The sequence below is a fragment of the Ambystoma mexicanum genome, chromosome 4q (assembly GCF_040938575.1).
Source record: "Ambystoma mexicanum isolate Mex_15411 chromosome 4q, UKY_AmexF1_1, whole genome shotgun sequence".
Classification (NCBI taxonomy): domain Eukaryota; kingdom Metazoa; phylum Chordata; class Amphibia; order Caudata; family Ambystomatidae; genus Ambystoma; species Ambystoma mexicanum.
This window is the reverse complement of record NC_090928.1, coordinates 939462001-939534089: the sequence shown is the minus strand read 5'-3', so window position 1 is coordinate 939534089 and position 72089 is coordinate 939462001.

Below are 72089 nucleotides of genomic sequence, written 5' to 3'. Positions count from 1 at the left end.
TATTTTTTGATTTATATCTATTTGCTAGTAGTCATCAAATTGCATCCATGTTTTCTTTTCGTTCACGACAGTACATGCAAGGAACTAGTCACATGTTCTGAGTTTAGTCAAATTACTTTTTCTATTTTTTGAAAGTTATTGAAATACTTATCCGCATGTGAATAACGTGTATAGTTCCAAGAACCAAAACGGACCTTGCATTGAACCTTTTATGTGTCATTTAATGTTTTAACACATTGGTATTCATAGAGAATTGTTGATCTTTACTTTTCAGAACTTTCCATAATGCCTGCCTGTTCCATTGGCGGTTGCCCTTCAAAGACCCATAACAAATCTGAAGGTACTATAATGCATGTTTTCCCTAAGACAATAGATCAGATAAGAGAATGGGTCCGATATTGCGGATATCCAGCCTCTGAGATAGAAAGTAGAGTCCTAGAAGTCTTTGCGGACAAGAGGGGTGATCGATACCGCATCTGCAGCAGGCACTTTAGCCCAGACATGTACTCCACATCATTGCTAATAAGGACGAAAACACCGCGAGCGAGGCGAAAATTGCTCTCAACCGCTATTCCCACTCTATTCGTCCACATCCCTCCACTGGTGAGTCAAGTTTACGTATTTATCTCTCGGCATTGCGGTAGTGTGTAGCATTAGCTAACAATAATTTCCCCATTTATGTATCCACTCAATATGAAGGCTGAAGATTCTCCATCCGTGTCGTTATTGCAGTCATCAGCCACTTCAAGCGCCTATCGGGTAATCTTACTTAGCTATTCTGACACTGACTTGTTTTAGGCATGTAAATCAATAGTTTTAATTGATCGTGTAATTATTTTACCTAATGGTACACCACAGTACTCGTCCTCTAGTCTTTGTTTTCAGTTATAATTATTGTTATCCAAAATAATGCAAGTACTGTCTTTCAGGGAGATGCTGAGGAGTCCAACGCATTGACGACAACCGTAGATGTCACTCAGATGCTCGAGGTACGTTTCCGGACAGTTCCATCGATGGAGATCATCAGATCTTGCATTCTTGTAGCGTGATTGTTACACACAATGTTTCTTTCGTTTTTAGCCATTGGTATGTCCTTCTGTCGTCGCCCTCCTATGTGTCTTCTTTTTTCAATATTGTGTTCATTACTAATGAAAGTCCTATGTTTCAGGGAGTCGATGGAGCATTAGTCCAAGAGGAAGGGGGAGCATGCAGTTACGGGTCGGCGCAACAGCTTGCAGAAGTGTGCACCGCAGTTACAGCGTCCCTTGATGTTCTTATGCATTTCGAGGTATGGATACTGACAGATCAATCATGCGAGATCAAATGACGTGATTACATCCGCTATACTTCCTTCTTTATTAACGCAAGTACTATGTTTCAGGGAGCTGACGGAGCTTCTTCAACAAGAACATCACCCCTAGTAGTTGATGCAGATCTCTGGGTGGTGACACTTCCAACGATGGAGCAAATCGAATCATATTTAGATATCCATTATTTATTTTAGACAACTGATCATTTGTGCAGGTCTATTTAGATGAGCCGTTGACGCCTGCAGAAAGTTTATGTTCTTTTAAACAAAATACAAAACCATACTAATGCAATTACTGTGTTTCAGGGAGTTGCTGAAGCCTCATCTTCAATAATATCATCAATGGAAGTCTATGCGGAGCCCGAGGTATGGATCTTGACAGTTCAATCTAACTAGATCAACAATGCGTGAACTATTGTCGTTTGAATGTTCTACACAATGCGTTCATTCGTGTTTTGCTATTGAGATGTACGTATGGGTATTGGTCCCCAAGTACATTTTGTGTTTTCAATATTATTATACATACTAATGAAAGTTCTATGTTTCAGCGAGTCGATGGAGCCTCAGTGAGTGATGGATGTGCTTATCATGAAAGTATAGTCGTTGCAGCGCGAGAGGAAGTGGAGACATGCACACACGAGTCGGAGCAACAGCGTCCAGATGTTGAAGTTCGAGGAAAGAAAGTTTCAAAGAAAAGAAAGCAAAAGAAGGTTAGTGTCCTGTTCACTATATTATGTTGTCTTTCACTGTCAATAGTTCAATACTGTAAGTTGTGTTTAAACTGAACATCCCTTTTCTAATCTGTCCTCTAGTTGCGAGTGGGTGTAAGAACTAGATCTACACAGACAGTGAAGCGAACGAGAGATGTTGCTTGTCAAACCTTTTGGCAGGGACTTGAGACTGGAGATGCATCGTGCCAATGGGAAGAATATGAAGTGATTGACAACGGAGCTATACCACCACCAGCCATTGATAGTGAATGTCCTCCTGGTAGTTTGGATGCAGTCGTAGATCAATTCACAGAATCCACACCCGCAAAAAATAAGAGCACGCGAAAGTTGAAGACATTGTTTTTTTCTCCCATCTCCGGACAAGGAACAGATGTTGCAATGGAAGAGAATGAAGTGGACGACAATGAAACACCATCAATATCACTCAGCATAGCGGAAGACGATATCAGAGATTGTACCTTTCATGCGAGTGACATGTCCTCAACGTTACAGGCCGAACCAGCTGGGATGCAGAGTGACAGTATAAGGAAAGAGGCCAAATTCATTGTATTCGATAGCTGTTTGATGGATATTATTATGATGATGAAATGTGGGCATTGGGTTGGTGGGGAAGTATGTGGGGAGCCATTGATTAATGTGACTCGTGCAATTCGAGGCACTAACCTTAAAATACATGCCACCTGTACACAATATCATCCGTTCGCATGGTCTGCACAACCCATGCTGGGGCAACTGCCAGCAGGCAATCTACTTTGTGCAGCGGCCGCACTTTTTAGTGGTTCAAGTTTTAAAAAGTTACAGTATTTCTTTCAGTTTGTGGGAATCCATTTCATTGCGAAAAGTCAGTTCTACAAATACCAAACCGATTATCTATTTCCAGCCATCAGCGAAGCTTGGAGAATGGAAAAAATGTCAATGGAAAGTACATTCGCGGGCAAACGCTTCAGGCTAGCCGGTGATGGACAATGCGACAGTCCAGGATTTTCAGCCAAGTACTGCACCTACCACTTTCAGGACATGGAAAGTAAGAAAATTGTGAGTTCGGTGGTCGTGCAGGTGTCACAAAGTACATCCTCAGTGGCCATGGAGAAAGTTGGCTTTGTAGCATCATTGCAAGAACTACAATCGCGGGGAATGGTGATCGACCTGATAGCCACGGACAGACACGTTTCAATTGCCAAGACAATGAGAGAACAGTACAAAAATATAAATCACCAATTTGACGTTTGGCATCTTGCAAAATCAATCAATAAAAAATTGTCGGCTGCAGGAAAAAAAAAAGATATGCAAGGTATTTCACAGTGGTCCAAGTCAATCAGCAACCATCTTTGGTGGAGCTCAAAAACATGTGAAGGGTCGTTGGAAATTCTACTGGAAAAATGGCGGTCAGTAATGTTGCACTGTAGCAACGTACATCGATGGTCGACAAATGAGCATTTCCACAAATGTGAACATGGCCATTTGTCCACAGAGGAGGCACGGAAGAAGAAGTGGTTGATTCCTTCATCACCCACTCACAAGGCCATTGAAAAGATTGTATTTGATAAAACTATAACAAAAGCTTTGAGGGGACTCACGGAATTCTGCCACACAGGAGATTTGGAGGTGTTCCACAATATGTGCCTCAAGTACAGGCCCAAAAGATTGCATTTTGGCATGGAAGGCATGATAAATCGGACTCTTCTAGCGGTCTTGGCACATAACCATAATGTTGGCCGTCAACAAAGTAGGACGACCGGAACTTTAGGGACGCTTCGCTACAATAAGGCCTTCACTAAAAGAAGTAAACAATGGGTGATCAAACCAGTGTTTGAGGATATGCAATATGAGTTTATTGAGAGACTTATCGTAGATGTCCTCGATAGGCACATACATGGAGTGGTGAACGAACCTATGCAGGGGACAACTGCATTGCCACCCAACATTGCCTCTGTTCCATGTCCACCTAAAGCAGAGCTCATTGAGAAATACACATCACGGTTTAAATGATTGTAATTCGATTGTCTGTTCTCTCTTCTCTCGAGTCTCCTCATGTTGCAGGCCCATTGCAATTAAACCAAACAGTAATATAAATCATTTTTACAAAAATTATAGAATGTTTCCGTATTACAAACACATGGCCGACCCATAGGGACAATAAAAAAAAAGGCACGCAGACAAGATGCCCTTACACTAACTGGAGCTAACTAGAAATGTGTGCTCGCTCAAAGTGAAGGTCAGCTGCTTTGATGTTTTGCTCGGGTGGCGGAACGGCCCACGACCCAATATAAGGTTCTATTGTGATTTGACCTTGACAGGCCGGGACCATCCTGAAAGACTAAGAAAAGATAATGAATAAAATTTCAGAAACGAAACGATGAGCCACGTTCATTAGAAGAAGTAACGTCGGCAAAGAAGGAGTGGTGTTTCGGGTCTGCCCTACACAGAGACACAATGGAAAATGCAAATATAATGTAAGTAACTTTTGATGAGTTTATACCGCAATTTCATTACTATACAGTGGCTTTAAAGACGGGTTCAGTTGTACTTGTTCGTTCTATGTGGCATAGTGTTTTCTACCGCGCTCTATCTGGAGGAGAAACATCTGCTTTTAGTGAAGCACCTCAAAACCTTCCTCTTTGCTTCTGCTTTCTCTCTCCCTCTCCCCTGCTACAACTGGTCCACTGTCTGCGACCTCGGTCCTGGGCCCTTCCACTCTCCACCTGCACTGCCTCCCTGTCAACCCCTGCACTGGGGGACTGTCTCAGTATCCTACAGCCCCCCCTTCCCAGCACTTGTTCTGCACTTACCTTGCACTTGCCACCAGCTGGCCCTATTTATTTATTATTTTATGCTACTTACCTTGTACTCCACTCCCCCCCCCCCTCCATGCCTCGCCACGCCTTTAAACACTTGTGTACACCCAGTAGCGCTGTCCTCGCTATGAAATGAATAATTTTAATAAGGATCTGATGGTGAGACTAATTTCATTTTTTATGTTTTTAGGTACATCATTCACTACTGTCTGTGTCACGAGTACCAGACACCGGCGGACGGCTTCTACAGCCGCCAGTTGCTTCTCCGCGTGAACAACGTTACCACCCTGACCATTTTATGGGACGATCGCCAAGTACAAGTATGCCCTTACGCGGTACTAACGGTTAGATGCAACATACCTACCGTTGTGGTGGCCTAGTGCCTCGTTGTTGGAACAGCCATGCGATTATCAGTGCGACAGAAGAGCTTATTTTTATCGTAAACCAACACCCTGTGTACTGCACACGAACATCGCTTCCCTCAAGACGAACTAATTTGGATCGAGAGCAAAGAAAAATGCAAATCGCTGAATATTCTCTAAACATTTGATGTCCAATAAACGTACTTTGACAAATGTACAATCTTGCCGTTTGCTTTTAAACCACGGTTTCACATTCCGAATTGTGGTGCTGTATTGTGAGATGCTCTAAGACCCTGTGTACTGCAAAGGACCATCGCGTTCCTCAATACGAACTTTTTGGAACATGAGCAAATAAAAATGCAAATCGCTGAATATTCTCTAAACATTTGATGTCAAATAAATGTACTTTACCACATTTACAATCTTGCGGTTTGATTTCAAAGTACAGTTTCATATTCCGAATTGTGGTGCGCTGTATTGTGAGCTGATCTGTGTTGATTTCCGGGGTCTGTGTGGAGTCGCGTAGAAGACGCCTGGGCGCGTTTGCCTACGCAGCTCAGTCACGTCACGGATAGAGGCGGGGAATATGAATGTTTTGATAAAGTCTGTTTCAGGGGCGGGGGATTTGATTTAGTGCCGCAAAGGCAGGTGAGCCAGGTCGATGCGGCGGAATGATAGGATTATCACAAAATGGAGGCTGATTTCGAGTGCGATAATGGGCGAAAAGTCGGGTAAGGTCCATAGGAAAGTTTCCTACGATCTACCGATTTATGCTTACAAACACATGGCCGACCCGTAGGGACAATAAAAAAAAAGTCCCGGAACTCTCCTTTAAGCCGTCTGCAGTGTTTGGCTACAAGGCCATCACACACCACTTATTTGTGTCATTTCCAACCAATAATTCCTGAGGTCCTTTCTGCACACCTACTGCACCAAATATTTTGAGACATAATCTGAAAGACTTTTTCGTAAAAGCGATCACAATTACTGTACGCGCAAAATAACCCTCAATGATAACCCTCAATGATAAGCCTCAATGATATTTCTCGTTACTGCCAAAGCAATGTCCACAGAAATTCTCCTCCATTTCTGCATTAAGCTACTGTCTAGACCAACACGTTAAAGTGCCTTAGGCAAAGGTGCACGAGAACTAAAGCAGGTGTCTTCAACCTTTGGCTCTCCAGATGTGTTGGACTGCAACTGCCATCTGCCCCAGCCAGCATAGTCAATGGCAAGGGATCACGGGACTCATAGACCATAACTTCCAGAGAGCTGCATAACATGAGTGCAAGCCTGCTACAGTACCTGATTTGATCTGCACTTATCTTGGATTGGAAAAGGGGAGCCAATATATCGCTCAGATCTAACACTTGCTTTTGATCAGTAAAACTGTATTAAAAGTAATTACTCTGTCAGAGATAAAGTTGAAGAAACAGAAATACTGATCAAAAACATTTGCACTAAGCAACATTTTTAAAAGACTGCATAGTCCTAGCTATGACAAAGCAGGACCATTTATGTAACTTTTTAGCCTTTGGTGCAACAGCTGGATTGTCTCACTGAACAGAGCCCTATGAGTGCCACAACACCTGGCAACAATCTACAGCCATTTGTGTATGTGCCTTAAATGCATGTAACCTGTGACCCCACGGGGCCCGGCTAGTTGGGCTACATGCGGGCCCTCTAAAGGGAACACACAGAAAAGAAAGACACAGACAGCAGTGTAATAATAAATCGGTTTATTAAACGTGTAGTAGGTGCTTGTGTTTATATGTGTAGGTGCATTGAAAGAATCCATCCAGCCCACAATGGGGCTGGAGGTAATATTGAAGTAAAGGTGCTGAGAGGGGCGCCTCCTAAAATGTAGATATATACCGCAGGTCGTGGCGGTGAGTGTGCGCGGTCCCCAGGTGCACAGGGGGACGCCCAGGATATTATAAAGGATGCGTGTTGTGCGGTGGTCCCACGTGGTGGACAGGGCCCCCCTGGAAGATGAGGAGGAGGTCAGTCCCCACCATCTGTGGCAATCAAGAACAAGCAGCCGTGCACAAGGACAGACCTGCACGGTACTGTGAAGGGGTGACTGACTGCAGCAGTCACCCATAGTGTGTATGTTGTAAATGTTGTGTCTATGTATATATGTATGAGTAGTAATGTTTATATGTGTTTAATGTTATGGAGGGTAAATGTTAAGTAGGGGGAAGTAGAGAGTTGGGGCATAAGTGGAATGTTAAGTAGGGTAACTGTTAAGTAGGGATAGATAGGATATTATTTATATGGCCATTGTTATTAATTGGGGTAGCGGGGTGGTACCCTGGCATGAGATAAGGGGTTAGGTTTTCGGCCTTCCCCAGGCTGCCTTGCTAGATGGGACCACCCACAGAGGCCATCCAGGCCATCCTCGGGCCTCACTCTCCATGTGGGTGGTAACTGAGTTTAGGAAGGGGATTGGTTGTGGCAAGCTCATCCTTTGGGTCCCTGATACCCCTCCAAGGAAGGCTGATCTGACGTAGCCAGTCCCTGCTTAGATGGAGCTCACGTCAGGGGAAGCCTAGGGTCTAGATTTTAAGAATGGGTATGTTTATTAAGAGGGGTCCTCATTGGGATCCCTATAAATGTTCACTCTGGTGTCTGTTAATCATCAAAGAGCTCAGGGTGTAGCCCATTTCCTTTTTACAGCAATTTTATTTGGCCGGTGAAGTGCTCCTCCCTACCCAGTGGGCTGGGGGGTGGGATGGTATTCATGGGAACTGTCTCTGCTCCGGGGAAGGGAAGAGTTGACCCTTGCATGGACCAAGGCTGGGAAACCACAGACTACATTTAATTGTCCCAACCTCAACGTTATACAGTACTGATGCACTCAAAATAAGGAAACATGAGAATGAAGGGTCTGAAACCTGTAATTCTTCAGCTTTTTTGGACGACTGTGTCCATGATCGCTCAGTACTGATTCTGCTGGATATGGCTGATGGGAGTTGTACTTCAATACATCTTGGAAGCTAGAGGTTGCAGGGCTAAAATAATGTAGTGTTTTGCAACTGGGTCATGTCCAGTGTTACCATTTGGTCAGACTCTTGCTGCTAGCAGGCAAACAAAAAACTGGGCCACCAGAAGCAATCCTAAATGACATCTCTGGAACTCTGCCACGCACCACTGTGTGTGTCAATATACACATTCAGAAACATCAATGTCTATTTAGTGGTATCCAGCACTATTTGGTGCAGTGTATAGCACCCTCTGTCTTTACCAACACTTCATGAAAATGTTTATCCAATCCAAGATGACCGTGTTTTGATCACTTTTAATTCTGAAACAAAACTGACAACATATTAATTGCAATATCAGCAACTGCTATACTATCTGTGTCTTCAAAAGTTCCACCTGCCCCGGCCTTCTCTCCCTCCTACATTACCTTTGCCCTATAACTTTGTGTCAGTATTTCATCAGACAATTGCATCCATATTAACACATTCTTATGGACAGAATCCCTCAGTGGCCCTGCCCTGGTTTGGTCCAACGTATTCTTAGATTTACTATTCCCAGCATCCCTACTTTTATGAATACATCCTTCTAGGAGGCAGATGCCCTACAAAGTAAAGGAGAAATAAACAAGCTTTGGCAAAGCTAACACTTAGGCTTTTAAGTAGGACTAGGGTGGGCATTGTCCACGCACTGCGATAATGGTATTACATGTTCATAAGGTAGTAAAAGCTGCAAAATGGTGCAGATACATGGGTTTATGGTAGCAGTCCCTGCCTAATGTCCATGTAATCCCTACACACAAACCAAAACTGTTAGCTTTGCCAATGCTTGTTTTTAACCAGACTTCAGGACACATACAGCTTGTTAAGTAATTACACCAGTAGCACATTCACAGCTGCAATTAAGACATTATCTCTCAGAAGACTGCTTTGAAATAGCAATGGCAGGCCCTTACAACACAAAATGTGTTCCTGCTGCTCGTTAAAGGAAGCTCCAAGAGATACATGGGGGATGGGTTTAGACAGAGAGGGGCAGGAATGGCATTAGGAATTAGCATGGCCCTGCGCAATCAATGGGCGTGTTAATAACCAAACAACACCCACACACTGTGTGTCCCTCTTCACCTGTCATCCATCTGCCTCTGAGCTGTACCCTAATGCAATAATTGTAATTTATAGCACTGCTTTTTAAATGAATGTATTTAATTGGTTTTCCATAACGCACAATACCCGATTTCGGTTTCTAAGCATGGATTTACGATTTGACCTCTGTTGCTCTGCGTGGTCTTGCTTCCAAGACCAGTACGTTGCTGCTCTGCTATCCTCCGTTCACAATAGCCAAATCGCCAAAACAAATGGGTATCTCTCCCCTCTCCAGTTTTAGCCCAAAAGCAAAAACTTTCTTCCGTAGGTACGCATTTCATGTTAAACCAACTGCACAATGACTAGCTACCGGACATTTGCAAATTTGCTTTTGGGTCCTGAGGCAAAACACGGCTTGGTTAAACCCTTTCTGAGATTTAAGGGAACACATGTAGGTCCCTCCTCCTCTACCAGTCTCAAACTCATGTGTAGGCTAGCTCATGGTTCCAATTTATAGGGTGCTTATATGAGATCTTGCCATTGCACTTTGAGACATATGGGATTGAGTATCACACGTATTCAAATTATAATCTGCCAGGAGGGCTAATTCTGTCCAAAAAGCCTGGCCATAAGGTAGAGGAAACCACAGATTTTGCTAACACAAAAATAAAGTTCTCTCTGAATAAAACTCAAAATAATTAGTTTCTTCACCACAGTGCAACAGTCTTAAGGTTTAGTAATATAGTTCACAATGATTGGGAAACTTCCCTGTCACCGCTAAAAGAAATAGTTCATTCCCAACAACCACCTGCAGTTAATGGCAAAGTTTCTGCTCAATTTTTTGTTCCAGCTTTAAGGGGTTTCCGAATCCTTCTTTGATAGTTTGATGAGTTTCTTCCCCTGGTTTGGTACTCAGTTCCAGGTTTAAAGAGTTGACAAACTCATTCTGTCTCCGGGTAGTGATGTTATGTGAGCCTCCGTCAACCTCCAAGCCATGGGTCCTGACTCATCACCCCCTTGATAGTCCTGAAAAGGGCCTGCTCCTCTTTGCCGTCACATCACATGCTTGTAGCCGTGGGCAAAGCTTGCTCATTCAGGCCTTCCTCTTCTGACTGACTAGGATCTCTCTTTTTTTACCCCCTTATCATCCTCTGCCACCTCTCTCTGATATTCTATTACCATCTCTTGCTACTTTCCTTTCAACCCCCTGATGCTTTCCTCCTACCCCAAACTAATGTTCCTTCTCCTCCTCTAGTCTCTATCCTCCTCCAAATCAGTGGTGTCTCCGGGAATCAAGTTGAGGGGGGCACTGAAGGGGCTAGAGGCAAACGTAGGGGGACCACCTATAAATGGGCAATGTAAATGTTTTTACCAAATTGACACGCGCGAAGCAGCCCAAAGTGACCCGGAAAAGGTAAACATGGTACATTTCTACAGCATTATGTTCAAGAAAAGTTGGATACAAAATAAGTATTTACAAGCAATTCTGTCAGGAAAATTAAATATTCTAATACTTCTGATGCCAGGGTCTTCAATGCCACGTATATATCACAAGTCAGTATAAATTAAACCAGTTTTAATATTGTGCCAGGATATCATGAAGTACACAGCATTGAGTTCAGAAGTGCAAGAATGTAACAGAATTAGTTAAGAAAATGTGTTGCAAGGTGTTATCACCAAAATGCCAGGTTACTTCAAAGTATACCTTGTTATTGCTCAAATGGTGCCAGGCACTTTTAATTCAGGGTACCCCTTGTTGCTCTATGACAGGAAGTTGCTAATAAAAGTATCAACCTGCTTGGGGTAATGTTTAAACATCCCAGGGTTCTCTTAAACATGGCAATGTTCAGCGCAATGTGACAGCATGCCAGTTAAGCTTAGCCTTGTCAGTTTCAAAAAAATAATGCTGCTTAATCGTTCTGCACAATATGATATTATATGGCATTCATAACGCGCCTATACACAAGTGTTTCAACATAATGCCAGTTCCAACAGTACCATGCCAGTCTTGCCCAAGCCTGCCCCTGTATGACAGGTTCTTATGTAACTGCATCCTCAAATCCACCAATAGTGCCAGCATGTGCCTGATCCTATGTGGTTTATAGCCTTGAAGGGGCTGCAATAATATGCCAAGGGCAGCTTCAAATGCCCCAATAATGCCCAAGTCCAATCTAAAATGACCCACCACTACTACGACCCAGAGAGCAAGCCCCATACCTTACATCCTTTCCCTACCACACAGAGCACAAGCCCCAAACCTGGCAACCTGACCCCCACCATGCATCACACAAGCCATATACATGGCATCATGCCCCCCACCACCAGGATTATAAGCCCCATACATGCCAGCTTGTCCCCCACCACCCAGTACACACACCCCATGCCTGGCATCTTACCCCCATCACCAAGATTGCAAGCCCCATTCATAGCACCCTGCCCCCCACAACACCCAGACCACAAGACCCATACCTGGCATACTGCCCCCACCACCAAGAGTGCAAGACCCATACCTGGCATCCATCCCCTCACCACCCAGAACTCAAGCCTGATATTTGGCATCCTGTCCCCCACCACCAAGATTGCAACCCCCATACCTTGCAGCCTTCCCCCACCACCAAACCCCCCCCACCGAATTGCAAGCTCCATAGTTGTCATCCTGCCCCCCTCACCCCCACTACACAGAGCACAAGACTGCATACCTGGTATTCTGCCCCCCCCCCTCCACGCAGAGCACAAGCTTCATAATTGGCATCCTATTCCTCACTACCCAGAGCACAAGCCCCATAGCTGACAGCCTGCCCTTCTCCACCCACAGCACAAGCCCTACACCTGGCATCCTACCCCCACCACCTAGATGTCAAGCCCCATACCTGGCATCCTGCCCCCACCACCCAGAGCACAAGCCCCACAGCTGGCATCCAGCACCCCACTACCCAGAGCACAGCCCCCCATACCTGGCATCCTGTCCTCCACCACCAAGATTGCAAGACCCATACCTGGCATCCATCCCCTCACCACCCAGAACTCAAGCCTGATATTTGGCATCCTGTCCCCCACCACCAAGATTGCAACTCCCATACCTTGCAGCCTTCCCCCACCCCCAATCACCCCCCCCCCCACAGAATTGCAAGCTCCATTCTTGGCATCCTGCCCCCCCGCCCCCACTACACAGGGCACAAGACTGCATACCTGGCATTCTGCCCCCCCCTCCACGCAGAGCACAAGCTTCATAATTGGCATCCTATTCCCCACTACCCAGAGCACAAGGCCCATAGCTGGCAGCCTGCCCTTCTCCACCCACAGCACAAGCCCTACATCTGGCATCCTACCCCCACCACCTAGATGTCAAGCCCCATACCTGGCATCCTGCCGCCACCACCCAGAGCACAAGCCCCACAGCTTGCATCCAGCACCCCACTACCAAGAGCACAGCCCCCCATACTTGGCATTCTACCCTCACCACCCAGAGTAAAAACCCCATAATTGGCATCCTGTCCCCCACTACCCAGAGACTACAAGCTCCATAGCTGGCATCCTGCCCCCGCTACCCAGAGCATGAGCCCCATACCTGGTATCAAGTCACCCCACCACCCAGATCACATGACCTAACCCGGGAATCCTGCCCCCCACCACCAACATTGCAAGCCCCATACCTGGCATCCTGCCCCCCAACAGCCAGAGCACAAGCCCCATAGCTGTCCCCTGCACCCCACTCCCCACAACAGAAGCACCACACCATCCAGGCCATGCCAACATTCCCTCTCAAATAAACCACTTCGAGTGGTAGGGGGCACCTCTGGTGGATTGTACCCATGATGTTGGTCCTGACGCATTAGCCCTGAAGTGGATTGCCCTTCTGTTCTGTGCTGGCTGGGAAGGGGTGGAGGGCACAAAGGTGGGTACAACATATTGAAGGGAAGGCAGGGACCCTTCCTGCCCCTACCCTAGAGATGTCACTGCTCCAAATGTATTATCTTCCTCCAACCCCCTACAAAATCCTGCTTCTAGGTCCTACTCCAAATAACCACACCACCTGTCTCTGAGCTTGTGCTTTTATATGCCTGTAGTCTAGGTCCTGGGCTTAGCCTCCCTGTGAGGGTCTGACCCTCTTAGAGGTAATGAATGATGACCAATAATGTGTTGCTCTTAATTGGTTTACCTGCATTGGTTTTGGGGTTTTCTGGGGAAACAGCCTTTATGAAGATGAGCTACAATTTCACATATTAGTTTCCACCTCTGTCAGTTACCCCGGGTCTGCTCCCCATTTTTCGCTGAGAGATGCAGACTCTCGTGCTTTGTTTTGTGCACTGCAGGAGCCTCTACTTTTGGTAAGTGAGAGAAAAGCATTTTAGGAATGGTGCCGTTTCCCCATAGTTCTCTTGTGCTTTAATCAGGCAGACGTGCTGAACAAGAAACAGCCTAGAATGTAATTTGCTTCTGTGCTCTGCTCCAGCTCATAGACTGACTGTCACAGAACATTTCACTCAGTTTGTTTGTTCCACATGGTCTCACAGCGCCGGTAGCATAGAGAAATCCAATGTGTGTTTGGTGTCTGCATATGTCTGTGAAGCATGCTGAAGAGACCTTTTCTCGGTGTTTGAATGGAACCATAAGTAAGAGATGTGTACACTACAGATTTGTTTGAAGCACAAACGCTCTATTCTCTTACTGGGACATCATCAGTAACCTTGTATTACTCCTGACATGTATTCTAATGCTTCCTTGTACAGGTGCTGAGTCTCTTAAAGATACAGACATTGAGCTTCATCTGACTATCCCATGCCATGTGATGGGGACTAATCGAGGGGGCAACCAGGGAATCCTCCCCTGCCAATAATGGCCACATCTTCCACTTGTGTGGGGAGATACCCAGCCCCTTTCATGACCCTGTGAGATTCCCCCAAAGACAGTCAAAGCACTTCATGACATATCTCTCTTTTTCTGCCTCCCATGATGCTCTTTCACAGGGTATCTGCTTAGGTATTCCACATTTGGCTGTAGCTTGGCCTCCTTATGGACAACGTAAGAAGAGTTGGCTGCAGAGCCAGGAATCATCTCATGACTAAGGAGTTATTGTCCTTGTTTCTGGACAACCAAGTGACCAGGGGATGATTGGTTGCCGAGGTGAACCTTCAACCTGCCAGGTAATGCAGTTCCACAAGGGGTGACCTCAACTATTCTGACATTGCAGGCATTGGGGTGAACCATACCATTCTTTTTACTCTGAATTAGATGCAAATATTCAAGGGAGCTGTATCCCATTACTCAATCTGTTGGAAAGTCTCATGAGCAGGCAGGTAAGTGGATGCAGTAAGCAGAAATAGGCATAGAGGGGCCCATGCGGTCTAGTCTGGGTTTCTATCTAGTTTTACTTGCACCTGCACTCTGACCTCCTCTCAGTCTCACTCATCCCATCTCAATCCTTATCCCACTGATTGTTTATACCTATGGTCAACCACCCCCATCGGAACCTACCTGATCTGGCAGTCTAAATGCTCTTTCTCTTTAACTCAGCCCTTTTCTTGCCACCTGACATTCTGGTCTATGCTCTTTCCTCTTAGGGGTGTGCCCCCCTGTCCACTCTAGCCTCTCTGTCAAATTTGGTTACTTCTAAACCATCTCCTCTTCTGGCCTTTAATTCTCCCGAGGTGTCGTATGCTCTTCCTAATGTTATACCTCCAATCACATCCTTACCATCTTGGTTACTACTGCCAGCTCATGTTATTCCTTCAGCCATCTCTATATCACTCTCTCACCTTGATGTTACCTTCTTAATGTCACTTCCACCCTGATTTTGTTACCTCTCACTTCTCTTTTAGATTGTTACCCGCAGGGAAGGGGAGCATATATGTCCCCAGCATTGTCTCACCAGGGTTTTGCCAAGACGGAAGCTTCTCGGACTAGCCTGACCTGATTAACCAGTGGTTGTGATGGGGTTCTCCAGGCAATCTTCCCCATAACACACTGGTTCTGACTGGCATGTCTAATCTGATGGATCTCCACTGCTGTACCCACTTGACCCCTGTGGGTAGCCCCAAAGGTGGTTTGAGGGAGCAATGGCCTTCTTTTATGTACTTTGAAGAAAGGAAACTGGTGGACATGGCCATCAGTTCTGGAAAGTTCTGAGAAGGGCCAGGTGCCCTGTTTCTATTTTGTTCAGACGATATGCCAAGGTTGGGAGTTCCTTCTTCATCTCCTGATTCTCCCAGGGCTGAACATATGTGCTAGTTTGAATTCTGTGGGGGCCTGGCTGCTGATGTCTGAAAAGATGGGTGTTTTGGATTGACACTTGGTTGTCTAGTTCTCTTTGGTCTCTCTTCAGCATGGGCTTATGATAAAAAGCGGGCCGTTTGAGTCGGTGCTGACGTTGCTGCTGATCCTGATTCATTGGTCGCAGATTTAGTTGTCTTGCTTAGTTCCTGATCCTGTTCCCACTCTGGATTGCTGCCGGAATCTTCTGGGCCCTGAAGGTCATCAGAAGAGCCATGTCATTGATGGATTAGCTGGTGTAATGTTTTCCACGCCTCAACTCTAAAGGTACACTCTCAAAAGTATACGAGTATGGATGTGTTTATTCTTGCTCTAACTGCTTGAGTAGTATTTTACCAGATTTGGGTTAGGACTGGTTCTAGTATGGTGTGTGAGCGACTCCCCTGTATTATGGATTGTCCCACTCAATTTGGCTTTCCTACAAAGCAGAGAAAACACAGGGAAAATGTTCCTCTTCTCTTATAGCAGTAGTGTGAGCCTACTTGCCTTGAGATTGCGGTTTTCTAGCCAGTTTATACTAAATACCAATTCTGGCGCCTCTTGTCTAGGATTCTGCCAGTGACTAAGAAGGATATCATACTTCAGTGTCTTTATTGGGGGATTTAACACAATAGGTTGTAACTTAATTAAAAATGACATCTTCCCAAACACATGTTAGGTTGGTTCTCGTTGAATGAGAATGGGTCCCTTTCTCTTCAGGCACCATCTCAGTGCCTGATGTAAAGGTGAAGAATAAACTGCAGGAGTACAAGAATGAGTAGAGGCTAAAACGCCCACTGAGCCCGCACACTTCTACAAAGCAAGAGCCAGCACAATCATCAAAGTAAAACAGGCACATTCAAGAGATACCTCCTTCACCTTTTGTGATAACATGGGCCGAGGGAATGCTAAACTCTTAAGAGAGATGTGAATGTGCTTCAGTAGCAACCCAGACAAAGAAGTGTTACAGTAGCGAAATAAAGAAATGTCCAATCAAGGTTCTATAACAATATATAAACTTTAACTCAACACACCATGTGCAATAATAACTAGAAAAACACTATACAAAACCCACCCCTGATGAAAGAACACAGAATAAGCTACGATAGTAGATGCAGCACTCTGAGTAATGAATCAGGGTGAAAGGCAGGTAAAGGCAACAATGTTCTTAAAAAATGATATGAGCGTGTGAGCAAACAGGGTTCAAAGTGACCCAACCAGAATCTAGGAGCCAAACGTGGACCACAGGGAAGGTAGCAGTGAATAGTACCTTCTTTCCCATTCTAGGTTGTTCAGCAGTGCCAAATCAGATCTCCTGGTGCTGTGTGAAGATTGGGAGAGAGCAAAAGATAGCAACAGAGAGTGCTGCTGTTTTCAATTTGTGGAACAATTCTTGAAACATGCTCGAAGCAATTCAACGGTAAAAACACTAGGATCCCAGCTGCCTTGGCTGTAAGTGTCAACCCACGAGCTCAGGGACAAGATGCGTCCTTTTCACATGTTCCCAAACACAGGGGAGGCTGTCACACAACTACAGGGGTCCTCCAACAAACTGAGGTTATCGCTGTGGCTGGCAGAGAGGCAGGTCCTGTTTCAAAAGCAGTTCTCCCCCAATGGTCCCTGGGGACGGTTAGGGGATAGAGTTTGCCCCTGCCTTGGAACACCTGCCTTCACCTCACAACTGGAGGACTCTGGAAAAGACTGCTCTCCCAGCAGGGCCCAACAAAATGTTCTCAAGTGATGAGCCAAAGATGCTTCAAGTTGATTCCAAGAAGTGGTGGGAGACCCCTTCTTTTATACGTAAACGTCTCCAGGTGATTGGACTAAAGCTAGCCTGCTATAGGGGTTCAATCCCTGCTCTTGAAATGAGTGGACTTTGCCCTTCTTATGTCAAACCCAAAACACTTTGCTCAAGAGGAAGTGGTGGGGAGGGGACTGAGAGGTGGAGAAGTTGAAGATGGTGGAAGTCTTCATCCCCTGAACAGAGTGCACCTGACTACTCTAACCACATCCCCTTCCATTCTCACTAAAAACAAAGGCCTTTAGAAATGAATCCGCCTGGTGTGAGGCAAGGCTCTTTGTGAAAAGGTGTGCCCTTTGATTCCTGTTCCCAGGCCAGCATTCTGTGGAGTTGCAGTCCCTGAGAGAAAGGTGTTACCTCCTCTTACAAAGGAACAAAGAGAGGCAAGCCCACCAGGCTACTTTCCAGCCAGTAGGGCAGTGTCTACCCTGTCACAGGGAATACACATTACCCTTCCAGAGATGAATTGGGTCCACAGGGCTGCCACAAGTGCGATATCAATTCAATGTCTCTCATATAACTCTGAAAGATGCTGGCCACCATACCCTAACTCAGGTATATTGTATGTTTACAATTTAGCATGCCCCAGGACAGGATTTTCAAGGTTATCCATTGTTTGGAAAAGGGGTGCATATTTCATATGCAGCCCCTGCGCTGCAGCGACCTGGATGTCACTGCAGCTGCGAAGAGGGCACCTGAGACCTCTGAACCTGCTCTGTGCCACTGATATAGCAGTTCTGCCAATCGGGATACTGAAGCAGAGGGTACAAGTACACACCATGCTTTTCGCATGGAGCTTATGAAAGGTGATTCTGATTAGCAGATTCCCCTTTCAGAGATGAAATTACCCACATTATTTTACTATTTAATTAAAAAAGAATCCAGGGTTTGACAACTTTTCCAGATGGCAATTCATCAAAGTATATTTACTGGCATACGGGTTCCTGAGCCTTTCTCGGCAGTAAATGCCTTAATTCACAGAGTTCCAGCAGAGGGCTTCTCACCCTTTATGGTGACATGGACTCATTTTATTTGTCTGAACTAGATGTGAGCTTTCCAGTGTCCATTAACCCACATTTCACTTTGTTGTAAAGTGGATTTCACCATCAATGAGATCTGGAAGAGGTCCATTGGGTTTGGCCTGGCCTTGACTTCCTTCTGATTTTTCTTTCCTCCTCCTCTATGCCCTTAGGATAGTCTCCCTGACCTTGTCTCATTCCTCCTACACCTGAGTGTTCCTGCTTGGGGCCAGCTGGTCCCACCAGACTCTGCCTTACCTGGCTTTCTAAATGCTCTTTCTCACTCTTCACCTCAGTACTCCTCTAGTGACCTGATGCTCTAAATCCCTGTGCCTACCTCTCAGATTGTGGCTCTCTGGTTTGCACTGGTCTCTCTTCCAAATCGGGTTACCCTTAAAATACCTCCTGTTCTTTTTGTAATTTCCTCTGTCATGTCTTCTTCTTATGTACCTCAAATCTCCTCCGTTCCACTTCACTTCCATTGTCTCTTGTATTCCGTGATCCACCTCCATTTCTCTCTCTTCCTGATGTTAAAGTCTCGGAGTCACTAGCATACTGATGTCGGTTCCTCCTTCTTCTACTTGTTTATTATCACATCTTCCTGTATTGTATCATCCCCTAATAACTTCTACTTCCATTTCTAGATGTTTTAATCCTCCTGTAACCACCCTCCTTGGATGTTGGTACAGCGTATATTATTAATCCCTTAAATCACACCAACTGCTCCTGCACTCCCTCATCCCCTGCTGTTACCACCTTTCCTTGTCAACAAATTTCTCCTACCCAGTCGTTCCTCTGTTGCTATGCCTCCTCCTGTGCTATGTTCCTCTCTCTAATGTTACCACTTCCTCTTTGAGGCTCCTAGCTGTCTCCGCCTCCTCTTAATATCCAATGCTGGCAGCTCTCTAGCCTCTTTCATTAATGCAGCCTCTGCTTCCTTCACCACTCACTAGGCTCCTGCGTTTTCCGAATATAGACCTCCTGCTCTTGCTTTTTACACTGCACAGTGGGGAATGGGTACTTTTATACTGTTGTCCCTCCTGCCCTTATTTTGGTCTTCAGTCAGGGTCTGCACCCAGGATCTATAATTAGATTGGTGATGGGATTGGTTGCCAAGAGGCTGCTTTGGGTTTATGGGGTCACAGAGAAAGACCACAGTTGGCATTTTTGCTATCGTAGCTTTTAATATTTAGCTTCGCTGACACTTATGTGATATGCCTGTGCTGAGCAGAGGTCTTGATTTAGGGCTTTCAAAATACTTTGGTTCACTGAGCGAGTGGGAAAATTGAAGCAATGCATTGCTAGCATACACATCTCTCACTGGGGAACCATGCTTCCGAATCTTTACCTTCTGTGCTGAACTCTCAGCAGTCAGGAAGTCAGGAAAAGGCAACATTGCATTTTCATAACCCTAGAGTTCACTGTGGGTCCTGTGAACCTCATGAAATGAGCCCTCGGAAGTCCTGGGTAAAACTGCAACAGCATTAACACATCTGCTACCATTTTCCTGTGCAGAGTAACCATTTCCTTAAAGGGAACATTTAATTTTCTGTGTGGGAATTTTGTATCTCTTCAGGGAGAGCACAAATACTACCATGTAGGGTCTCACCATGGTTTTAATCAGGACATAAGCTTCCAAGTATTGCTTGCCTTGATGTGCTAGTTGTATGGGAGGAGGTCAGGTCACTCAAGACTGGCATGTGTTGTGCCACTATGATTATCCACTGCCATGTGATGGGGAGCAAGGTTGGGTGATCATGGTAATCTCACCATACTGCCCCCTGTCCTACCATCAATAGCTTGGGTTGGCACCTGCCACCTCTGTCACCACCTGGCTGGTCCCCAGAATCTGGCAGGGGACTTAAAGTTGAACCACCTCTTTTTCCAACCTTGAAACCTCAGTGCTTGGCGAAAGGCAGAGCAGGAGGTACTTGGCTGGTTTGGCTTTAAGTGAAGCTGAAGAAGCTGTGTGAATGCTCAATTCTTTGCCTGCACACAATTGAGTTCCAGGCTTACATTGCATATTCAATCATAGACGACCTTTTGACTGTGTATGAGAAAATGAACTAGGAAGAATGATATAGTGATGTGCTTCCTCACAATGGGCAACAATCTCAACTAATATTGTAGACTATTATGGACACCATAACAGGGCAACTAACATTATCAGAATTGACAGAACGTCAGCAAGACAACACCTCGATAGGAGATTGTCAGATCAACAACAGTCAGAAGAGCATACCACTACTTACACCTTTCATGGGGGGCAAGCTCTGTGTTGGCAAAATCTTGACAATATGATTAATAAATGCTATGAGATTATGGTTTACTCACTTCCTCTGCATGTCAGGTAGGTAAAGTTCAGACTCAAAGGTGTTGGCTAGAATACAACCATTTTATTCATTTCAGAAGACAAAAGGTTTCCTGAGGTATTTGGCAAGCTCTTCACTGAGGGGAAAACCTCAAGCTTCATAACCTTTTGTCACACCGTCAAACCAGCTGTCATGACCATCATTACAAGCAAGCACAGCCGGAAGGCTCTACTGATAGTCGGTTGTCTACAGGAATTCGCTCAGAATTGGAGGATCGTTGTGAAGGATATTTGGACCTATTGAATAGTGGAGTGTCCGTATTCAATATGATGTCTATGATGTCTTTGCGGACTTCAGGGATTGAATTTGTCAGCAAGCATTAAAATCCATGATGGATACGCTGGATAAGAAGGCAATTATCTACACAGGAAATGGTAAAATGATTTTACTCTCATGTTTTCATATTCCTTAAAACATAAGGACGTTTTTGATTTGCCCTAATTTAAAGAAGCTCAGCAGGTAGATACACCATATCAGTTTCACAATGGAAACAGTGCATAAGATCCTGCTGCTGGAACACCAAAGGGTGTTCATGACACCTTTGGACTAACAGGATGCCTATTATCACGATGTGGGTCTGACATCACTAGCAATGAGACATGTACAGAGATTGAAGATACGTCTCTCTTATTTGCTACCACTACCATATGCTTCCACAAGGAAGTTTCTCCAAGTCCAGGCTGATATGGCTGCAACAGTATTTGTACTTTTCTGTCCTCATTACGAGTTTTGCGCTAGTCCAGACATACCTCTGCCAAACTGCTGCCAAATGGAATTACCACTTGGTCCAGCGGATTTATCATGGGTTTACAAGTGGTGATAGGTGGTGTAAATGCCAATTTTTTGAAGTCCATAGCACTCCACTGGGATTTCAACAACCACTGGTGGTAATTTCACTGGTGTTAATTCTGCTGATTTTTTGAGGTAGGGAGGACGTATTACCACCAACTTTCTGTTGGAGTTAAACCTACCACTGTACCAGCAAACATGTAGTTCGGCAGTGCGGTAATGTGGCGGTAATGGAATTACTACTGCATTACCCCATTTTTTTTCCCACACTTCACGCATAATGAATGAGGCTGTATACTTCTTGAATACCAGGGTGTCATTTCAAACAGAAATGACTTACAAAAAAGGCAATAATAGAGCGCAGAGGCACGCCCATCGTCACATGTCTTCAGATAGGAGCAGTGTTTGATTGAATGATGCATACCTGGTGGTCAAGTGGTAAGAGCGGAAAAATATATCAGGCACAGGGGCTAAATAGCATGACATGCTTAACATTGACAGTCTGAGGCAGATCTACTCACTTGAAAAATACATATAGTTGTCCCAAGGATAGAATGCAGGGGAAAGGGATTGGTGGTTAATTTGCAAAGGAGTTTGCAAGGTTTGTCGGGGGCTCCATCATTGAACCAGTCCACAAGAGGGTGTCCACCTGTCTCTGGGACAGCCACAAGAAATTCATATGTGAGTATAATATGAAAGGGGAACCATGCTGAGGGGAGTGATACTATAAAAGGTAATTAGATTAAATCTTGGTCCCTGTTATTTGTCAGTACTGAGGGGTGGGGATACATACATGGATTGTGCCGCCCAAGAAGTTATGGAACATTACAGAAGTGTATGCGCTTCTGGAAAAACATATATTTTATAGACTAGGTCCCATGGTGTGCATACAGTGAGATCCCCTGACACTTTCTCTGTGTAATGATGTCTAGCACAGAAGAATTAGTGGAGAGTTAAATGGGTATCTCACTGTGTGTGTACCTAGAAAAAGAATATAATTGAAGTAATTCCTTGGTATACCATCAAACAGAATATTGTTGTTATTGCTAAGCTGTTTTAGATAAAATGGAAAGTGAGATTAATTGCTACTCATTTTCACATTTTTAAGTTGCCCATTGAAAGTGAGAAAGGTACACTTTTACACAGTAATTAAATAGAAACATCACTAAAGTAAAGCTAGCCTATATACATGTTGAATATACATTTTCCACTCTACAACCCATTTACATACAAAGAGCTTCAGTACTTTGTTGTTATCGAGTTTTTAAAAAATTCGGACATGTCAATTGTGTAAGGGGTGTTATCTATTTGCAAAAAAAGGGAAGTAGACAGAATTGGGTAAGTCTTATCCTGGATTGTTACATATTAAATTATTAAGGTCTAAATTGGACTTGTAATTGATTAAGTGAATGAGAAAGGCTTGCATTTCTGTTTAGTGAGAACTGTTGTAGGGAGGTTGTTACATTTTAAACAGAGAAATGTCTGACATAGCAGTGCTATTTCATAGTTTTATTTAAAAGGGGATTGGACAGCCACAAATACTGACGCTTAGAAGAGAGAGATGTTAGACAGAATCGCCTCACAGGAAGTGGACATATGAGATAAGAGAGGCCGAATAGACCAGTACCTACCGAGGCTATATATGACTTCAAATGTCACAGAAGAACATTTGAAACTGCCTATCTACAGACATGTACTTCCACCTCCAATTGGTGGGTGGCAGGTGAGCAGACAGTGATTCTCAGATTAAACAGTGCCAAGAAAAGGTCAAGAAAAATTCGGAAGAGCTGCAGAGTGGTAAGCAAATGTTATGATGATATGGCATTTGTAACGCGCCTATACACAAGTGTTTCAAGGCGCGACGAGGCGGGGGGGGGGGACAAGGGGAGACAGACAACGATCCTGCTAGGCCAGGTGTCATTCAGATCGCGCAAGTGCAAGGGTTGGGGAACTGGGAAAAGTGCAAGGGGAGGGGGAGAAGGGAAAGTGCAGTACATGGTTAGTAGAATACAAGATAAATAATAGGGCCAGCTGGTGGCAAGTGCAAGGAAAGTGCAGTACATGGTTAGTAGAACACAAGATAAATAAAAGGGCCAGCTGGTGGCAAGTGTAAGGTAAGTGCCGGGAGAAGGGGCTGTGGGGTACAGAGACAGTCCCGTAGTGCAGGTAGGCAGTGCAGGGAAGAGTGGCTGGGCCAAGGACTGAGATCGGTGAGTGGCCCAGTTGCAGATTCAGTGCAGGTTCAGTGATTTTAGCAGGGGAGAGAGGGAGAGAAAGCGGAAGCAAAGAGGAAGGTTTTGAGGTGCTTCCGGAACCAGAGATGGTTCTCCTCAAGTTTCAGGGAGGCAGGAAGGCTGTTTCAGAGGGAGGCCCCTGCTGCAGAGAGAGATCTACCCCCAGCTGGTTGCCTGGAGAAGCGGCTGACCCTGAGGTAGTTGGAGGTGGATGAGCGAAGAGCTTGAGAAGGAAGATATTTAGGAAGAGAGAGTTGAAGGTATTTTGGCCCAAGGCCCCAGAAGGCCTTGTGGATGATGCAGAGAGTTTTGAACTTAATCCTCGCAGCCACTGGGAGACAGTATAGCGAATTTAGTCCTGGAGAGATACGGTCCCTGGGCTTGAGGCCAAGGACAAGTCTCGCAGTCCTGTTCTGGATGAGTTGCAAAGGGCGAAGAGTAGAGACAGGAAGCAATGAAAGCAAACTGGAAGAAATTGTTTAACTGCAAGCAACACTCAAAGAAAGTCGGGTTTCCATATTGCAACAGCACAATGTCATGGATCAAATGCAAGTTGAAATTAAGACATCTTGTGATGAGCTAAAGAACTAAGTGACACCGTTTTTGAGTCTCCAGGACACGTATAATCAGTTAATGGAGGCAGAAAATAAGCTACAAGGAAAAAAATATTACCAGTTTGCATGTAATAATGCCTTGTTTGACAGCATTGTGACACTGTAACTATACATAGAGGAATTAAAACAAGAACATAGTAAATTAATTTTCAAAGAAGTTGAGTCCAAAAACACATTTGATCAAATTTGTCAGATGTAAGTGTCACAAAAAGACAGAGAGATCAGCTCTCATAAGAGAGTGATGCTTTTATTCATGTGAAGCAGCAACTGACACAAAAACTGAATCAGGCACCTGAAAATGAAGGCCTGAGTCAAATATCTTCCAAAGAACTTGCCAATGTGAAAGATGCCATAGCAGGACAAATTGGAACAAATAGAGACTGACCTGGAACTGGCAGTTCAACTAAAAGAGGATTTTGAAAAGGAAATGCTGCACTGGCAAGAGAAAAGTCAAGAAAGGACTAGGGTAATTCAAAATGACATAGTGAGAATGGAATTGAAGAATAAGAAGAACCAATCAGGCCAATATGTGTGATTTAAGAGAGTTGTTAGTCCGTGTAAGCATAAAATGATTATTGAAATGGAAAGAAATGGAAAATTACACCAAGGAGTTATGTATAATGAAATGGCCCCAAAATTACGCAGACGACAACCATGAGAGGCAAGTACTATGTTAGGGGGGGGGCTATTGCCTTTTGCCAAAAGTCTCATTCAACCCACCTAAAACATCCTATTGGACGGCTGAGCAGAATCTAACATCCGCACTCTCAAATTTTTCTGACCAGTAAGGAGAGCATTTTTTATCAGTCAGATGACTTCTCGCCTTTACCAGCAAAAAGGGGAGAGGGTGCCCCATTCAGCATTTCAGGAGGGGGTGTGTGGAAATGAAGATACAATGAAGGCCTGAGGAAAAATATAAAGAGGAATTGAGAGTTCTGAAAATGCAGAACATTATCCTGCAGACAAATCATCTAGGTCACTTGGCTGAGATAGAAAGAGAACATCTGCAGTCTAGAAAATGCATTAAAAAAAATTCTCGTCCCTTGAGGAAACTGGGAGGATACTTCAAGGCCATCCAGGAGAAGAGACAGCATTTATTTCCAGCACTCAGAGGAAGAAACCCAATATTATCCCACCTCTGAAAAGAGATCCTGGGAAAATAACCCAGAAAAATCCCATCACAAAGATCAATGGGACGAGCTTTTGTCCCATGCATCTAGAAGGCATTCCAGAAATCAGAACAGTAAAGAGGGCCTTGGTGACAATTGGGAATGGGGCACCAGCAGTATCTCTGACTCTGAGGGAGAGAAGTTCAGAGACACAAGAGGGACAGAGCCCAAAAATACCTCATCAAACAAATCAAAGCCATCAAATGTTTTATGACCCCTTATCATAACATGCCAACTATTCTGTGTGGGAAGATCCAGAGTTGTATGAGTCTTCATTTGGAATAAGCAATCAATTGAATAATGTAGAGTATGTCAAATGGATGTTCTCCCATGAGTTTTCCAGCTTCTTTGCGGGGCTAAACCACCATAAATGGTCTAATTACAAGGCAGCAATTTTAAAACAATTTTCTATGCTTCAAAACCCAGAAGAGGCTTGTAAAGCTGCATACATTATGGTATGTGGTGATGACCAATTCTGAGAGTTAAAGCATGCCTTCTTACAGACTTCTCGGCAAGTAAATACCAACAGCGGGGAGTTCATTACACCATTTTTCCATGCACTCCCAAAATACATGTTCACCCAATTAGTGAGGGACTTCGATGGGTCACAAAGGCTTGAATGGATGATTTTACAAGCTACTAGGATTTATGAGATGCAAAAGTGTGAAGAAAACAAAAACAACCCCAAAACTCCCAAACTATCTTCAACACCTATCACTGCGAACGTGACAAATGCAAAAGTGCCCCTCCTTTGGATCAGGAGTCAGGATGTTTGAGGAATGCTCCTCCTCACACCAAACAACATGACAGATGGAGGAGGCACTCTGTCCAGTCGCAATCGAGCAACAGTTAACTAGTGTTCCAAAATACTAACCCTTCTGACACTTATACCTATATAATTCCATGGTACATGGGTTCTAGGCCTACCATGTGCCACATATACACTCCCATGAGATTGGGGATATTCAAAATCAAGTGTTAGTTCCCCCAGGAAATCTTAATCAGACTTTCTTGCAGGAAAGGAATCCACCACCCGCTCCAAATCAACATTTTCGAAATGATTTTCTTCCTCTTAGATTCCAGGACAATAGAGTCCATAACCATGGGGAGTGGAGACCCAGAAATGATGGCTATAGTGATAACTTTTAGCTATACCTGAGTTTTTTTGCTAGGAGGAATATCTACTCTTCCAGGGACCAACAAAGATATGACCCAAGATGTTCATATGGATCTATGGGAGAAGTAAGAATCTCTCAATTTGAGAAACAGGTCAAACAATTGACGGATAACATTGGACAAATGTTGAGGGCCCAACAGAACCCTCAGACTACCAGTGTTCATGAAAATGCCCTAATGTCCTGCTTAGGTACCCCAGGGGAACAATGGCAAGAAGCAAACAATCTAAGTAACAGCGTCTTAGTGGAAGAAAAAAAAGGGTTTGTAGAGGATACAATATACCACGCCTATGAGGAAGCTTCTTTTCTAACCCAGACAACGACCACTGAATTAAATAAAGAATGGCAAGAAAATAGAAGTGATGACTCTTTGCACTGGGAACAGAAAAAATTAGTGAAGTTCCCAGAAAACAAAATGAGTATAGTCACCATTGAGACAGAGGAGAACCCGGAAAACCCAGAAAAGTGAGTATTGTCTTTCAGAGATGGAGTGAAACCTCCTAAAGAAAAGTGGTTCAAAATAGAAGTCCCTGAATCCGAGAATGTAGAAAATGAGGCTGAAAAGTGCAAAGAAACCCCTACATACGAAATCCAATTTGATAAAACTGATATTATAAACCCAGAATATCCAGAAACAGTAGAGGTATCCTCACTCCTAGAGGATTCTGAAGATTGTCCTCAGAAAGGTGAAGTAACCCTATAGTTTCTGGACAGGATGGATAGACCTTCTCCATATCTCATCTCCAAACGCATGTTCATTCCAAAAGGGTTCCCAAGGAAACTCGCCTTTGAAAGATATACATAGTGCCGACCCAAGGTCAAGTGCGAAATATAAGTAACATCAAGAAATGTCATGCCAAGCAGTCTAATAACGCGCAATTTCTTTGTAAACTAGACTCTAAAGAAGGTACATTCTATTCTCCTGTCAGTGTGCTTTATCAGCTCTGGTAGAGACAGGTTCACAGGTTACCTTGCTTTCAAAACAAACATTTTATAAACCTTGGCTAGGAAATGGGGAGATTCATCAAATTCCTCTCAAACCTCCTCTCTGAGAACTCAAAAATGTTGACACAAAGGATATTTCTATCAATGGGATTGTGGATCTGGAAATCAAAATTGGGCAATACCATCTGAAATTTCATGGATCCAAAGGGCACACACTGTTTAAAGGGGGATGATTTTCTTCGAGGCTGCCCCCTCTGATTGATTGCATAAACCAGTTTCTCTCAATCCAAACAAACCATCCCATGAAGCTCAAGAGCAGTACCAATTATGTCAGCTGGAATAGCACTTGTCACTTGATTGAGCGACATCCCAACCAATTTGAATTTGATTACCAAAATAATGAGGTTACAAAATCACCATCCCCTCAACAGGAGAACAGAGTAGCGAGGGGACCTCATACCAACTTCTTAAAATGAATCTCCTTCTGAAAAACAGAAGGCTTTACACATTGGATAGAGTTACGTAGAAGTTCTATATTCAGGAAGACCCCAAAGAAATCCAAATTAATCCTGAAAAGAGTTTAAAACAATGCATGCTTTGACCGACATCCATAAAAAGGGCAAACACACATTCTTCCCCATTCAGATAAATAGAGGGTAAGGTCCTGTGATTGCCAGAGTCTATCTAAAAAAGGGAACTAGGTTCATAGGCGAAGCACTGTGTTGGTGAATCCAGATAGATCAGACCACTCCCTGTTTTAATTTGCCAGCTAAATGGGAAGTTGGTCTGGAAATCCAAAATTCTAAATATTTTCTACATAGCAGGTGCATGTTAAAAAAATTAACTGCAGATAAAACTATTGACCATAATTGTTGGATCGTTAGAGATGTCACTTATGAATTTTATCTGGGTAGTAATATATTAATAACAAGGTTTTGGCCAAGACTGGTGGGTAACCCAATGTACTTTGACAAAGGTGAGAAAGCATTTTGGTCAACCCAACTGTTGTCTTTTTCTGTTGAAGTCCAAGCAAAAGAAGAGGTTAACATCCCAGGACAGGTGCAACAATTTACAATCAAGATAAAAAGAGGAAAAATCTGGAAGCATTCATAAATTTGAGTCATTCCCATTTTCACTACATCCAACGCCAGTGGTCGATCTAAATTATGACACGTTCGAATATTGATGGATAACAGTGATCCACAAAGTATTGCTTTGAGCCCAGACACCTCTACTGGAAAGGCAGTCAAGTCACAATACTATTGGATCGACTTTGAAAATTAAACCATAGGCCCAATTCCAGAAGACTGCTACAACAAGACAGGCAGTATCCCACCAGAAAAGATCAATACCCGACACAGGGACATTTATTGGTGTATTCTTACCTGTGAAATCTTGAAACATGAGGTACTGTTTAGAGTTTATAACAACTAAAGTAATCTCTCCAAAAAACTGGTGGATACTTCTGAACTATCAAAACCAGAGGTATTTCCGGGTTTCCGGTAGATAGTTGAGGAACAGATCAGTCTTTCCGATGCCTGCAAGACCAATAAACAACCACGACAACTGAGATATGTATTCCTGGATTTCTAGAGCATCTTTTACATTGACTCCTATGATTGTAGGCATACAACTATTCATTCCACAACAATATGAACAGACCCTGAAATGGCTTCCATGTTTGTAAGACAATAACGGTTACCTCTTGCGTCCATGGAATCACTCCCAGGGAACATCATAAATCTGGAATCCTGGGGCATCATTTGTTCTATCCACAGTACCTTTAATAGCCCAGTATTGAGGGTCCTAAAACCCAATGGACATTGGAAACTTTGTGCTGACCTGAAGGAGTTGAATAAATGGGTTGATATGCCAAGGTGGCCTCTTCCTTATATTGAGCAAGGGCTCACACAGATCCAAGGACCAAAAGTGTTCTCAGCCCTTGACTCGACAAACGGTTGCTGGACAGTACTCTTGAATAAGGACGATCAGTATAAACCTGAATTTACTTCAGGGGGGGGGCAACAATTTACTTGGATCCATAGCCCTTTGGATACATCAATTCAGGAAATGAGATCAACATTTTTTCTTGGAGGCCATGCCTGATCTAGGTGAAAGAGAAATGTGGCCTATCTGTAGATAAACCACTCAACTGTGGAAGAGCATCTGGCAGACATCAGATATGTTGTTACCCAGTTGCAAAAATCTGGTGCAAAATTATCTTTCTATAAAGCTCAACGGTGCAAAACCAGAGTGACCTTTCTGGGATACAAAATCACTGCTGAGGGTTTCAATCCCCACAAAAAGAAGGTTGAGGCAAAACTCAAATTAAAGAACTCCACAACTCTGCATGAGTTGTGACGCCTCCATGGATTGACTAACTAAAGTCATGCATTCATTGAGGATAATGCAGCGATAAATCAACCTTTGGTCCAACTATTGAAGGCCAGGGTAAAGCGGGAGTGGGATGAATCACAATCCGAGCCAGTGAAGAAATTGAAAAGAACCCTGCTGCAAGCTCCTTGTTTGGCTTTCCCCATCAAAGATAAGGAGTGTTTCTTAGAGACTGTTTTCTCAGATACCAGCTTGATGTCAGTGTTATACAAAAAACATGACAAAGTCAATAAAGTAATCTCCTTCGTGAGCAAAACATTGTAGAATACAAATTCAATAACATGCAAAAAAGACGCTTCTGACAATAGTATGGGCGTTGAAAAACTACGGCCTGTTTATCCTGGGGGAGCGCATCAAAGTAGAGACCTCCCACCAACCACTACAATATCTATAAAGTGATAAAGTACAGGTTGAGAATGTCTCTAATTCAAGAATCATTTCTCAGATTCTGTCAATGCAGGGATTTCCTGTAGAGTTAGGTAAGACCAAAATAAGAAGAGCCCTCTAGTTCAAGGATTGGCAGACTAACATGATTGTGCTGGAGACCATTGTCTTGAGGACAAAAGTATAATCATCAATAATAATATTGAGGGATGCCTGGCATCCCCGCACAAGGTATATGAAGAAAATACTTTTCAGAAGATACCCACAGTTTATGTGGATGGCAAGAACTGGTTTCTGGCATTGGGAACACTTGGGTAAAGATCTTCCTGAACCATCTGCTGGTTACAAAATGGGTCCCCAGAGTAGTCAGGTAGCAAAGCTGATGGACATTCATTAAGTCGTCCTCACTGCCGTACACCACCAACTCACAGAACTTGTGATTAGCACTGATTCTGATTATCTGCAAAATGGGTTTGTGGAACACCTGATTAATTGGAAAAAAACAAAGGCATGCATTGTACAGATAAGAAACCATTTAAACATGGCAGATTGATCCAGACTATTTATGATCTGGTGAAATCTAATGAAATGACCATCTATTGTAAAAAGATCAAGAGTCATTCCAAGATAGAGAGTCCTGTTAAAACTGGAAATGACTTGGCTGACCAATTGGCCAAAACAGGAGCTTCATAGATATGGAACACCTCCTGGGAGAAAAACCAGGTCACAGCAGTGACCAAATCACAAACTCACACTCACAGTGAACTACCAGCTGCCTAGTGGAGTAGGGAGGTTTCTGGTGCTGACTTGATCACTGCTCAAAACGTGGATCCCATTATTGGGAAATTCTATACATATTTAGAATATCCAGTCAGATTTTCTCTGGCAGAATCAGACTATAATAGAAAGTACGACCTTTGTATTCTGATGAAACCCCAATCTGGTTATGACCAGTAGGTGAACCTGCCTCATTCTAAGGTCTGATGCTGAACCATACCCATGACACGTCCACTGCTCGTCATAGGGGATGTCACAAGAATCTTGAGATACTATGAGAAGTCAATCACTGGGCACACTTGGGCCACGATCTTAACACATATTTAAAGTGATATCTTGTGTGTGCTCAGTTCCAACTGAGTTCTCCCACATACAAAGCTCCTTTACAGAAAAGAATGACGTTACCATGATCTAATTAGACTTTATTTGACCAGTAACCCGTTCCCCAGGAAACAAATACATGTTGACAGTAACATGCCTCTTAACAAAGTGGATTGAGTGCCCTTCTGCCCTGAATTGTAAGGCAGAGACAGCCACCACTTTGATGGTCAACTACATCTTTTCTTGATTCGGTCTTCCACCAAGGATTGAGTTCGATAGAGGTAGTCAATGATTTGTCCAGTGAGGTGATAACAAAATGTGGGAAGGTTTATGAGTGAAAAGAAAACGCCACATCTTCTACTGCCCAACATCGAGAAGGTGTGTGGAGAGATACAACAAAACAATTGTGAGTATCTTGAACAAACCTGTGGTTGATTCTAGACCAGGCTGGGGCATCTGATTGCCAATTGTCCTGATTGACAGATGATCTACTCCTTCTTCGACTATCAAGATATCTCAACTTTTGGCGATTCAAGGAGAAGTGAAGTACCCCAGTGGGCCTGCTGCGATTTTCCCATCTGTGCAATTTAAGTTGGCCTTTTCCATTTAGTAAAAGTGCTTTCTGTTCTATATTTCCCCTGCAGCCATTGTCTTCCTGGTTCCCCATCCCTCCCATGCCCCAGGCTGCCCCCCGATTGCCCATTGTCCCATGCTTGCACCCACAACAAGGGCCTTGCAGCATCTGCATAGCCCTTACAGCCATTTACGGTGCTACAAGTGTAAGTGAAGTCCCCCAGTGGGCCTTTTGAGACTTTCCCTCCTGTGAAATTTAAGATAGCCTTTTAAATTTGGTTAAAGCGCTTTTATTTTCCCTGCAACCACCGTCTTCCTGGTCCCCCTTCGATCCCATCCCCCAGCTTGCCCGCTTCTGTGATTTGCTGGAAACAAACATTTACTACCTTCGCCTAGGGCAGCCCACTGCCCATTACAGCTCCCTCAGCAAAGGGACCCCGAGGCAAATGGTTTCTCCTGCAGAAACAGCTCCAGGCCGCGTTGGCCTGTGTAAGCCTGTGAGGCCTGCAGCCGTCAACCAGAAGCTACTGACGAGGTAAGTGAGGTTCGTGCAGGGGGTGCAGCCATTACTGCTCCCCACTAAACTGACCAACCCAATCTTATTTTATCTTATTCTGTATTAGCGTATAGTCTGATGAGTACAGACCACAGTTTGTGTAGTTATCTTATCTTGCATGTAGCCAGATTGTGTTAGTTAGCAATTTCTCGATCCAGCCAGATTGTGTTAGTCAGCCATATCTCACATTTAGCCAGATTGTGTTATCTAGCCATATCTTGCATTTAGCCAGATTGTGTTAGTCAGCCATATCTTGGCTTTAGCCTGATTGTGTTAGTCAGCCATATCTCGTTCAAGCCAGATTGTGTTGGTCAGCCATATCTTACATTTAGCCAGATTCTCTTAGTCAGCCATATCTTGATCTAGCCAGATTGTGTTAGTCAGATGGCTGACTAACATAATCTGGCTAAATGCAAGATATGGCTATATCTTGCATTTAGCCAGATTATGTTAGTCAGCCATATCTCACATTTAGCCAGATTGTGTTAGTCAGCCATATCTTGCATTTAGCCAGATTATGTTAGTCAGCCATATCTCGCATTTAGCCAGATTGTGTTAGTCAGCCATAGCTTGCATTTAGTCTGATTGTGTTAGTCAGCCATGTCTTGCATTTAGCCAGATTATGTTAGTCAGCCATATCCCACATTTAGACAGATTGTGTTAGTCAGCCAAATCTCGCATTTAGCCACATTGAGTAAGTCAGCCTATCTTCCATTTAGCCAGATTGTGTTTGTCGGCCATATCTGTCATTTAGCCTGATAGTGTTAGTCAGCCATATCTTGCATTTAGCCTGATTGTGTTAGTCAGCCATATCTCACATTTAGCCAGATTGTGTTAGTCAGCCATATCTTGGCTTTAGCCTGATTGTGTTGGTCAGCCATATCTTACATTTACCAGATTCTCTTAGTCAGCCATATCTTGATCTAGCCAGATTGTGTTAGTCAGCCATATCTTGCATTTAGCCAGATTATGTTAGTCAGCCATATCTCGCATTTAGCCAGATTGCGTTAGTCAGCCATATCTTGCATTTAGCCAGATTATGTTAGTCAGCCATATCTCGCATTTAGCCAGATTATGTTAGTCAGCCATATCTTGCATTTAGTCTGATTGTGTTAGTCAGCCATGTCTTGCATTTAGCCTGATTGTGTTAGTCAGCCATAACTCGATCTAGCCAGATTATGTTAGTCAGCCATATCCCACATTTAGACAGATTGTGTTAGTCAGCCATATATCACATTTAGCCACATTGTGTAAGTCAGCCTATCTTCCATTTAGCCAGATTGTGTTAGTCAGCCATATCTCACATTTAGCCAGATTGTGTTAATCAGCCTACCTTGCATTTAGTCAGAATGTGTTAGTCAGCCATATCTCGCATTTAGCCAGATTGTGTTAGTCAGCCATATCTCGCATTTAGCCAGATTGTGTTAGTTAGTCAGCCATATCTTGCATTTAGCCAGATTGTATTAGTCATCCATATCTTCCATCTAGCTAGAACGTGTAAGTAAGCCATATCTCGCATTTACCCAGACTGTTTTAGTCAGCTATATTTCGCATTGAGCCAGATTGTGTTAGTCAGCCATATCTTGGTTCTAGCCAGATCATGTAAGTCAGCTATATCTTGCATTTAGCCAGACTGTGTTAGTCAGCCACATCTAGCATTTAGCCAGACTGTTAGTCAGCCATATCTCACATTTTGGCAGATTGTTTTGGTAAACCATAGGCTCTAAGTGTTACTGCATCTACTGTTTGTTCCCCCAATGTAGGTCATTCTCCCCCATACCCAGGTGTCCCAAATCTAGGTGTTAGTGCATTTACTGCTGTACCCCATTTCAGGCCAGTCTCCCTCTATTCAGGTGTCCCAAATCTAGGTGTTACTGCATTTACTGTTGTACCCCATTTCAGGCCGTTCTACCTCTATAAACGTGTCCCAAATCTAGGCGTTAATGCATTTACTGTTTTAACCCATTGTATTTATTTATTTATTGTGCATTTATTAGGTACTCATACAGTAAGTCAATTATGTTTCAAAGCGCCCACAGGGCATGGGATTGAAAATAATTAATACAGTGGAAGATAAAGACAAACCTACTATGCCTTGTGAGTATTCAGAACGTGCAAGTGCAGCGAGAAGAGGAGATGTGGGGATAAGTGCTGGAATGTCTGTGCTCGTGGGTGAGCAGCAGATTAGCATAGTATGGCAAGTGCTATGCGGCCTGGAGCCATATTGGGTAGAAATTGCAAGCCTACAGGATTGAGGCTGGTGGGTCCCAAGGCAAGTGCTGCGAGGTAGGCAGAGGCTGGGGCGAAGGATACATTGGGATCTGGCCATCAATAACAGCGACTGTGAGATTAGCAGAGGAGGGAAGAAGGGAAGGAGGAGGTGAAGAGGAAAGTCTTGAGGGCTTCTGGAATTTGAGGAAGTCCTGCTCAAGACGAAGAGGAAGGGGGAGGCTGTTCCATAAGAGGGAGCCAGCTGAAGAAAGTGATCGGCCTCCGACCCTCTGTTTAGCAAAACCCTTTTACAGGCAGAGTTGGTGCTGTCAGAGGACCGCAGAGGTCTAGGGGGAGAGTAGTTAGTGAGAGAAAGTTGCAGGTAGCGTGGTCCCAGGCCCCAGACAGCCTTGCGGATGATGCAGAGAGATTTGAATTTAATCTGTGCCACAACCGGGAGCCAGTGAATAGTTTTTAGGTTTTTAGAGCAGTAGAGATGCAGCCCCTGGGATTAAGGCCAAGGATACATCTCGGTGCTCTATTCTGGTTTAGCTGGAGGGGTTGTAAAGTGGAAGAAGGTAGATTCAGGAGAAGGCTATTGCAGTAGTCAAGCCTAGAGAAAACCAGGGCTCTGGTAACTTTGAGCTTTTGGGGGAAAGAGAGAATTCCTTTGAGAAGGAAGAGTTGACAATGGGATTTTTTGGCAATGTCCTGAGTGAGAGGGAGGAAGGAGAGAGAGGAATAGAAGATGACTTCTAGGTCACTGACTTCAGAGGCAGGAGCAGGGGGAGAGCCCACAAAGGATGGCCAGAGTGAAGGAAAAAAGAGGGAGCATGGGTTCTCAGTCTTGCTGGCATTGAGGCAGAGATCGTTGGAAGTACACCAGGACTGGATGGCAGATAGGCAGTCAGGGATGATGGAATATGCAAGAGGGTCAGCATGAAGTTTGAAAACGAGTTGTCTGTCATCTGCATAGCACTGGAAGTTGGCAGAGAAGGAGGACAAGAGGAGTGCTAGATGAGAATGTTATGTGTTGAAGAGCCAGGAAGAGAGGTTTGAGCCCTGGGGGACACCACAGGTGGAGAAGAAAGTAGGTGAGGAGATGGTACCCAAAATGACTTGGGACGAACGGTCAATTTGGAAGGAGGTAAGCCAGTCCAGTATCATGGAGCCGTTTTATGAGGATAGACTGGTTAACCTTATCAAAGGCAGAGAAGAGATTGACTAAGATGAGGACAGCTGGAGAGTTGGAGTCCAGAGATGCGAGCATGGGTATTCAGAAGAGCAGTTTCCATGCCTCTGGTTGCTCGGAAAGCAGATTGATGGTCGTGGAGACCACCAACAAGTTCAGTGTGTGAGGTAAATTGTGGAAAAGCCAGCTTCTCCAGCAGTTTCCCAAGGAAGGGGGTGATAGAAACAGGCCATTAGTTGGCTGGACAGGTAGGGTCTGCTGAAGGTCTGCTATAGGCCATTCTCCCTCTATCCAGGTGTCCCAAATCTAGGTGTTACTGCATTTACTATTGTACCCCCTTTCAGGCCATTCTCCTTCTACGCAGGTGTGCCAAATTTAGGTATTACTGCAGTTACTGTTGTAACCCATTGTAGGCCATCGTCCATCTATCCAGGTGTCCCAAATCTAGGTATTACTGCATTTATTGTTGTACACCATTTTAGTCAATTCTCCCTCTATCCAGGTGTCTCAAGTCTTACTGCATTTACTGTTGTGTTCCCACTTTAGGCCATTCTCCCTCTCTCCATGTGTCCTGAATCTAGGGGTTTTGCACTTATTGTTTGTGCCTGATTTTGGGCACTTCCTTCCTTGTCCAGGTGTCCCGGGCTGGGGTTCGCTGCATTTGCTGTTGTGCCACCATTTCAACCCCTTCTCCCCATGTCCAGGTGTCCAGAATCTAGGTGTTACTAGATTTGAGATAGCCACATTGCAACTATGTTTGTTAGCCATACCTGCCATTGCTGCTGCATCCTCAATCTGAGATTCTCCTGCATCTGCTACCTACCCCAAAGCTAGGAATCAATGCTATTACAGTTGTGACCCCAATCCTAGGCTTTCACCCACTTACCAGGCATCCCCAGGCTAAATACTGCTGCTGTGCTCCAGCTTGGGCCCTGCCAGTACCCCTGGTATGGCCTTTTGAGTAATTGCTGTGTCTTCAACCTAGGCACCGCCAGCCACTGCAGGTTTCACATTACCCAGCTCTCCCACCTAGCAAAATGCACCAAATCTAGGTTATATACACCTCATCGGCAGCATCCACATCCCAACTCCCTCCCCCACTGCATGCAAACCACCAGGTCTTTACTACCTCAACGGCTACTTAGCCGCACACCCGGCCCTCTTTCTACAACATCAACCAAAGGACCCCCCCCAGGATAAACACCAAAAAAATAAAATAAAACCACATTGGAGCAAGAAAGGAAATACCAGAAAACAACCAAACCGTGAGGTTTTACTACCCCTGGTTCAACAACCACAACAGAAAGACCTTATAGATAAAAACCACATCAGAACCTCAAAGGAAACAACAGTAAGCAACTGAAGCGCAAGTGTCTACAACCTCTTGTTCAACAACTGCAATCTCAGCAATTAAAAACAACAACTATCCACAAAAGACAAAGACTGAATCCCTAGAGCCAGGAAACATACCAATCCAAAGAGGACGCCCACTCAAAGGAATATGACCAAAGCACCATGCCGCTCCACAAGAAAGACAAATGAGCCAGAATGGACAACAGAAATAATAAAGAAACCCCAAACTCCACAATTTTGGAAAAACTTGGTAAAGAACAGGCCAGACGACCTGAGGACACATACAAATAACAAACTAAGATGCACTACATTGCTGGCTACCTCTCCACATACGACTGCTTGGTAAGCAAAGACGGACCAGCAAAAATAAACTGGCAGGCAATAAGCGTTACCAATACAGACCCCACCGGGATGCCAAATGTAACACAACAATTGATAAACCATCCCAACCTGAACTACAGCAAGGACAATACACCAACCAGATTCAGGGACAAACTGGAATCCATTACCCTCCACATGCCCTACATCACCAAAGACTGGACCAACAGACGGGGACAGCACAATTCACCAGCGCAATGAATCAAAACCAACCAACCCTGCCATCAATCTTATTAGTCTACTCGACGAAGAGACCGACAACCAAACAACTGCACCTCCCAACAGGCACAACCAGGATAGAACCGACAGTAACGGAAACCCAGGAAGCAAATTTGAGTGGGCGCCACAGGGGTATCAAGTCTAGCTGGCGTTATCGGAGGTCTCTAGTATGATGAGTCTTCGTTAGTTAACTCCTCTGTGTAGGAGCTGGCTGAAAAAGGCTTGGAGACACCCAAACCCAAAAATACAGCAAAAAACAAAGATTAGGTAACAACCCAATCATACAGCCGCTCTCTGGAATCCCATGTTGGGTTCTGTATTAGTTGTAATTTCGCTATGTATAGTTCCTTTGATCCAACTCTTGGAAAAAATACAAAAGTCAAATATATAGTGATTTTTCAATGTTGGTTTATCTATCAAGTAGAAGATTATTATATAGAAAAAAGTGACAAGTAGCCACTAATAGTGTTCTTCGTGAGGAAAACGTGTCACAAATAAAGATTGGGAATTGGAATTACATTTTTACTCCCTAAAAAATATTTTTTCTCCCAATCTTAAAAAATAGGGAATAACACACTCCCACTTCCAAAACGTATCTGGAGCACTGGAGCGACCACTACTTGATACCATTCTTCATCACATCCCAAACCTACCTACCGGCAGTAAAGGGAGTACTCCACGCCAGCAAGAAAAGAAACTAGAAAAACATGGACCAAGAAGCATTAACAAAACTTCTAGACTCGACTGTCCCAAGTAGAACAGAACAGTAGAACAGAACCCACCAAAACAACCATAGACACAGCAGAAAACACACTCAACGGGTGGATCACCAAGGCCCTAGACCAGCTGGCACCAGCAAAAACATTCAAAGCAACACCAAAAGAACTGCCAACAAAATGGTTCACAGAAGAACTGAAAGAACTCCAAAAAATAGACGCAAAATGGAAAGAAATGGAGAGAACAATACAACAAGACAAAATAAAATACCAAAGACACCTCAAACTATACAATTCAACAGCCCTCATAGCAAAAAAATACCATTACGCCACAAGAATAGAATCAGCAAACAATCCACAAACAGAACTCTTGAAAATCATCAAAGAAATAAAAAAACTCACCATGCAAGAATTCCACCAACCCGACACACCCACTTTGTGGCAACATCACCAGCCACCTGAGATCAAAAATGGACACAATCCAGGAGACCATCAACACAGCCCGGGCAAATACAATCACAACTGCTGGACCACAGACACCAGGCTAAACGCTGACTACGGCAAAACTCGCCTGCCTAGAACCAATCACAGAATAAATCTTTGCCACACTAATCAAGGACACCAACCTTGCAGGATCCCCAAGGGACCCCTGACCCCTGACGTATTCACAGGAATGCTCAAAAACAGAACCCCAGTAACTCACTTCCGGAACCTAAAGAATCTATCACTCAAAAGAGGACCATCTGCCTTCAAATCAGCATACATCAAACCACTTAAAAAAAAGTAAACAGAAAGTGGAGAAGACCCGAGCAACTACAGACCAATATCCTACCTGCCCTACCTGGCAAAGATCCTGTAGAATCACATATACACGATCCTACTTAAATACGTGGAAACAAACAGAATACTCAACTGGTCACAAGTTGGATTCATACCAATGTGAGGAACAGAATTAGCACTCCTATCAATATGGGAAGACCTGAAAATAAAAGCAGATGACAACACCCAATCAGTCCTCATACTACTGGACATATCAGCAGCATTTGAAACAATCGGCTACACAACACTAATAAAAAGATTGATGGAATTTGGCATACAGGAATCCGCACTAAATTGGTTTTCCTCATTCCAAAGAAACCAAACCGAAAGAACCTACCTACCAATGTTTACCTCAAAAACCAAAAATCTATCCTGCGGAGTCCCTCAGGGATACAGCCTCTCTCCTCTGCTTGTTAACATCTAAATGTGTCCAGTGATGAAAATCATTCGAATCCATGGACTTAGCGCCTATAGCTATGCAGCGACACACAACTGATTGTGAGAATAAGAAATACCCAGGAACAAAATAACTGCCTCATCAACTGCCTCACAGACATCTACAATTGGATGACAACAAACAACCTTACACTGAACCTGGCAAAAACGGAAATAATGCTCTCATCCGCAGTATTCAACGGAGGGAACCCACAACTGGACTGGTCTGCCGGCATGGGAATGCAGACGGAGACTACCAATGTAGTAAATAACCTAGGAATTCTAATGGACAACGGACTATCCCTGGAACCATAAGTCAATGCAATCACAATAAAATGCTTCTTCCTCTTAAGGCTACTCACAGGATTATTCCCCTACCTCTCCTTCCCTGACAGAACCCTCACGATCATATTCCTGATACTCACAAGAATTGACTACTCAAACAGCCTCTACCTACGAATGCCGGAAAGAATCACCAAGAAACTACAAAAAGGGTGCAAAATACAGCAGCCAGGATCCTATTAAGACTAAACAGAAGAGACCACATCATGAGCACTGAAAAGCATACACTGGTTAAGAGTAAAAAAAAATGCATCACCTTCAAAGCACTCTGCATCGCCCACAAAGCCTTACACAGACAAGCAGCAGAATTCCTCCAAAACAAGATTAGCCCGTACTGCCAAGAAGGGACCTAAGATCTAGCAATGATCTACAAATAGAGGCAAAACATTACAAAAAAAGGAAATTGGGTGGAACAGCGTGCTCACGTCTAATTGCTAACCTCTGGTTCACCATGCCCAAAGACATTAGAACCAAAGAAGACCACATCACCTGCAGGAAGCAACTCAAAACCTGGCTATTCAGCAGACAATGATACTGCAAAGTGACACCGCAGCAATAACATCACAGATAAATAAATAGAGAGGAGACAAGATGGGCGGATGAACAACAACCAAAAACCTTGGTAGATTCCGTCAGGCGGCAATGGTAAAGTCACATCAGAAGCTCCAACAAACTGACAGAATTACTAACCCACTTCCCCTTCCTGCTTCTTCAACATAACCAACTCCAATACTCCAGACCTTGCGCTAGCCACACTACACATAAACAAACACTAACATCCCCACCCCCTTTTCTTCCAGAGCCAAGCGAGCACTTGGAGCCTTCCACTGGGTGGTAGCGCTGCGCAGTAAAAATCAACATAAACTCGCCGGCCTGGTAAAATTAAAAAGAAGTGCCAACTATGCAAGTTTTAACAGTAATTGCCAATTAACCAAAACAAATCCAGATGGAGTAGAGGTACATTTTTAAAACACTCAAGTCCCACAAATCACTCTCATATTGGTGAGGGAGAAAGATGATTGTGAATGGCCTTCCATTGAACCTGGAGGGAAATACACTAATAGTTTCTGCAAGTGACAACCATTATATATTGATGTTATAAGCATATTCAACAAATTAATTGAATGTCTCTGAGCCCCGAATTGCAAGGCAGAGACTGCTGCCACTTTATTAATTAACCACACATGTTATAATTTCAGCTCTCCTCAAAAGATTGAGTCCAACCAGAATATCAACAGTGATGTAATGACTAAGATGTGGGAAATATGCATATTGCCTTCCTCCCAGCATATAGCTAGCAGTAGAATTTTACAGCAAACCAATTGTTGGAATTCTAAAGAAATCTGTGATGCATTCTGAACCCAGTTAGGACTTGCAATTACAACTAGTCCTGGCTCTGATTTCTACCCCTATTTCTAATACTAACATGCCTCTTTTGAACTCATGACTAGTAGAAAATAGTATTACCTCATGTTTTATACTGAACACAGGAGCAGACATTGGTCAACACCTCTACTGCTCATGAATATGTAAAAGAAATTCAAAAAAACCTTCAACATGCATTTGCCTAAACCCAACCTCAGAAAAATATATGGTAAGGACCAGAAGTTATATGACGCTTGGACATCTATTAAGAAATATGGGAGAAGTGACCAAGTTTATCTTTATAATTCCCAGAGGAGCCAATGTAAGAAGTTGAAATTCCTCATCTCCTGTAGAGGCACTATCAAAATTATAAGAAAACTCTCTCCTGTTGCCTTCAGAATGCAAATTCCAGAAGGGGAACCGTCAGAGGAATGCTGGGTCCATGTGAACTGCTGAAAACCTGTCATACCCAAACAGTTGTTAATCATATAGAGGAATCTTCTAATCCTATGGATGAGATGATCTCAAAATAAGGAGGAATCTGCTGCACAAAGTTCAATGAAGATGTTTAGATGAAAGGATGATTGTTTGGATTATTGTTAAATCCTAAGCCATATACTGTTTGATATTGGGAAATTGAGATTTTGTAGGATAAAAAAAATGTGCATACTGTGTCCATATGTTATACTTAATCAGCGTTCATACATCTCTCTCTTATTTAAATAACTTAAAGATAGATTCAGCGTTGGGAGGAGGGGGATGGGAGAACAGGAGGGCACTGACACCATCTCCCAATGACAAGGAAAAAGTAGAAAAGGACAACACAAAAGATCTACCACAAGAATGGAGATCAGGACAGAATATGTTTAAGTTTATAAATTAACAGAACATTTCAATGTATTAGGACAACCACAACCGCAGTCCAGGAGGAGGTGAATATTTAGGGGTACATTTCATGAAGACGAAACAGTATTTAATAAAATAAGGATGATGTTCTTGGATTGTACCTTTCTATCTTGAAAATGGATCAACATGTCCTTAAAAGCACATCTCTGTACATTATAATGAAAAAGGTCTGATCCCATCCCATGAGAAGTTTAACCCTGTTCCTCCTATAAGTTTAAATAAGTTGTATATTTACATTGTTTTGCCTTCTGTAATGTGTACCTCTGTCAGAATATGTGCAAATCGAAAGTCAGCTTTCAATAATGTTTCCTTCCATAACAGTAACAGATTTAACAAATTAACTGTAATTTCCTAACATTCATATGCCCTCGTTTACTTTTGTTTGTAAGTAGGATAAAGTTAAAATTGCGCATGTTTTTGAAATTTCGCACAGACACTAAACCGTATTCTGAGTGAAGTAAATCATTGTGTGTTAAAAGGACTTTCATTACAGTTGATAGTGCAAATTGAGGACTGGATGAAAAATGGTATGACATCAACACCTGCTTTACTGAAATCAGGAGCAAACGTTGAAAAATGCCTCAACTACTCACAAATACATTGAAAATTTTAGGATGCATCTACAGCAGGCTTTTACATATGGCCAACGCAATCTGGGGAAGTCTGCTGAAGGAATGACCTAAAAACAACAAAACAGGAGTATAAGGTAGGTGAAAGGGTGCATCTCTATTATTTTCAAAGAAACCAAGCTAAAGAGAAGAAGCTTTTACCTTCTTGGTGAGGTGATTTTGTGATCATAAATAAAATGTCTCCTGCCACCTATAAGATCTGAATCCCAAAAGGTGATCTGGTTGAGGACAAATGGGTCTACATTAATCAATTGAATGGCTGTCACTCTCGACCAGATTTGAGAATGATTGAGGAGCCAGCCGAAGTTAGGCCTGAAGAAAAGGATGAAGAATAAAATTGGAAGAGCAGAAAAGGAAAAGGAGCATCAAAGAAAATTAACAAGTGATTAATCAAATTAGAGTGCAAGAGAAGGAATGGTTGAAAATAGTATATAAAGGAATATAGAAATTCAATTAAAGGAGGTACTAGCTACTGTTTCCGTACAAATATGTGTCTCTATATGTCACTATACCAGCCTTTCTACCCCTCTCTGTAGATAAGTAATTGAAGAATTTTTTCCAGGATCTGTGGACCGGGGAAGGATATCCCAAAAAGGGGAAAAAAACAACAGAGAGAAGAGAAGTTCCAGCTTGAAAAGAAGATCTCCATTGCTCCCTGAATGGAAAGTATGGTGTAGAAAAATACTCATTCAAAATGAACCAGGAAAAGAAAACTGGAATAAATGCAAGCAAAAATGTATACTATTTTCAAGTTCCCAAAAATCAACAAATAGTGACCAGGCCCAAAATAAGCATTTACAAGAAAAAAGAAAGCACTATACCACTTTTACTAAAATGGGGAACTGATTAATCTAAGGAGAGAAGAACAGAAAAGTCACAGAAAGAAAAATGAACTTGCATTTTCTGCTGCTATTGTGTCTATGTTCCTTTACAGAAATGGGTTATAAAACCTACAGATGTTGAAAATGTGGACCTTTGATAGGAGTTTGATAAGCCAATACAATGGATAAACTGCTGTGTTATGAAAAGGTGAAATCTAGGGGAAAAGGAAAAAGTATCTTTAAAAATGGCAATTGTGAATGAGACCAAATTAAAATGAAGCCAGGACTGAACTCCAAGATCTGGTATTCTTTTCAATTCACCGGCCATCCATCAAAACAACAGCATAATTGAAATGCTTTGCTTTCTCAAGGAATTGGATTTTGTTTGAAGTGGGCCATAAAGATAATGACTGTCTCTGGGACTAGGTCCTAGGGAGGCTGTATTTGCAATGAATTCTAAGAGGGCTTTTTTATGGCATCGATCTTTTTTGCCCAATCTGCAATTTCAATCTCCTAGGCTTCTCTTGAAGGACGGAAAAGATACCTGGAAAAACAAAGTGTTTATCTAAAATCTGCAAGACCCAGGAACTGTTCCAAGAAGGTTAAGAATTAGAGTCATAAACCCCTCAGAAACATAAACTACAAGGCACCCTTGACCCTTGCTTCTGGCTCATAAATACTTCCATTTGTGGATTAACAGCAAAAATACCAGATGTTCTGTAGTGGTCAGAAAAACAAATGCCTACATCTGATATGTCTAGATGTGTAATGTGAGAAGAAAAAAATATTTTAAAATGTTACATTGGCATTTACTATTTTTCTCATAATTCGTATACAAAATGTTATTGAAAGTAAATTTCTCTTTGGAAATGTTTTGCCTGAAATGCTCTATTTGGTGGTGTTCATATAAAATTAGTTGTAGGTAATTTTCATTATGCAAAGTATTCAAATGTGTATTTTGTTGCACCGAAACAGCACACTCCAGAGATACATATGTCCTAGCGTCCGCAGTAATGAGCCTTTTACTTTGAGATGGGAAAATAATTTGTATATAAATATAGAAGTGAGTTAAATGGAAAAATCTGTAAGTCAGTAACCATTTGGCCTATCATGCTTTTGCTCCATTAAAGGTCCAATACACACTCACTAGGGAACAGACTCACTCGCTCACTCGCTGACTGATGGAGAGGAAGACGAGAACTGCTAGCAACAGGAAGGAGAAGTAACAGACTTCTCTCTTTTTTGGACCCATTTTGGATTATCACCAGAACTCTGTAAGTGAGTCCTAGTAGGGGTTAAAGTCCCAGGCCATCTTCAGGGGAAGAGACAGGCGACAGACTGTGGAGAAAAGCTGATTCTCTCTTGCTAAATCATGTGTACCTGTTCCTAGAGAGGAAGAATTGAACCAGTCCATAAGATACAGCCAAAATAAATGTATATGTGAATATAATATAAAGGTGAAATAATCCTAAGGGGAGTGATACTGTAAAGGGAATTAGATTAGATCCTGATTGCTGTTATTTGCAAGTACTGAAGGGTGGGAATATATAGGTTGAATGTGTCTCCTGAGAAGTTAGGTAACATTTCAAAAGTGTATGTGGTTCTGGAAAAATATACATTTTATAGACTAGGTCCCATGGTGTGTATACAATCAGATCAGTTGACTCTTTCTCTATGCAATGACGTTTAGTACGGAACAATCATTAGGGGATTTAAATCGACACCTCACTGTGTGTCTACCAAGAAATAGTATATAATTGAAGTAATTCCTGGGTATACCATCAAGCAGAATTATGTTATTAGTGATGAGGCGCCCAAGACAAAAGGGAGAGGGCGACCATTAAAAGTGAGAAAGGTACGCTTTTACACAGTAATTAAATGGAATCATCACTGAAGGGAATCTAGCCTATATACATGTTGAATATACATCTTCCTTTCTACAACCCATTTACATACGGGATGGCCCAGTAGTTTGTTAGCATTGAGCTTTTAGAATGCTGTTGAAATGCTGACATGTCTATTGAGTAAGTGGGCTGGTATCTATTTTAAGTAAAGGCAAAGTAGAGAGAATTGGATAGGCAGGGATGCCTTAAATAATGTTTTGTTTTAACAAATAAAAGTCTTATCCTGGATTCTCATGCATTTTTAATCAACGGTGCATGTTCACCCAGGGTAAAGAAAAAATATAAGTGGTGTGATCTGTATGTTGCAAAAGTTTCTATTTCTATAACTGTAACATTGGAAACTGAGGAACCAGTGTATTGATTATTGTTCATCATTGCATTAGAAATTCATCGAAATATAACTTATTCATCTTTAACCTGATTCAAACATTTCAATTTTTTTAATAACCTGACCTTCGGTGCAACCCTGTGTGTGTCTTGGGGAAGGAGGATGTAAGGAATCTACACTGTTAAATTGGGTGTCACAGATTCATGAAAATAACTTTTTAATGTATTTATTTATTGGGTGGTTTTGCTCAAAATGTGTACTTTTCACACATTAGAACACAGACACATAAACCAATTAAAAGCATTATTACATCAATGAAATACACTTAAAAAAATCTCTGTAACAGACTGGTTCTGACACATTTAAAATCCAACAGTTTTCCAAAAACCGAAAACCTTTAGCAGTAAGGAAATTTCATTTGTATTTAAAATCCTACACCAGAGCGCCTCGTCACAAACTGGCTCATCAAGGATTATATTCCTGTTCCTTCTGAGCAAGGACTGGGCACAATAAGCAGAGATGTTTTAAAGATTCATCCTCGTTTAGCCAAAAGCGACATAAACGAGAGCCCCCTGGGACATTACCCCTCCTACCCAGAACCTCCATTGTCGGAAGGAAGTTTAGTTTTAATCTCAGGATTTTATTTCCCTGATCTCCCTATATGGATGCTTCTTCAGAAATGCAGACACTACATTAAAATTTTTCATTAACCACCTAAAATGGTCATTCACATTTTTTTCACCATTACCTCAGACCTAAATTCAATCCAAACATATCTGTACAATTTCATTTTAGTTCTGTTTGGATTGCCCATCAACTCCTCAGATGACGAGTCAACTTTTAATAACATTTTGGAACACTTTGAAACCCATTGATCCAAAACTCTACAAGAGCAGTTAGAGGCTATACCATTTGGGTATACAAAGAAGGAGGCAACAGGGGGCACCAAAAGAACTTTATTAAATAAAGGAAAATTGTGCACGCCTGATTTGGGGTTGGTGGAAAAATTCCCCTGAATTCATTTTCACCCCAATTAAAAGAGTATATTTGTAGACAAAGATGTAGGTGTGTGCAATAGTCCAGTTTGCTGAGCTCATTAGTAGAGATGAGTGCCTTAGTTGTGTGGTGTGTGAGGAATGGGAGGATGTTTATAATGTTATGGAGGCTGAGTCTAGCTGAGTCTAGCTACTGTGATAGTAGCCATGATGAACTGAAAGAGTTTAAGCCAATGTCAAAGAGAACCTCAAGCTTGCAACCCAATAGTGGTGTGACAGCTAAAGTCAAAGTTGGAACTGAGTTTGGTCAAAGAAGAGGTGTATAGAGTGAAGAGAAGTGGGCCTAGAAGTGATCCTTGAGAATGCCTACTGGAAAGTGTCATGAAAGGAAGTGCTTAGTTATATGAGGTGAAGAAGAAAAATCAGGGAGCTACGAGGAAACCCAGTTGAGTATGGTGTCTTTGTAGTCAAGGAGAGAAAAAGTTTGAAGGAGGGAGGGATGGTCCATAGTGTCAAATGCAGCAGAAATACATCAAATATCAGAATGGATTTGAGGTGAGAGTGATGGGGAGTGGTAAGATAATTCACAACATGGATGAGGTCAGTCCCTGAGAAGTGTTTGGACCTGAATCCAGATTGGATGGGATCAGCAAGTGAGTTTACCATTAGAAAGTTAACTATGCCTCTTGAGGATTTTCTAGTAGTATGGAAGGCGAGAGAAAGGTGTATAGAACATCTGGTTGTAGGGGTTAGAACGTTGTTTCTTTAGCAGAGTTAAACTGTGGCTGTTTTGTAACAGGCTGTGAAGATGGCAGGTGAGAGAGTAGTTGAATGAGGCAGAGATGTGAGTGAAATGTGAAAGTTCCTTGACAGTTTGTGTTGCAAATAGGTCAATTGTGGTGCCGAATGGGTTGTTAGACAGATGGATAGTCAGACATTCAGTGTGGAAAGTGGGGGAGAAGTGGGAGAGAGGAGGAGAGAGTCAGGAAGGTAAGTGAAGAATGAGAGATGTTGTGGCAGATCTAGAAGGTCACACACCACATCCCATATTTTGCTGATTTTATTGGATAATTAGAAGCCAAAGTCATCAGTCGGGAAAGGAGGAAGCAGAGCAGTTCTCAGGGGTGGGAAGCATATGATGAATGGTTTATGACGGTGTACCTGGAGAGGGGAAATAATATGAGTGTACTAAGAGGATTTGGCTGTGTCAAGCTGTGGTCAGGGTCAGTTAGACAATGAGGGGAGTGGGATATTGATTTTAGCACCAATGATGTAAGAAGTGTAGAATGGTTGTCCTCAGCAGCTGCATAGATGAGGAGAACCAAGGTTGTGGGTGCAGGTGGGAGATGCAAAGACATGGGCATTGCAGTTATCATTGAAGAGGGTAAAAGTGCAGAGCTGAATTTAGTAATGGTGAAATCAATGGGGTGAGCAAGTTGAAATGGTAAAGCTTGTTGTGAGGTGTTGACTTTGTTGAGGCAGTAGAATATGGAGCATGCTTGAATGCATGTTTCTTGATAAATGAAGGAGGGAAAGGAGAGTGAGTGAGGAATGGAGATGGTGAATTGAATGAGAGAGTGGTCAAGGAGTCAGTAGTCAATTGTGAGAGCACAGCAGACAAGGGCAGAGGATAGGCATATGAGATTGAGAGCGGTGTCTTGGATGTGGGTTGAAAGATAATGTAGGTTGACTAGTGAGTTGTCAGAGAAAGAGTAGTCAAGTTGACCCCTAGACATATTGGAGAGGTCTAGTTGTCAATTTATGAAAGGAATACCAGCTTGGATTATTTCAAGTAAGTGGTCAAGATCAGAGATGAAGAGTTTGAGGGTGCCTGTGGGTGGTATATGAGGATGATCGTATGAAGGATGAAAGCGATGAGGTGGACCGAGGTAGGCTCAAAGTAATGGGGAAGTGGTGCAGATGGTGTGTCCTTGTTAATTATGAGACCAAATTCACCACCTTTCTTGGAGCGATAAGGATACGAAAAAGGCAATGTCAGTTTGAAGGGCTTCCAGGGTGAAAGAGGCATGGGGGTGAATCCAGGTGTTGGTGATAGCCATCAATGAGAGTTTTGGCTAATGGAAATCACATGATAAATATTTTGTTTAATGTTTTTATTTGAATTATGGTTTATTTCAAACATGGCGGTGAATCCAGGTGTTGGTGATAGCCATCACTGAGAGTTTCGGCTGATGGAAATCACATTATAAATATTTTTTAAATTTCTTTTTATTTGCATTATGGTTTATTTCAAACATTTTGCAAACAGAAAAAAAGACATCATTAAAACCAATTCGACAACCCTCTATTACACCAAAGGGAAAATAAAGAGCCACCATCTTTTGCACAACAACATACATGCACATCAATGATTACCAAATAGAACCCCCCCTTAAACAAAGCCAATTCCTAAAATGCATCAACCAGCAATGTTTTCTGAAATGTTACAGTCACTAAAACCAATGAAACTCTTTCCCCTCTTAATAAAACTACCTACCATTTATACAGCGTTAAAGATCTTGTGCTGTCTAAGTATGCTTTAAAATACCTTGTTCTTTCACCAGATAGACCAGTACAAAAAAAAATATATGGTATAGGGATTCTATAACTTCCCCTTTTTGAAAAAGCAGCATTGTGGATCTCTTTCTCCCTCCTGACTTCTAACAGATGTAACCTCCTTAGTAGGTAGCAGGTTTAGGCAGATACTCATGAGCTGCTGCCTATAGTGACTGTTTGGGAACTTGACTAAATAATGTGGGACTGACCCAACTGCTTTTGCCTCATGTCGTAGGTGGTAAAACAATTCATATTTACCAGTTTTATCCAGGGTGGTTATCCAGTCAAATTCCCATAATTTCTTTTTGACTGTATTTGAGTTATTTTTCAAGTCCACCTCCAAAACAATCAGTCTTACCAACAACTTCTTGCATGTTAAAACCCATTGCATCAATGTCTTGTCACTGCCCTTTGCCATCTTCTTTCTTAGAATATCAAATATCTCTGCTGTATCTTCTAAAATACATTTCCTAAAGAAAGGTAACCTCTTCAATTGCACAAAGGCCTGTAATGAGCTGAAACCCAGTTATTTGCACATAATCTGTATTTGTGTGTACCTCAGAACCCTCAAAACTCTCTTCCAGAATAATCCCTCCAAAACAGGCCACACGTTATCCTGTATAAAAAGCAATGATTCCCCTCTGTATGTTAAAGTCGCACCCACCTTCAACTTCTAAAACTCCAAGACAGACAGCAGCAAGAAACGCCCACATTTTCTATCTATGATTCCATAGGTAGAGGAAGTATTTGCTGGAGTAGATGAAGAGTGGTGGCCAGGATGGATGAGGTTACAGTGGGTGGGGTGTTTGAGAGTAGAGAGTCCTTAGTAGTGAATGGGAGGGGAGTGAAGGATTGGGAGATATGGCCAAGGGAGCAGGATGGTGGAAGAAGCGTGGTGGGTGGAAGCCATGTGGGAATGTAAGGGAAAGAACAGCAAGGATAGAGAGCAGGATTCAAATGTGCATGGGACTGAGGTAAATAGGGGAGGTTGTTGGGGGTCCACAGAGTCTTAGGTGACCAAACACTACATGGGTCCTAGCCAACCAAAAAATGAAATTTAAAAACCATAATTACAGAGCACTAAGTACCAAAATCATACAATTAAAAAAAAAACAGGACCCTAGGCAACCATAACTTACAATTTAAAAAAAGACAAGATTTTAGTTGGTCACAAAATGCAGTTTAGAAAGCCACAGTCCACTAGACAATCAATAAGTGAACTTTAAAAGGTTCAGGTGATATATGCATATATGCATTTGTATCAGTTCATAACAATGATCATGCCGGTGTGCGAAGTTAGGAACATGGTATGATTATGCATGGATATGGAACTGGATGGAGGGGGGCACAGGCCAGATTGCTTGGCCCTAGAACCGACTGGACATGGCCAAACTGAATTTCTGAGGTTCATTGCTGAAACTTTAGGGGGAGCGACACATAGGGCTGGACTAATGTAGGTCTCATTGGGGATTAGGGTAATACAGCTCAGGATGGAGGAAGGGATCTAAGTGCCCAACCTCTAATGGGGGCTGGGATTCCACTGCTGGCATGGGGAGCTGATTGCTCAACACCACGCTTGGTACACGCTTACTCTGAAAAACTGTCAGCCCTTAAATAGAGCCCGGATAATGTTTGTTCTAACTTGGGTAGCATGTCCCAGGATACTGGAATGTGGCTGAAATGGAATACAAAGCAATTCAACTTGGATCAGAGGTCATTAGGAAGAATCTTCAGTGGACACAATTCACAAAACACCTAGAAGTGGGTATAGGAATGAGTGTCATAATCCCAGTGATTTTGGCTACAGATATCAGCCAAGCAGGCTGGCGAGGTAACCTGAAAAATCATTTGCTTCAGGCAAAATGGTCAAGCTAGGAGAGTGACATCTAATCCATCTGGAGGGAGTTGGCTGTGGTGTGTTAAGCATTTGAGGCAATTTCTTCCCATCTACAGAACAAAGGGGTTTTGGGCTGTTCTGACAACACTGTGAGACAGGCGTATGTGCATAAACTACGGGGAGAAAAATGTGAATGTCTTTCAGATTTAGTAGAACAAATGTTCTGTTTGGTGAGACGAAAATTCAGTCGATTTTGTCATCTAAAGAATTCTTTGAATGTAGTAGCAGACAGTGTCATGATCTCTGCTTCCAAGAGGTCAGGGTTTTCCCAACTCCCTTGGAAGCAGATCCATAACCCAGGTTCCGAGTGCCAACCAGTCCCAATTGGGACCTTTTGGACCCAGTCCTGGCGCCAGTGGCACCAGGCTCATAAATATGCCCAGTCCCAGCGCTGGAAGCGCCGGGCTCATAATGCTTGGGTGGAATTACCTGCAGCAGACCATGCTGCTTACTTGCCTGCCAGTTGAGTCTCTGATCCTCTTCTGTTTGGAACTACTTTTCCTGTTGGGTGGGGCAGGAGCCACTCCCTAGATTCAGAAGACTGGAACTCTTCTGGAAAGCAGGAACTCTTTTCTTACCTAGGCGTGGCTGTGGAAGGAGACACCTAAGCACTACAGGAGGCTATTTAAACCACACCCGATGGATGAATCTTGCTTTGCGTTATTCTGCATCCTCAGCAGCAGAACGCTCATCGTGTCTTCTGCATCTGATCCTGGGCCTAAGGAAAAAGGCTTACCATTCTGAATCCAGTCTTCAGCAACACCTATAAAGACAAGAAAGAACAGGTTAGCATTACGGTCTTCAGTGACAGCTCTTCACTTACCTGGTCCATCGGCTGTCACCAACGCCTCGCGCTGCATTCCGGCATCTGAAAGACAAAGGCTTACCTACTCTTCGTGCGCTCCGGAAGTCTTCACACTGCATTCCGGCATCTGAAAGACAAAAGCTTACCAACTCTTCGCACGCTCCGGAGGCCTTCGGCGCTGCATCCCGCATCTGAAAGACAAAACAAGGTGCGTTTAAAGACATTGGGGAACTTTAATACTCATGTGCCATTACTCCTTTCCACATCTAACCCAGTGGGTATTCCGGCACCCTCCAGCCGCCCCGAACCTGTACCTGCAAAATAAAAAGACAGTTAGAGCTCATCGTGAAACAGGCAACAAGCGCTTACTTACGTGCTTCCAGGCGCTTCTATTCATCACACGGGCTCCATCTTCAACTCACTTCAGCCCGCCATCCGCCATCGCCGGAACCCTGCAAAACAAGAGACATCATTACTAAAGACTTTAAAGACATTAGAATTACTCGAAACTTACCGTTCGTGCAGTAAACGACGGACAGCAGTCCTCTGAAGTCAAGAGGCCTGCTCCCCTTATCCAGTGAAGAAACTGGTTACAGCACCCTGCCTCGAGGCAGATGGAGAGCACAGCGTTCACTTACCTAAGGTGAGAGCGTTAACCTTTGGTGTTCTACAGGAGAAGAGAAAGGGAAGAAGAGAGAGACATTCAATAACCCAGTTCATTAATCCCACATTTTCTATCTGCAGACATCTTACCCTTCGAGCCAGACATACAGTGCACAGAGGTCCAGCCCAAAGAGCCAGCCGTGTGTTACACATGACCTTTGAAGATACGGTATACGCCCAGTCAAGACCGGCGCCTCTACGGGAATCAGGTGAGCGTTACAGAACGCAAAGCCTACCACAAAACTCCCGTCCAGGCGCTATGGAAACCTCGGATACCGACCAGCTAGCCCAGTTACTTGGGGAACTAAGGGCAGAAGTGCATGCAGCCCGTCAGGAAACGAACGCTCTAAGAAGGGAACTGATTATTTCCAAGGAGCGAACAGATGATCTCGCTAGACAATTGCTACAGTCACAAGCCGGACAGACCCCGTTACCCGCATCTGGGGGAAATCTTCCTTCTACATCCTCTATGAATCCAGTGCAGATCAACCTACCTGGGAATGTACCTCTGGCTCCGCCCGAACGATTTTCTGGTGACCCAAAGAGGTTTGCAGTATTTATCAATCAGTGCCGGTTGCATTTCTTATGCCGGCCAGCAGCCTTTCCAACTGATCAAGCTAAAGTAGCTTTCGTGCTTTCGTACCTTAGTGGCAATGCGGCAGACTGTTCGATCCCTCTAGTAAATCAAGATGATCCGGTCCTCCATGATTTTCAAGCTTTTCAGCTCAGTATGGAAAAACTGTTCGCAAGACATTCACAGGGGCAGGCCTTGGACAATGAGCTTCTTTCGTTGCAACAAGGTAATCAAGACCTTTTGGCTTATATTGCGTCTTTCAACAGACTGATAGTGGAAACTCACTGGCCTGAGGACAAAAGGATTACGCTGTTTTATAGAGGTCTACGCGGAGAGCTCAAAGATGTGTTAGCCCAAGTAGTGAATCCCCCACAAGATTGTTCGGTCTATATAGACTTAGTCGTTCAAATAGATCACAGACTGCAGAACAGGAAGGCCGATCGTTCCAAGTTTGATGCTCGAGTATTTTCCAAACCGCCAACTCCTTCCAAAGGAGTAGACTCCGGGGAACCCATGCAAATAGGGGGTCTGAAAGGTCCTCTAACACAAAAGGAGCGGGAAAGGAGAAAACAGTTGCAATTATGCCTCTATTGCGGAAACTCAGGGCACTTTCTTCGAGACTGTCCGGTGAAACCTAGCAAGAAGGCAGTAGGAGCTGCAGTTACCAAAGTTACAAACTCTGAGCAGGGAAACGACCTCGCCCGACAAGAATAGAGGTCTTCTTGCCGAGCGTGAAAACCAGTTCCGTGACCTCGCATTTCGTGATACCTATGGTCCTCATTAGCCCTGATAATCCGGATCGATTACATGCAATTGAAGCTTACGTCGACAGCGGTGCCATCGGCAATTATGTGGATCATGAAATGGTTTTGAGGATGAATCTAACTCTTTGTCCCAAGGCTGTAAAGGACGTCATTACTACGGTGGATGATACAGAGATAGTCTCCGGGCCAGTAACGCATACCACTCAAGAAGTGACGCTAGTAAGTCAAGATGGACACCATGAGAAGATCGTGTTCGATGTGATCAAGGCCCCTCAGTTTCAGATTATTCTAGGAATACCTTGGTTAGAGAAACACAGTCCTCTGATCGATTGGCGAGCAAGAACGGTCCAGTTTCCAGAATGTGTCTCTACTTGTCACCCTCCACCTGGTGTTGCACTGGCAGAAACTTCTTCATAGACTCCCCAGTTACCTCCCGAATACCTAGAATACCAAGATGTTTTCCGGAAGGATCAGGCTAACTCTCTACCTCCTCATAGGTCTTATGACTGCCAGATCGACCTGATACCTGGATCTACTCCTCCTTGTAGTAGAATTTATGCCCTCACCGAGCCTGAGAACCTTCACCTTCGACAATACCTGGATCAGTACCTGGCAAATGGGTTTATTCGTCCTTCCAAGTCCCCTGCTTCTTCAGCTTTGTTCTTCGTTCCAAAAAAGGAAGGAGACCTTAGAACTTGTATAGATTATCGCTCCCTGAACCAGATCACCGTTAAGAATAGATATCCGTTACCTTTGATCCCTGAACTCCTGGACCAAGTCAGAAAAGCATGCATATATACAAAGCTGGATCTTAGAGGAGCTTACCACTTGGTACGAGTAAAAGAGGGCGATGAATGGAAGACGGCCTTCCGCACCAAGTATGGGCTATTTGAATATCAGGTCATGCCCTTCGGACTTTGTAATGCCCCGGCCGCCTTTCAATATTTTATGAACGATGTCCTCAGAGAGCTCATAGATGTGTGTGTTGTTGTTTACATTGACGACATCCTCGTTTATTCTTCATCGGAATCTGAACATCGGAAACACGTGAAAATGGTCCTTGAAAGATTGCGTCAACACAAACTTTTCGCTAAGTTGGAAAAATGTGTTTTCAACGTGACTGAAGTTGAATTCTTGGGATTCATATTATCACCTGGCGGAGTGCGTATGGATTCAAAGAAGGTCGATGCAGTTCTCAAATGGCCATCACCATCCTCCGTAAAAGGTGTGCAAAGCATGTTAGGCTTCGCTAACTTTTACCGCAGGTTTATCCCCGAATTCTCTCGAATAGTCCAGCCCATCACTGCCTTGTTAAAGAAAAACAAACGTTTTGAATGGTCTACCGAGGCCGAACAAGCTTTCCAGGATTTGAAGACTAAATTTATCTCTGCACCAATCTTAAAACACCCTCGCCCCGAACTCCCCTACATCATGGAAACTGATGCTTCAAGCCTTGCCATGGGGGCAGTTCTATCACAAAAGGACCCGGTAACCAATCAGTTGCATCCCGTGGCATTTTGGTCCCGCAAATTCTCGCCTCCTGAAATCAATTACACGATTACTGACAAGGAACTTCTGGCTATCATGTCTGCCTTTAAGGCTTGGCGGCATTATCTGCTGGGGGCCCGACACACCGTTACTGTGATTACGGATCACCGAAACCTGCAATATTTGAAAACCGCAAAAGCCCAATCCTCTAGACAACTCCGTTGGGCATTATTCTTTGCCGAGTTTGACTTCATAATTACCTATCGACCTGGTACAAAAAACGGTAAAGCTGATGCCCTTTCTCGGATGGGAGTGGAAGAACACTTGATCAACCCTAAACCTGTCCAAATCATTCCCGAACAAAGAATTCTGGGTGTAATCGCCACAGAATCCATAGAGGAAGTTAAGGATAAAGCCAGGCAACTTGTAACTCCAGCAGACATACAGAATTGGCATCTGCAGGGAAAGGACTTTGCAGTAAAGGACAACTTATTGTATTTCCAAGAACGATTATACCTACCCAGCACAGATTTACAGAAAAAAGTAATCTCTTGTTATCACGATTCTTTAATGGAAGGACATCCCGGTATGGCCAAGACCTCAGAAAAGATCAAGCGCTACTTCTGGTGGCCGTCTTGGAAAAAAGATATCAGAGACGTTATAATGTCCTGTGGAGTATGCGCCCAAAACAAGAGTCAAAAGGAAAGACCAGCAGGCCTCTTACGCCCTATTGACATCCCACCTCGCCCTTGGCATGCGCTTTCTATGGACTTCATCACCGATCTACCTCCATTCTCCGGATACAATACGATTCTAGTAATCGTGGACTTATTCTCCAAGATGGCGCATTTCATTCCGCTCAAAGGCTTGCCAACAGCAGCAACTCTGGCCCGAGAATTTCTCGAAAACATCGTCCGACGGCACGGTTTTCCTTCCGTTCTAATTTCGGATCGAGGTAGTCAATTTATTTCTCATTTTTGGCGAAGTTGCTGTCGGTCGGCTCAAATTGATGTGAGACTATCGACCAGTCATCACCCTCAGACCGACGGACAAACCGAGAGGACCAATCAAACTCTGGAACAGTATTTACGCTGCATGCTGCAACAAACTGAAAAAACTTGGAAAGACATCCTTTGGATAGCCGAATATGCCTACAATAACTCTGTCCATTCGGGAACTGGGAAAACCCTGTTTTTTCTTTTGTACGGCAGTCACCCTCGAACCTCGGAGTTGGATCCCCTCCAAAATCTTGAAACACCAGCAGTAGACTACTTGCATTCTACAATCACCCAAGCCTTTAAGGAAGCTGTTTCTCACCTTCAAAGGGCTAAAGAACAATACAAGAAAGGAGCAGATCAACATCAGAAGGAAGTCCCTCAATATCAAATAGGGGATCAAGTCTGGTTATCCACCAAATATCTACCTCTAAAAGGGCCACGCACATTCAACCCAAGATACCTTGGTCCCTATTCCATCACTACCATAGTAAACCCAGTAGCGGTCAAGTTGGACTTGCCCCCGCACATGAAGATACATCCGGTCTTCCACGTCTCTCTATTAAAACCCGTGCAACCTAAAACCCGACTAACCAAATCTCCAAAACCTATCCTAGTTGATGGAGAACTCGAGTTTGAAGTCAAAAGCATTCTGGACTCCAAGATCTCCAAATCTAAACTATTCTACCTAATTGACTGGAAAGGCTACGGCCCCCAAGAGAGATCCTGGGAACCTGCTGAATATGTCCACGCTCCTCGCCTAATCAAAAGATTTCACCGAACATTTCCTGACAAGCCAAAACCCCCGGAGAAGCCCGGTTTGGGAGGGGCCTTGAGGGGGGGTACTGTCATGATCTCTGCTTCCAAAAGGTCAGGGTTTTCCCAACTCCCTTGGAAGCAGATCCATAACACAGGTTCCGAGTGCCAACCAGTCCCAATTGGGACCTTTTGGACCCAGTCCTGGCGCCAGTGGCACCAGGCTCATAAATATGCCCAGTCCCAGCGCTGGAAGCGCCGGGCTCATAATGCTTGGGTGGACTTACCTGCAGCAGACCATGCTGCTTACTTGCCTGCCAGTTGAGTCTCTGATCCTCTTCTGTTTGGAACTACTTTTCCTGTTGGGTGGGGCAGGAGCCACTCCCTAGATTCAGAACACTGGAACTCTTCTGGAAAGCAGGAACTCTTTTCTTACCTAGGCGTGGCTGTGGAAGGAGACACGTAAGCACTACAGGAGGCTATTTAAACCACACCCGATGGATGAATCTTGCTTTGCGTTATTCTGCATCCTCAGCAGCAGAACGCTCATCATGTCTTCTGCATCTGATCCTGGGCCTAAGGAAAAAGGCTTACCATTCTGAATCCAGTCTTCAGCAACACCTATAAAGACAAGAAAGAACAGGTTAGCATTACGGTCTTCAGTGACAGCTCTTCACTTACCTGGTCCATCGGCTGTCACCAACGCCTCGCGCTGCATTCCGGCATCTGAAAGACAAAGGCTTACCTACTCTTCGTGCGCTCCGGAAGTCTTCACACTGCATTCCGGCATCTGAAAGACAAAAGCTTACCAACTCTTCGCACGCTACGGAGGCCTTCGGCGCTGCATCCCGCATCTGAAAGACAAAACAAGGTGCGTTTAAAGACATTGGGGAACTTTAATACTCACGTGCCATTACTCCTTTCCACATCTAACCCAGTGGGTATTCCGGCACCCTCCAGCCGCCCCGAACCTGTACCTGCAAAATAAAAAGACAGTTAGAGCGCACCGTGAAGCAGGCAACAAGCGCTTACTTACGTGCTTCCAGGCGCTTCTATTCATCACACGGGCTCCATCTTCAACTCACTTCAGCCCGCCATCCGCCATCGCCGGAACCCTGCAAAACAAGAGACATCATTACTAAAGACTTTAAAGACATTAGAATTACTCGAAACTTACCGTTCGTGCAGTAAACGACGGACAGCAGTCCTCTGAAGTCAAGAGGCCTGCTGCCCTTATCCAGTGAAGAAACTGGTTACAGCACCCTGCCTCGAGGCAGATGGAGAGCACGGCGTTCACTTACCTAAGGTGAGAGCGTTAACCTTTGGGGTTCTACAGGAGAAGAGAAAGGGAAGAAGAGAGAGACATTCAATAACCCAGTTCATTAATCCCACATTTTCTATCTGCAGACATCTTACCCTTCGAGCCAGACATACAGTGCACAGAGGTCCAGCCCAAAGAGCCAGCCGTGTGTTACACATCACCTTTGAAGATACGGTATACGCCCAGTCAAGACCGGCGCCTCTGCGGGAATCAGGTGAGCGTTACAGACAGGCTCGGTCAAGTATTCACATCATCTATGGATATATCTGTGTGTCACCAGAAGCGCTTCTTCAGATCAGCAAATCCTTTGCAATCCTCAGAAGGCCTATTTGGTACCTGGGAGAATGATGCTTTTCCTCTCTTTTGCCCACACTAAAGGGCAAACCCCAACTCCAGTGGCAACTGTGGCTAATCTATATGAAACATAAGAAATAGCTCTGACCGGGAAAAACTTAGTGACACAGTGTAAACATGAAATGTATGTATGTGGTGATATTCATGTATCCACTGAAACATATGGAATGAGACTTAGGCATTGATTGAGGTTGGAAATTAATTCACTACTTTTAGCACACGTCCTTACGTAGACACTATGTGATTTTACCCCACAAGAATAGTATCTGTTGGCCTCTGTTAGTTATAACAGGGCTTGGGAAAGAGGGACTAAAGATTTCATTGTCATTATGGCCATGTTCCTTTTGGTCTTGGGTCTGGCTTTATGTTTCTATTTTGTTGTATTTGATGTTTGTTATAGCTGATGTAATTAGGGGTCTATTTATGTTACTGTGAGACAGAAAATAAATGCTGGTATTGTATATATAAACTATAGAAATGATTGGCTGTTTGATTAATGTCAAGTCACTCTGTATTAGTGATTCAATACAGGGTTGCTAGTACAACCTCTAAGTGGTATCCATTTCATGTTTACACTGTGTCACCATTGACATTATTAAGTTATTAAGTTATTTCTTTTGTTTCATATTTTCTCTCTTTTGCATCTGGATTCTAGATCCAGATTTATGATGCATTGGTACCCTCCATCGAGGGTTCTCTATATCTTCCATCCCTTTCTTCTCATTTCTAAGTTGCTGGTGAGACAATGGAGGAGGAGGTTGGGAGCTTCGAGTGGTTCTTTTTTGGTCCAGCTGATTATTTTTCCAGTCCTAAATCAGCTGTCAGTAACCCAGGCTCTGTCTGAATGTCGATACCTGACCCTCTCATGTTCCCTCCATTGGATGTTCCATCTGTTGGGAAGTGGTTGCAGCTCATTATCTCCTCTTGGAAGTTGAACAGCATGGCTTGCAGAATCTAGACGACATTTGTTGTTCGAGGCTGCAAGGGCAGTACAAGGATCTAAACATACAACTACCAATTGTATGTACACACAAGATTGCTGTATTGTTTAACAGTGATGTTCAACTAAAGTGAGACATCTCCTATACTTTAACCCTAGTAGCATGCTAGATTTTCTAGTGGATGATTTCCACAAGAGTCTGTTTGTATTTGCTCTGTCTGCTATAAGGTGGTTAAGACGATACTGGGGTCGCCTTTGGCGGAAGAATTAGTTCCCAATCTTTGGAAAAGTTTAATCTTGCTAAATCTACCAATATATTAGTTAGTAAATGGGTACCCAGGGATTTGATTTTGATAGTGAGAACAATATTGTAGCTTCATTTCATCTCTGGTCGATACAGGGTCAGATTTCTGTAATTTTCATTCTTTGTTTGTGTGACATTGAAGACTTATGCTTTAGGTCCCCTGATCTTTGCATTCTTCCTGATGCTTTGCTTTTTAAACCAGGTCCAGCGTTTCCACCATAGATCTTTTCCTCATTTCACTGCAAGGAAGAGTTGGTACTGTTATTTATTGGTACCACCTCTGGTAATTCTGAGGACAGGGGACAGAATGTACTGGATTTAAGAGGGATATGTTAATTTATCTAGATACAACTGAGTCTTTCTGGAGGTATGTACACCTCTCTGTTCCCTTTTTGAAAAAAAGAAAAGGTTTAAAACCAGTGGTCTCTACTCTTAGCAGGTGGATTAGGTGGGTGATTTCCACAGCATAGGAATGGACCGATGTACCTTTTCCCCCGACTCTTACAGGATCATGCAATTAAAGACATTGTTATCAATTGCATTACATTCCTAGAATTTGAAAGGCTCTAGACTCCAAACCAGGCCACATCAGCCTGTAGCCACATATGAAATATTCCTGTTAACTTTGACAGAGATATGATATGATAGTTTATTTATATAGCTCCTATACACAATGTGTTTCAAAGCGCTTCAAGGCAAGGGAGGGAACAAGGGGAAATACAATGACATTCTTACAGGGCATTAACAGTAAGGATGTGAAATTAACTATCATACTCGGCCTGCTGACATTTCAGATAGTGCAAGAGCTAAGACAAAGATAAGGAAGGGAGGGGGAGAGTGGGAAGGAAAAGGAAACAGACAGGCGACTACCGTACTAGGCCTGATGACATTTCTGGTAGAGCCGGAGAAAACAAAAGGTGAGGGAGAGGGGTGCAGGAAGGAAGGGGAGGAACAAAACAAGTGACTATTGTACTAAGCCTGACGACATTTCAGATAGTGCTGGAGGGGGGGGAAAGTAAGAGGGGAGGGGAGGCGACAGACGAGGTTGCTATCATACTAGGTACAGGGACTATTCTGATAGTGCATAGAAGAAAGTAAAAGGAGGAGGGGAGGAGATAGGAAAAGGGAGAAAGGGAGAGGTGGATAGAACAGAGTAAGCAGCCAAAAAGAGTGGAGAAGCAAGAGGGGAGAACGAAAACAATTGCAGAAGTCAGTAGTAACACATAATGTTGCAAGCAAGGATACAAGATGAAGATGGGAACATCATGATTCATGGCCACCATGAGTACAAGATGCAAAGGAATTACAGCATGAGAGTTGGGATAGGGTGACGCACCGTGAATCAATTAAGTCCATTAAAGTCATATCCAGCATTGGCCACAAGACGGTGATGGTGAAATCAGAATGTATCAGGACAGACTCATGCAGAAGTAGGGGGAGCATGGTAGAAGAATCAAGCAAAACAGGCAACACCTGTGAATGAGAATGGAGGGGGCACAAGGGAACATCACAGGGGGAACCGAGGGGGTGAGGATGGCCTGAGGGGACAGAGGGAATAAACATATGTTGGCGCATGCTTACCTGCTGTCTGAAGGGGGGTCGGACCCGTGGTCCTCCTGGTTTCCGAACAGGTCCAAACAGGAATTGCCCTTGTCTTCGTCTGCCCTTTGCTTCAGATGCCTGGGTGAGAGACACCCTTGATTGAAGAGTTAAGAGTAGGAAGGAAGAGGCAGGGCTAAGAAGGTGGGTGGTACTTAGGCCAGGTGACCTAGATCCACTAGCACCTGCTCCCCATCGGCAAAGGAAAAGAGGCTGGAGGACTCCTCAAGTAAGGAAAAAGAGCGGCAACCAGGAAAGTACCAGGTGGGCGGAGCTTGCTAAGTGGGGGAAAAAGAGTGTCAACCTGGAAGGCACCAGGTGGGCGGGACTTAGGCCAGGTGACATAGATCCACTTGCACCTGCTCCTCATCTGCAAAGGAAAAGAGGCTGAAGGGCTCCTTAAGCAGGGGAAAAGAGTGGCAACCAGGAAAGCACCAAGTGGGTGGGGTTTGCTAAGTGGGGAAATAGAGCAGCAACCAGGAAGGCACCAGGTGGGTGGGGCCTAGGCAAGGTGACCTAGATCCACTTGCACCTGCTCCCCATCTGCAAAGGAAAAGAGGCTGGAGGGCTCCTTAAGAAGGGAAAAAGAGCGGCAACCTGGAAGGCACCAGTTGGACCGGGCTTGCTAAGTGGGGAAAAAGAGCGGCAACCTAGAGTGTGTCAGGTGAGCGGGGCTTAGACCTGGTGACCTAGATCCACTTGCACCTGCTCCCCATCTGCAAAGTAAAAGAGGCTGGAGGGCTCCTTAAGTAGAGAAAAAGAGTGGCAACCAGGAAGGCACAAATGTGCATTCCAACTATTGACTTTGCCAGCCTTCACTTCTATAGCAAAATTGTAAATAATAGAACATTACTCATATTTTTTAGAAAGCATTATGGGGTTAATATGTTCACTGGAAACCAAACAAAGCATGGCGTGCTTAGAAAATGCATTTGTTTCTTTCTATGGGGAAAGCAAAAGATAGACTTGCTGCTTAGGTAATCTCTTATCTGTTAGACTTGTCCAATTTGCTACATTGTTTTTCAAAACAATCTATGTGCTTTGCTTTAATGAGTGCTTGGTCACTTTATCAGTATTGTTATTGCGTTGTGTATAGCAACTTGCTTGCACTGGTATTACAACATAGCAGTAGAGGAGCACAAGAATTCAGAAACATTTGCAAAATGTTTTAAACCAGAGCATTATTTTCAAATGATTTAATTGGAAAGTATAAACATATCTGATGTTTAAATAAAGAGAAATAACACAAGTCCAGGCCAACATTGATAAGACAGTAACCAAGCTTGAGTGTTTAATTGGGACATCCTGAGAGCAAACAATGTTATGAATAAAGTAATGACATCTTGTTCAATATTTCACAAAAGGTCACCTTGTTTAAACAAAAAAGGGAATACGTAAGCATCACATAACAACAAGATTGGCTTCAATTAAAATGCAATAAGAAAAATCTTTGGTTCTACTGTTCCTACTGATTACATGATTGACATAATTATCTGTTATAAAATTAACAGCGAAACAGGGGTGGGATTTAGCCTTTAAAAGCCAGCTGTTTCAGCACACTGGAGAAGTTACTGAGATTTCACTAAAGGCTACGCCACTGTGAAACCTTATGGGCTTAGAGCCTAGAGGACTGCTGACCCAATGGTTTTGACCTTTTTTAAGTTCTAGGCAAAAACTGTAATTGTATTTGTATTTTATTGTTTATATAGCGCTTTACTCCAAAGCACTTTACAGATTAACAACAAGAAAACATCAAACATGGAACATAGAAGCAATAAAATATACATGAATCAAACCAGAAAAACAGCATGTGGAACTATTTGCATTTGAGAAGGATGAGAAATGGAGAGGTATGGGAAGGAGAAAAGGAAGAGAGAAAAGGGAGTAAAGAGAGTAGTAGGCCGGGTGGAGATCATAGTGGAGACTGGGAAAGATAAAAGACCAGGGAGATGGAGTGGGGAGGAGAAAGAAGAGGAGGAAGGGGAGAGAAGTCAGGGAGGGGGGTGGAGAAGGAGTAATTTTAAGGAGGAAGGGAAGGAGGAATAGGTGGACATGGAGCGGATAGTGAAAGGAAGGGAATTCCAATGTAGGGGGGCAAGGAACTGGAAGGAGCGGAAACGAGAAGAGGCACAGGAGGTGGGGGAACAGAGTGTAAAAAGAGATCAGCAGAGCCTAGGGAGTGAGAGGGGGTATAGAATGAGAGAAGAGAGGAGAAGTAAGGAGGGGCAATGTCATGAAGAGATTTAAAAATGAGACAACGGAAGTGAAATTTAAGTTGGGAGTGGAAGGGAAGCCAGCCTACGTTGGAAAGTGAATTGGAGATGGAATCATGGGGTAAGAGAAGACAGAGGGTACGGATGGCAGAGTGGTAGAGGGATTTAAGGGGGGCGAGATGGGAAGAGGGGAGACCAAAAAAGGGAGAAGAACAGTAGAAAAGGCGAGAAAAAGATGAGGGAAGAGATTTAGAGTTTGGTAGCATGGAAAGTGAGGGAGGAATAGACTTTATGGATATTAAAGAGGTGATAGCGGCATGCGCGAGTAGTAAGGGAAATGTGGTAAGTAAAGGAAAGGGAAGAGTCAAAGTAGATTCCTAGATTCCGGGCATGAGTGGAAATAGGAAGATCAGATGGGGGGAAATTAATAGAAGGAGGGGGGAATAACTAATAATTATTTGGAGGAATAACTAAATGTAGTCTGTGGACCTAAAACTCCGCACTTTGAAAATGTCTTCAAATTCTGATTTCCAATGCCTGTTTCCATAATTTGGAAGCTGAGCTAACATACACAGCTGAACTACTGTGAAAGCAAAAGCAAACAGTTTTCATATGCCTTCACCCTATGACAGTAAACTAGACATGATGCTCCTAATTGGCACTTTGGCAATTTTTCCAAATTCTGTATTTTTGGGGGCACAAATAAGCGATTTTTACTATTTTCAACATGCATTTTTCTTTTCAAAGGGAGAATCATTAAGAAACATCATGATCTATTTTTATTGTGCTTGAGTGAAGTCTGATGGGGCTTTACGAACGTAAGACTAGTGGATCCAGTACCGTAGGCCCTTCACTTTGACGGCAAGCGGAGTGGAATAGCCCACTTCGAATGGTCCCTTGAACCTGGGGCTGTTCCACCCACTGAACATAGACAAGTTCCCCCGGCACAGTGGTTGAGTGGGTGGGTGTTCATTTGTGCCATCAGCAGTGTCGCTTGGCGTGTCTTCTGATCGGGGCGGTGCAATCTGTCGGGAAATAAATTTAATGGCGTGTGTTAGGGTTGTTAAATAGTCTTTAAACTCATCACCTAAAACCACTTTGCGAGTATATTGTGTGGATCCAATGGGAGGTGCTTAATTTTTAAAAGATTGAATTGGTTATTTTGGCAATGCCACTTTTTTCTTTTAAAGTCCAGGGAAAAAGTGTTTGTCTGGGTGTGAGAAGAAAGTTCTAGACTAAGAGTCATGGTGGTTACTGAAAAGTAATTTGGACATTTGAGATGGAAGTTTGAAAACTTAGAGATCTGTAGAAGTTTTGATGACTGTGCTTAGGGCTGGAAATAAGACTGTGCGTGGACAGTATTATGCATTTTCTTTGAGTCCTAAATATAGAAGTAGGTGTTGAATATTTGCTTGCCGGCCATTTGTGAGCAAATGGTGCTCATTTTTCAATATCCTGAGGCTACAGTTTGGAGTGCTTCAAATATATTGAACATCTGGTGATTTAACAGAGAAATAAAAAAAGAGGGACATTTTACGCTGGTGAATTAACATGATACACACGAATATTAACAATGATATTTATGATGTAGGACCGATTTAGAAATTGTGAAACCTAGCAGCTGAATTCCTCTGAACTCCAGGAAGAGACAGAACCCTTCGGCGGCAAATATGTGCTGCGTCATTGCCGCATGGACGTCTCAGAAGAGATCTGTTTTGAATCCTGAGGTGTATCGACGGCGGGGCGCTCATCCCGCAAAGGCCCTGGGCTGATGAAGCACGGGCATGCGCTGATGACTAACGCAGTGTCTTCTTTGTCCTGGTGCGTGAGGAAATATGGCGGCTGGATGTCGGGAGACTCTGTGGACCATGCTTCAATGAGGGTGCCCAGGAAATTGACCATATGCTGAGCTGCGCAGTTGCAATAACCAGGAGATGTTGAGTCGATGTGCTGAAAGGGAACACTTCAATATCAAAGGGCTCAGATATGCTCATACTGTTTTTTCATTTAAGTTACCAGCATGTGTGTGTTTGGATCCTTTCTTCCAGATGGGCATGGGCACACAACAGTGCAATCAAAAACAGTCTACAAGCTCTTCACGACTTACATTTTTAATGCGAAAACCAGCATCAGGGCGCATAATTATGCAGTCAACTGTTCGTATCAGATATTCAGCATTGATTTACTCAAGCATTTGCATGCTTTGCCAGTGAGCTCGACAACGCATTGCTTACTCACATGGAGCTGTTAGGAACCCTGATGTTGAAGAAATAACTTTGAACACTGGACCTGTCATAATTATGTTTGGCACCACCCTCCAACAAGTCACATTATGCATTATCTTTCTCTTTGCAGAAAGCAACATCAAGGTTTCGATCAGTCCAAAGAGAGGTTTTTATTTGGGCACAAGAGTGCAAAGCATGCAAACACGTAAGCCTCCTCGGCCAAAGGGCCATTTGTCACCTCCTTCATTAATTTGGGGCAATTTTTGATTTCTTTTGTGCCGAAATAGCGCCACCTGCTGTTCTTCTGCAGGGGGCTCCAGAGACAGTTGCCTAGTATTAAAAGGCATGATAACAGGATGAATGTGCAGAGAGGCTGTAAAGAATCCCAGGAGACATTCCATAGGGGCTGGACAGATCTGCTTCCGATGACAATTGCTTATTGTTTTGATCAGAATGCATGTTCATGTTGGTCCCCAACACTAGTGGATGAAAGTGGCATCCATCTTGGAGCACTTCCACTAGGATCCGATCCGACGATTGTAGATTTTGTCATGGTGTGCTGTCAGCAGTCAGCTCTTCTTCCCTGCTTCTGAGCTAGGTGTGCGCTACATATGTACCATGCACACTGTCCATAAGCACAGTTCTAGTTCAACTCCCCCAAAATAGGCTGACAGTCCCCTGAAATGTCATCATGGAAGATTGAGCAGACTTTCAGATAATATCCAAGCCGGGCTGATTCTTCAAACCCTCGCTCAGATGCAAAGCCATAGATCGAGACCCACTGGGAAGCTTGAGGGCTCCTTTTCTAGAAAGGGGACATTGCACAGAGGGGACAGGCAACGTGTGCACTTACGTGAACTCCAGTCCCATCCCTGCAATGCTCATGGTGTGCACGATGGAAGGCAAATAATGCACCCAAATTGGGCTGACCCAGGCTTAGATGCTTTTTTTAAAATATCATAGTTCACACATTTTAACATGGATTCCTATGGAACCCACCACCTTTTATAAGGTGGTAAAATATAGTGAATTTCATACTGGTGTGTGATAGGGTTGGCAGAGGAAATCTGCCCGCAGGATCCCAGCGCGGGCCAAATGACCTTCAGCCACCTACATACCTCTGGACTAATCTTTTCATTTGCGTCAAACATCAGGTCACGGGCGTCAGTGATGCCACCTGACATCAATCACAGCATTCCGTCTCTACAACAGAGAGGAACCAAATATACATGTTTATCTGAGCAAGTAGCATCTGCGTGTACACAATTAATGATCATAAATCATTCCTTGGTTACAGAGAAGCCCATTCTCGTCAGCCTAGTTGGGTCTCACGTAATGAATGAATGAATGAATGAATATGGAAGTACTTGAAGTGAATAATTGACAAAAGATTTTATTGGAAGGATTTCAACAATAAGCAAAAAAAATATAAACATCGCAAGCATTCATTTCCTCACTTAATTGGAAATAAATTATTAAACCACGCATGAAAAGTCCATGTTTCATTGTAGAATATAGTATACAAACGTTTGAAACATACATTTAAAATGAAAACGAGACTCTTGTTGAAGGAGACACAGGAGAAAACATGTCCCAGGCATCACAGTTAATTAAATAACAAAGAAACCCGATGTGAATCAAACTATCTCAATTGAAGGTTTCCATCCCGCAGAGGTGAGCAGAGGGCAGCCAGGTACAGTGGGATACATATTTACAAGCCAATGGAAAGTTTGCATTATTGTAAACAAGGGTTTCCTTTTAAAGCTATAAAGGGGCACATTACTGAAAATGTGTACTGAGACGCACCATCTGAGAACAGGCAGAATTACTTAAATAACTCCGAATCAGTAACGAATGCTGATGGATATTTTACTCGTTATAACACATGTCTGCTTACAAGGAACCATACAGATGTCTTGCAGGCAGCAGCAGAGACTAAAAGTTAAGTAAGACAATAAGGCATCTTTTTTATCAAATCAAATAGAAAGTATAATACTATAAACAACAATGTATTCCATTTGTAAATTCACCAAGTCAGGCGTGGTCCTGCAAATTCTTGATCCCTTTTCATGGAGTTCAGCTCAGCAAAAGAACAAACATTGCCTGCAGCTGTGCTGGTGTGACTACGTGTAAGCGAAAGTGAAATCAACTCTGATGATAACGTCTCTATGTTTATTGTTATAATGCCACTCACACTCAGGCTCTAAATTAAGAGCAAGTATCTCGACAATAATAGCTTTGAAACATCAGGCACGATAAATCCAGTGGCAGCTCATCTCCACCAGATGCTTTCTGAACCTAAGGGCCACTCCTGGGCCGTCTTAACCTGTCAAAGGGAAACATAGTTTCTGTTTCCCAACATGCATCTCCAAAGGACCACGCAATGCTGGTAGCGTTTTGCTTTCCCAGCCTTGCATGACCCGTTGGGGAGGCTGGCTGAGGAACTGCACATTTGAATGTTTGTGGGGGCATTCTAGCATCTCCCCGTACATGCAATGTGTTTGTGTCGGTGACATGGTAGCGCTATGGCTTCTGCACACATATACAGGAACCCGGAAGTGCTCTTTGCTTCCTGATTCCTGTTCATGTGGTATGGGAGACATAGGCCTTCTGTGTTTCCAGGGAGACCAGTACACAGAGAGGAGCAGAGTCCTGAACAAAAATGAGGGGCTGAAGGTAAGAATATTTATTATGCATGCATGCGTGAGTGGATGAATGAGTGTATGTTGCATGGTTGAGTGCTTGGTGCGCGTATGAATGAGCAAGTTTATGGGTAGGCGACTGAATGCTGTGTGAACGACTGTGAGAATGAGAAAGTGAATATTGCGTGGATGCGTGATGGTATGCACTTGTGTGTGTGCTGGGCCACTGATTTTGGGGGGTTGGAGGCAGGACAGCAAAATCAAAGATGCACAGTAAAAAATGGCAGCTTGACTGCATCATTTTTTACTGGCCATCTTTGATACATCAAGAGCATTATACCTGTTATTCTGTGGTTTTACTGGCATTTTGGTGCAGCCAGTCTAGCTCCGGCCTGACTTTTTTAACCGGGCATCTTTTATAGAGCAGGCACGATAAGTGTTGCTACATGGCTAGAATGCCATTTTGGCCATGCTGTCTAAGCATTTCTTACTGTGGCATGACATAATTTACTGGGCATCTTCGATAAAGCAGGCATGATAAGTGTTATTATGTGGCTAGAATGACATTTTGGTTCAGTCAATGTTGGGATGCACTTACAGCATCCCAGCCAGGCAAAATGGTTCCAGCTGAGAAAAAAACATTAGCTGGTAAGTGCTAAGAACGGTGAGGTTTGTGTGGCAGAAGGCTGCACATGTTGCTTGTAGTTTGTTTTGACACACATTAGATACCCACATATACCAACACAGTAGGAGCAACAAATGTATCAATGTTGCAGTTGCAGAGGTTTTAGATGGGGCAGTGTTATAGGCTCTGAGTTTAGTGGTTGTATATAAAGTCATGTCTTTCAGTGAGGTGCGAGGAAAGAGCTGAAGTAGGTGGACGATGGAGTCAGAAAGATACAGTGGTAGGAGCAAGGTCAGTGTGTTAACATGGCAGGAGTGTCCCTATATTGGATGTTAAGGCCTAGTACACAATGAACAGAATAGAATGCAGGCCCTGATGTGGAGCTGGGGCTCTGTTTAGCTCAGTCCCAAGACTGTTCATTTTCTGTTCCCCAGGAGAGATGCCGAGGTCAGAGGCACCTGAGGTGCACAGATAAACGCTAAATGCATCCAGCTACAGGGCCTGCCTGCAGTGGGAATGGAATTGTAGCTGTAGAGAGCAGGCAGGGATGAACCCAGTGAAGGACACATTCATGAGAATAGGGCATGAGGTTTTATGATGCCAATAGGTCAGGCGAAGATTTAGAGCACTACTACCCTCTCCCAAGAAACGATCATCCCATTTGAATTACAAGTACACGCTTGACCAAGAGCACTATAAATCCCTGAAATCAGACTCAAGAGCAGTACCCTGCTCCAGTCATTACTGGGCAACCGGGGTTTGAAGAAAATAAGGGGGGGGGAGTTGTGTCTGGAACGTTCCGTGATTTGAGATAGGAGGAGCAGAGGTGATGCTAATAAATTCAGTACAAGGTCGAGTTTGCAGCTTGTGTGCACCGCAGCATCTGGTATAGCGAAAAGTCCTATTGTCTTATCAATGCACAGTTGGCTTCGCCAGTTTACTTTGGGTCAGAGGGGTGCACATCACGCGACGGCCACAATTTATTAGTGTGGCAATATTTTCAATGGTCAATCCCATACCTGGATTTAATATTGTTTATATAGTGGACCACATGTCTAGGAGAATACGTTTAGATAAGGTGTCGCAAAGGGGTCTAGTGACTATGGCGGGGTATTAACATGTTCTATAGGTGGTAGACAAAGAGGGTGGTGCGATAACATTGTAACCTATGTATGCAGATCTGCGGTTTTCCGTGTTACAAGATCCATGTCAGTTAATTTCTACAAGACCATCTGAGACGTTTTTGTATGTGATTATTTGTCTTTTTAAATTATTTTGATGGTTCAGGTTTTGGGTTACTATTCTCTTTACACCAGTCTAACCATTTCTTACTGTGGCATGATATTTTTTTACAGGGCATATTTGATAAAGCAGGAATGATAAGTGTCATTATGTGGCTAGAATGGCATTTTGATTCAACCAGTCTAGCTATTTCTTTGGCGTGGCTTTTTCATCGAGTATCTATGATAATGCAAGCATAATGTATTATTATGTGGATATTCTGGCATTTTGTTGCAGCCAGTCTAGCGTTTTCGTACAGTGGCATGCCATTTCTTTACAGAGTTTCTATGATCAAGAATGCATGAGTAGTGGTATTACATGGCTACACTGGCATTTTGGTGCAGCCAGTTTTGACATGTTTTTATATTGTAGCATGGCATTTTTAATGGCAAAGCCAAATGGAGTATCTTCTTATGTGATGGCACTGCAATATATTGACAGAACCAATGTGGACACATTTTCTTATAGTATCATTACTGACATTATGCACAAAGCAAAAAGTGATAAGGCAGAACGCACACCACTCTTAATGTATGTAGGTCACACAGAATGATTGAACCCTGGCACACTACGTTGCTAGTAACACAAAAAATAACTACATTGTCCTTATGTAATGGACATTCCCATCCCCTGCACACTGTTAATACGGACCATCAAGACATTCAAAGGTTAATGTAACATTAGATATATTATTATCAATTTATAGATGTAGGTTTACACCAAATCGTAAAGATTATTCATTTATTATAATATTTTAATCAATTAAAGAAAATACAAAACAAAATAGTTCAATGCGTTTCGGGTAGGTCCCTTCATCAGGAACAATGTTCCAATTAGGAAT